This window comes from Schistocerca cancellata, chromosome 12 (genome assembly GCF_023864275.1).
Source record: "Schistocerca cancellata isolate TAMUIC-IGC-003103 chromosome 12, iqSchCanc2.1, whole genome shotgun sequence".
NCBI classification, from domain to species: Eukaryota; Metazoa; Arthropoda; class Insecta; order Orthoptera; family Acrididae; genus Schistocerca; species Schistocerca cancellata.
This window is the reverse complement of record NC_064637.1, coordinates 59,165,787-59,237,875: the sequence shown is the minus strand read 5'-3', so window position 1 is coordinate 59,237,875 and position 72,089 is coordinate 59,165,787. Positions and strand designations below refer to the sequence as shown.

At 44.2% G+C, this 72,089-nt stretch overlaps 1 protein-coding gene and 1 pseudogene across 1 annotated transcript; both read right to left on the bottom strand.

The window, feature by feature from the left end:
• Positions 1 to 27,995: 27,995 nt before the first annotated feature.
• On the bottom strand, positions 27,996 to 63,474 carry LOC126109894 (tyrosine-protein kinase receptor Tie-1-like). Its single transcript, XM_049914982.1, has 4 exons — positions 63,426 to 63,474; positions 56,439 to 56,555; positions 40,216 to 40,338; positions 27,996 to 28,242 (listed from the first exon to the last, which is right to left on the bottom strand). The coding sequence occupies exons 1-4, from the start codon at positions 63,469 to 63,471 to the stop codon at positions 28,103 to 28,105; spliced, it is 426 nt and encodes a 141-aa protein (XP_049770939.1). The 5' UTR covers positions 63,472 to 63,474; the 3' UTR covers positions 27,996 to 28,102.
• On the bottom strand, positions 34,626 to 34,743 carry LOC126110055 (5S ribosomal RNA; annotated as a pseudogene).
• Positions 63,475 to 72,089: the final 8,615 nt, after the last annotated feature.

Sequence of the window (72,089 nt, the reverse complement as noted above, 5' to 3'; positions counted from 1 at the left end):
AAATATTTTCAGAAACGACTTCCTGACACTTAAATCTATAGTCGATGTTAACAAATTTCTCTTCTTCAGAAACGCTTTCCTTACCATTGCCAGTCTACATTTTATATCCTCTCTACTTCGACCATCATCAGTTATTTTGCTCCCCAAATAGCAAAATTCATTTACTACTTTAAGTGTATCATTTCCTAATCTAATTCCCTCAGCATCACCCGACTTATTCGACTACATTCCATTATCCTCGTTTTGCTATTGTTGATGTTCATTTTATATCCTCCTTTCAGGACACTGTCCATTCCATTCATATTAGGGGCATTGTGCTGCCACCTACTGCCAGGTACTCCACTTTAGCGACCTCAGTAGTAAGTCATCGTGAGAGAGCAGAATGGGGCGCTCCACGGAACTCATGGACTTCGAACGTGGTCAAGTGATTGGGTGTCACTTGTGTCATTAGTATGTACGCGTCATTTCCACACTCCTAAAAATCCCTAGGTCCACTGTTTGCAATGCGAAAATCAAGTGGAAACGTGAAGGGACACGTACAGCACAAAAGCGTACAGGCCGACCTCGTCTGTTGACTGACACACACCGCCGACAGTTGAAGAGGTTCGTAATGCGTAATAGTCAGACATCTATCCAGACCATCACAGAGGAATTCCAAACTTCATCAGGATCCACTACAACTACTATGACAGTTAGGCAGGAGGGGAGAAAACTTGCATTTTGCGATCGAGCGGCTGCTCATAAGCCACACATCACACCGCTAAATGCCAAACGACGCCTCGCTTGGTGTAAGGAGCGTAAACACTGGACGATTGAACAGTGGAAAAATGTTGTGTGGAGTGACGAATCACGGTACACAATGTGGCAATCTGATGGCAGGGTGTAGGTATGGCTAATGCCCGGTGAACGTCATCTGGCAGCGTGTGTAGTGCCAACAGTAAAATTCGGATGCCGTTGTGTTGTGGTGTGGTCGTGCTTTTCATGGACGTGACTTGGACCCCTTGTTGTTTTGGGTGGCACAATCACAGCACAGCCCTACATTGATGTTCTAAGCGCCTTCTTGCTTCCCACTGTTGAAGATCAATCCGGGGATTGCGACTGCATCTTTCAGCACGATCGAGCACCTGTTCGTAATGCACGGTCTGTGGCGGAGTGGTTACCCGACAATAACATCCCTGTAATGGACTGGCCTGCACAGAGTCCCCACCTGAATCCAATAGAACACCTTAGGGATGTTTTGGAACGCTGACTTAGTGCCAGGCCTCACCGACCGACATCGATACCTCTCCTCAGTGGAGTACTCCGTGAAGAATGGGCTGCCATTCCCCAAGGAACCTTCCATCACCTGACAGAACGTATGCCTGCGAGAGTGGAAGCTCTCGTCAAGGCTGAGGGTGGGCCAGCACCATGTTGAATTCCAGCATTACCGATGGAGGGCGCCACGAACTTGTAGGTAATTTTCTGCCAGGTGTCCGGATCCTTTTGATAACATAGTGTACATCCATTGTCATAAAGTATGCCATAACGATTTTCCACTCTATATCTCGTACAAATATAATATTTATTAACAAATTAATTAATTAAATATTCCATGACCCCCAGTTAGCCGAGAGGTCTAACGTACGGCTTCCGGAGTGGGAAGGAGCGCCTGGTCCCCGGCACGAATCCGCCTGGCGGACTTGTGTCGAGGTCCGGTAAGCCGGCCAGTCTTTGGGTGGTTTTTAGGCGGTTTTCCATCTGCCTCGGCGAATGCGGGGTGGTTCCCCTTATTCCGCCTCAGCTACACTATGTCGGCGATTGCTGCGCAAACAAGTTCTCCACGTACATGTACACCACCATTACTACACCAGGCAAACATAGGGCTTACACTCGTCTGGAGTGAGACGTTCCGTGGGGGGTCCACTGGGTGGCCGAACTGCACAATAACCCTAGGTTCGGTGTGGGGCGGTGGAGGGGTGAAGTGGACTGCGGTAGTCGTCGTGGGGTTGTGGACCACTGCGGCTGCGGCGGTGACGGAACCTCTCCGTCGTTTCTAGGTCCCCGATTAACATACAATACAATACAATTATTCCATGGTTTTTATTGGACAGTTGGACGATAGATTATCTGTACAGACCTACTAAACGACAAAAATAGCTGTAGAAAATGAAACGTTTATCACAGAAACCAAAACGAGAAAACATGCGTCTATGTGCAAGTAGTCTTTGCGCACAGATGTATGTTTGTTCGGCATGATGCTATCATTACTATTAATTACAACGAAGAACACCGTAAAATGTCGGACTGAAGCTCAAAAAACGCAACAATATTATGAGGTAATTGGCGGGTGATTCCTGGGGTGCAGATGCATCAACTCTACGAACAGCAGCAACATCAGCAGCCTACACCACTGCACAACACTGCGCCTCTGTATGGAAGAGAACCTGGCACAAGTGCAGCGTATTATCCCTGGGACGTTAAAATCTGTCCCCATACCGTGGCTCTCCGTCGTAGCCAACATAGCACCGCCAAAACTAAGACGGCAGAAACATCTGTTACAGAATGGGAAAAAAGTAACACAAGTAGAAGACGCAAAAAGCCTACGCTGTTAAGACGTCAATAAAGGACATGAGCGTTTGGCGTCATTGAGCTCTTACGCGCCAGGTCCGGCCGCCTTGGTGCAAGTCCCTGAGCAGAGAAAATCCCCGAAGCAGCCGGGAATCGAACCCCGGGGCCCTGAGGACGGTAGTTCTTCACGCTGACTATTCAGCTATCGGGACGGACAAGACGTCAATACAAATTTACCAGATCACCGACTGAAGAGCTGCAAAGATGGCTTTCAACCTTACAGACGCTTAGAAAAAGGAATGGTAGAACTCAGTCAGTAATTATCACCTTATATGGCTCTGAGCACTATGGGACTTAACATCTATGGTCATCAGTCCCCTAGAACTTAGAACTACTTAAAGCTAACTAACCTAAGGATATCACACACATCCATGCCCGAGGCAGGATTCGAACGTGTGACGGTAGCGGTCACGCGATTTTAGACTGAAGCTCCTAGAACCGCACGGCCACACCGGCCAGCTCCTAAATGAAGGCCTATATTTGATATTAGTAAACTTCTCTTCGCGAGGAATGCTCTTTTTACCATTGCTGGCCTGCTTATGATGTTCTCCTTGCTCTGTCATTGGTTAGGTAGCTGAACTCCTTACCTTCATCTACTTCGTGACCATCAGTCACGATGGAGTTCCTAGATAACAGGACGCAGCATGTCATTCTCAGTGGAGAGAAGTCTTCCGAAGTAAGAGTGATTTCAGGTGTGCCGCAAGGGAGTGTCGTAGGACTGTTGCTATTCACAATATACATAAATGACCTTGTGGATGACATCGGAAGTTCACTGAGGCTATTTGCAGATGATGCTGTGGTGTATCGAGAGGTTGTAACAACGGAAAATTGTACTGAAATGCAGGAGGATCTGCAGCGAATTGACGCATGGTGCAGGGAATGGCAATTGAATCTCAGTGTAGGCAAGTGTAATGTGCTGCGAATACACAGAAAGATAGATCCTTTAACATTTAGCTACAATATATCAGGTCAGCAACTGGAAGCAGTTAATACGATAAATTATCTGGGAGTACGCATTAGGAGTGATTTAAAGTGGAATGATCATATCATGTTGATCGTCGGTAAAGCAGATGCCAGACTGAGATTCATTGGAAGAATCCTAAGGAAATGCAATCCGAAAACAAAGGAAGTACGTTACAGTACGCTTGTTCGCCCACTGCTTTAATACTGCTCAGCAGTGTGGGATCCGTACCAGATGGGGTTGATAGAGGATATAGAGAAGATCCGACGGAGAGCAGCGCGCTTCGTTACAGGATCATTTAGTAATCGCGAAAGCGTTACGGAGATGATAAATAAACTCCAGTGGAAGACTCTGCAGGAGAGACGCTCAGTAGCTCGGTACAGGCTTTTGTTGAAGTTTCGAGAACATACCTTCATCGAAGAGTCAAGCAGTATATTGCTCCCTCGTACGTATATCTCGCGAAGAGACCATGAGGATAAAATCAGAGAGATTAGAGTCCATACAGAGGCATACCGACAATATTTCTTTCCATGAACAATACGAGACTTTAACAGAAGGGATAACCGATAGAGGTACTCAAAGTATCCTCCGCCACACACCGTCAGGTGGGTTGCGGAGTATGGATGTAGATGTAGATGTAGATGTTCGTTGTGGAAAGTTACGTGACAACAAAGTCGAGGAAACGAAGTGATCAGATATTTGCGGGGAAGTTTAATAGTGTTAAAGTGCCAGCGAACAGTGCCATACAACACTACTACCTAAAATAAGTGCTTATAATAGTTTCCACAACGAAACTTTCTCTCGAAACCTGGCAGAAAATCCAAAGAGATTCTGGTCGCATGTCAAGTAACCTAGCGGCAAGACACAGTCAATGCGCGATAGCAATGCAGGTACTATCGAATACAGTGCTACCAAAACAAGGTTACTAAACACAGCCTTCCGAAATGCCTTCACAAAAGAAGACGAAGTAGATATCCCAGAATTTGAATCAAGAACAGCTGCCAACATGAGTAACGTAGAAGTAAATATCCCCGCAGTAGTGAAGCAACTTAAATCACTTAACAAAAACAAGTCTTCCAGTCCAGACTGTATACTAATTAGGTTCCTTCAGGGTATGATGATGCATTCGCTCGACGAAAGATCCGTGCCAAAAGACTGGAAAGTTGCACAAGTCACACGAATATTCAAGAAAGGTAGTAGAAGTAATCCACTAAATTACAGGCCCATACCATTAACGTCGATTTGCTGCAGTATTTTGGAACATATATTGTGTTCCAGCATTATGAATTACCTCGAAGAAAATGGTCTATTGACACACAGTCAACATGGGTTTAGAAAACATCGTTCCTGTGAAATACAACTAGCTCTTTATTCATGTGAAGTTCAAATGGTTCAAATGGCTCTGAGCACTATGGGACTTAACAGCTGTGGTCATCAGTCCCCTAGAACTTAGAACTACTTAAACCTAACTAACCTAAGGACACCACCCAGATCCATGCCCGAGGCAGGATTCCAACCTGCGACCGTAGCAGTCGCACGGTTCCGGACTGCGCGCCTAGATCCGCGAGACCACCGCGGCCGGCCTCACGTGAAGTGCTGAGTGCTATTGAGAAGAGATTTCAGACTGATTCCGTATTTCTGAATTTCCGGAAGGCTTTGGACACTTGACCACGTAAGCGAGTCGTAGTGAAATTGTGTGCTTATGGAGTATCGTCTTAGCTGTGTGACTGGATTCGTGATTTCATGTCAGAGAGGTCACAATTCGTAGTAATTGACGGAAAGTCATGGAGTAAAACACAAGTGATTTTTGATGTTCCCCAAGGTAGTGTTATAGGCCCTTTGCTGTTTCTTATCTATATAAACGATTTGGGAGACAATCAGAGCAACCGTCTAAGGTTGTTTGCAGGTGTCGTTTATCGACTGATAAAGTCATCAGAAGATCAAAACAAATTGCAAAACGATTTAGAAAATATCTCTATTGCGGGAAAATTGGTAATTGACCCTAAATAACGAAATTGTGATGTCATCTGCATGAGCACTAAAAGGAATCTGTTAAGCTTCGGTTACACGATAAATCAGTCAAACCGAAAGGCCATAAATTCAGCTAAATACCTAGGAATTATAATTACGAACAACTTAAATCGGAAGGAACACATACAAAATGTTGTGGGGAAGGCTAACCAAAGACTGCGTTTTTATTGGTAGGACATTTAGAAAATGTGACAGATGTACTAAAGAGATAGCCTACACTACGGTTGTCTGTTCTCTTTTAGAATACTGCTGCGCGGTGTGAGATTCTTGTCAGATAGGACTGACGGAGTAAATCGAAGAGGCTCAAAGAAGAGCAGCAGGTTTTGCGTTATCGCGAAATACGGGAGAGAGTAAAACTGAAATGAGGCTGGATTTGCGGTGTACGTAATTAAAACAAAGGCGGTTGTCGTTGCTACGGAATCTACCAACGAAATTCCAATCATCAACTTTCTCCTGCGAATGAGAAAATATTTTGTTGACACCAACCTACATATGGAGAAACGACCACCAAGATAAAATAAGGGGAACCAGAATCGTATGGAAAGATATAGGTGTTCATTCATTCCGTGCGCTATGCGAGATTGGTATAATAGAGAATTGTGAACGTGGTTTGATGAACCCTCTGCCGGGCACTTAAATGTGATTTGCAGAGTATCCGTGTAGATGTAGATCTAGATGTAGATGTTGAAATGGCATCAGACAGGATCTGTCTCAAACAAATCAAAAAACATTCCGAAACGTGCCCGTACACTAGAAAAAGTGGCGGTAGTTCACCAGAAAATGCTTCAGATTCCTACTAAATCAACGCGACGCCTATCGCAAGAAACCGGCATATCAGTCAATCGTGCGTGCATCCCTATCGAGTATGTGAGTTTCACTCTGCAGCGGAGTGTGCGCTGATATGAAACTTCCTGGCAGATTAAAACTGTGTGCTGGACCCAGACTCGAACTCGGGAACTTTGCCTTTCGCGGGCAAGTGCTCTATCAGCTGAGCTACCCAAGCACGACTCACGCCCCGTCCTCACAGTTTTACTTCCAGCAGTACCTCGTCTCCTACCTTCCAAACTTTACGGAAGCTCTCCTGCGAACCATGCAAGACTAGCACTCCTGAAAGAAAGGATATTGCGGAGACATGGCTTAGCCACAGCCTTGCGGATGTTTCCAGAATGAGATTTTTAGTCTGCAGCGGAGTGTGTGCTCTAATGAAACTTCCTGGCAGATTAAAACTGTGTGCCGGACCCAGACTCGAACTCGGGACCTTTGCCTTTCGCGGGCATGTGCTGTACCAACTGAGCTACCCAAGCACTACTCACGCCTCGTCCTCACAGCTCTACTTCCAGCAGTACCTCGTCTCCTACCTTCCAAACTTTACAGAAGCTCTCCTGCGAACCATGCAGAACTAGCACTCCTGAAAAAAAGGATATTGCGGAGACATTTCTTAGCCACAGCCTTGAGGATGTTTCCAGAATGAGATTTTTACTCTGCAGCGGAGTGTGCGCTCATATGAAACTTCTTGGCAGATTAAAACTGTGTGCTGGACCGAGACTCGAACTCGGGACCTTTGCCTTTCGCGGGCAAGTGCTCTATCAGCTGAGCTACCCAAGCACGACTCACGCCCCGTCCTCACAGCTTTACTTCTGCCAGTACCTCGTCTCCTACCTTCCAAACTTTACGGAAGCTCTCCTGCGAACCATGCAAGACTAGCACTCCTGAAAGAAAGGATATTGCGGAGACATGGCTTAGCCACAGCCTTGGGGATGTTTCCAGAATGAGATTTTTACTCCGCAGCGGAGTGTGCGCTCATATGAAACTTCCTGGCAGATTAAAACTGTGTGCCGGACCGAGACTCGAACTCGGGACCTTTGCCTTTCGCGGGCAAGTGCTCTACCAACTGAGCTACCCAAGCATTACTCACGCCTCGTCCTCACAGCTCTACTTCCAGCAGTACCTCGTCTCCTACCTTCCAAACTTTACAGAAGCTCTCCTGCGAAACATGCAGAACTAGCACTCCTGAAAAAAAGGATATTGCGGAGACATTTCTTAGCCACAGCCTTGAGGATGTTTCCAGAATGAGATTTTTACTCTGCAGCGGAGTGTGCGCTCATATGAAACTTCTTGGCAGATTAAAACTGTGTGCTGGACCGAGACTCGAACTCGGGACCTTTGCCTTTCGCGGGCAAGTGCTCTACCAACTGAGCTTGGGTAGCTCAGTTGGTAGAGCACTTCCTCGCGAAAGGCACAGGTTCGAGTCTCGGTCCGGTACACAGTTTTAATCTGCCAGGAAGTTTCAACCCTACCGAGTGTCTGTCGCTCATGCATTAAAACCAGCACATGCTCCTCTGCGCCTCCAGTTTTGTGAGTGGCTGTTCACTTGGATAACAATGAATGGCTTTGACACCAATCTGTTCTTTATGCTGGATGAAGACTGATTTCACCTGAACGTTTACGCTATCTCGCATAATCACAGATTGTGGGAAGCAGAGAAACCACGTAACACCATTGGACGATAAGAAGGTTGGGGTTTGGTGTGGTGTTTACACGCCGCATTATCGGCCCCATCGTCTTTCATCAGACGTTGACTTGTGCCACACGGCCAACTTCTTGAAATCATTTGTGGCAGTATTAATGGAGCAGGGAAAGACCTACAGCTATTTCCAACAGGATTGAGCAACTGCCCAGACAGCCACCCGAACCTTGGGGCACGTTTACACAGTCTTCCCGCCTGAGAGAGTTGTTAGCAGAGGTCAGTCTGGTCGCGGCCGTAGCTGCCCACCCATGTCTGACCTGTCAGTGTGCGATTATTTTGCGTGGGAAGCCCTCAGGTGTAAGGTGTATCGCAACAACCCTCACAGTCTTCAAGAACTTCAGCAGATCTTCCATCAGCAACTTGCTGATCAGGGCCCAAAAGTACCAAGAAATGCATGGTGGTCACCTTCAACATGTGCTACAGTCAGGTTACTACTGTATTCCCTTCCCTCTGCTGTGTTCCTTTGTACCCTGGAAGTCTGTTCTCCAGGACACTTTTTTTTTTTTTTTTTTTTTGCTCCACCCTGCAAATCCTGTAATGTTGCTAGACAAGCAAAACTCTAGAATCCGCTCGAACAAGGATCTGTGTTTGTAATGTCTCATTCACTGTCCACCTCAGACATACTGTTGCAGACACTTTGTGTTGTTCTTGGCAAGCAGAAAACGCTTCTCGACTGAAAGAACATAGAAAAGGTCAGCAGCAGAACGAGTCTACAAAACCAACTGCCTTTACAGATAAAATGCCATTTCTGAATTATTATGTGCCAGTGATACTCACAACAAATAATATATTATTATGGTCTTGAAAATACACTACTGGCCACTAATTGCTACACCACGAAGATCACGCGCTACAGACGCGAAATTTAACCGACAGGAAGAAGATGCTGTGATATGCAAATGATTAGCTTTCCAGAGCATTCACACAAGGTTGGTGACACGTACAACGTGCTGACATGATAAAACTTTCCAACAGATTTCTCATACACAGACAGCAGTTAACCGGCGTTGTTTGGTGAAACGTTGTTGTGATGCCTCGTGTAAGGAGGAGAAATGCCTACCATCACGTTTCCGACTTTGATAAAGATCGGGTTGTAGCCTATCGCGATTTTGGTTTATCGTATCGCGACATTGCTGCTCGCGTTGGTCGAGATCCAATGACTGTTAGCAGAATATGGAATCGGTGGGTTCAGGAGGGTAATACGGAACGCCGAGCTCGATCACAACGGCCTCGTATCACTAGCAGTCGAGATGACAGGCATCTTATCCGCATGACTGTAGCGGATCGTGCAGCCACGTCTCGATCCCTGAGTCAACAGATGGGAACGTTTGCAAGACAACAACCATTTGCACAAACAGTTCGACGACGTTTGCAGCAGCATGGACTATCAGCTCGGAGACCATGGCTGCGGTTACCCCTGACGCTGCATCACAGACAGGAGCGCCTGCGATGGTGTACTCAACTACGAACCTGGGTGCACGAATGGCAAAACGTCATTTTTTCGGATGAATCCAGGTTCTGTTTACAGCGTTATGATGGTAGCATCCGTGTTTGGCGCCATCGCGGTGAACGCAGATGGGAAGAGTGTATTCGTCATCGCCATACTGGCGTATCACACGGCGTGACGGTATGGGGTGCCATTGGTTACACCTCGCGGACACTTCTTGTTCGCATTCACGGCACTTTGAACAATGGACGATACATTTCAGATGTGTTACGACCCGTGGCTCTACCCTTCATTCGATTCCTGCGAAACCCTACATTTCAGCAGGATAATACACGACCGAATGTTGCAGGTCCTGTACGGGCCTTTCGGGATACAGAAAATGTTCGACTGCTGCCCTGGCCAGCATATTCTCCAGATCTCTCACCAATTGAAAACGTCTGGTCAATGGTGGTCGAGCAACTGGCTCGTCACAATACGCCAGTCACTACTCTTGATGAACTGTGGTATCGTGTTGAAGCTGCATGGGCAGCTGTACCTGTACACGCCATCCAAGCTCTATTTGACTCAATGCCCAGGCGTAACAAGGCCGTTATTACGGCGAGAGGTGGTTGTTCTGGGTACTGATTTCTCAGGTTCTATGACCCACATTGCGTGAAAATGTAATCACATCTCAGTTTTAGTATAATATATTTGTCCAATGAAAACCCGTTAATCATGTGCATTTCTTCTTGGTGTAGCAATTTTAATGCCCAGTAGTGTACATGGTTTGTTTTACTCCAGATAACGTAGTTTCATGATAGGTTACAGCCTTTTCTTACGAAATATTTACTTAAAAAGTGAAGCAATCTCTGTTTGACGTCGTTAAAGTATATAGTACTGGAAGCCCATGGAGAGTATAATAATCAGATTTTTGTTGTGATTAAAATACATTAAGACGATTGTATTGGACTGTTTGCTAGAAATAATACAAGCATTTATATCAGCGAATTGCATTAGAACATCACACAATTATGCATATTTAAAAATAATGTACTCATATTATTTATATTACAAATGAAAACATTAATGGAACACAAAATTTAAGACAGAGGTGAGAAATTACAAAAAATGGGGCTTAAAATATGTACAGAGCGTGTCACATTTCAATGAGGTGACACGTGATTGTTAATATGGCTTTTCACAGTTAGTTTTGAGTTTTAAATAAAAAGTATACTATTGTTTTATACGCACACAAATTTACATTCTTCAGTATTTGATGCAGAGCTATTTACAAGAAACCTGCTATCACACTTTGCATGTTGGAATTTTTTCTGACTCAGTGGGGTTTTTATGTCTGTCGGTATATGGATCCCTTTTTTTTACGTAATTAAAGTAAAGTTATAAATCGTTAAATGAGAACTATCAACTTTATGCAAATGAAGAAGTCCCTCTCGGTGTTGGTCCCATGCTAGACTTTACGTGGCTATCATTGGTCTCATTTTTACTCAAGTTTAAGGTGTATGTTATCTATGATACCAATGATGAGACTCGCTGATGACATTGTTCTCCATTGTAGGAACTATGAGGCGTTACAGACCTGTCAAGTGCAATGACGAGTCTACTGAGTGTAGAATACAGATTAGGATCAATGAGAAGTCTAACATCAACCAGGGGGATCGTCTAATACAGGGGGTCGCTCTTACTCGGTTCAGAAACATTTCGAAAAGTTTCCCATCAATGAACATTACATGTAGACAATTGGGATACACATATGCCAACCCGGCAGCAGCCCGCATGCCTCCAGGATGGAATATGTGTACCCCAACTGAAACATCCCATAACAGGTGTGATGTGGTATCCCATTGTGCTGTGTGTGCAGAGGGGACTAGGCCCAATGGATGTTCAGTCCAAACTGGAGGAGCGTGCAGCTCTCAGATTTCTATTGGTTCTTCGGCATAATTGCACTGACATTCATAGTGAAATCAGAACTGTATATGGTGATCAGTTTTCTGTGAGCTAAAGGGCTCAATTGCATGGACATTCCTCGTGAAATCACTGCTGCATATGGTGAGTGTGCCGTCTCTCATCCAGATGATGTAAAGTGGTGTAAGCAATTTGACGCCAGATGCATGGATCTCACTGACGAATATCGCGAAGGAAGGCCTGCAACGTCCATACTGTTGCAAAGGTTGACCGGACCGTGTAATCACTAGAGAAGATCGTACATAACACTGCAGGAAATTGCCAGTATGTTGCGCATTTGTTCGCCAGCAACTTGGACACCTTAAACTGTGTGCCAGATGGGTGCCACAGCTGCTCGCTGATGTTCACAAGGGCGAACTTTCCAGTGATCACTGAAATTTTTGGATCGGTATTCTGTGCAGGGCAACAAGTTTTCACCGTCAATCATCACAGGGGACGAAACGTGGGTCCACCATTCCGCTCTCAAACAAAGAGAAAATCGATGGAACAGGTGCACACCACGTCACCACAACGAAATAATGCGGATGTCCAACACTTCAGCGGAAAAGGTGAAGGCGTCAGTGTATGTTGACGCGAATGGTGTGGTGCACGTGGAATGTTTACTGAAAGGCACGACAATCAACTCTGCTTCGTATTGTCAAATATTGCACCAGTTGCTAAACGAAATTAAAGAAAAGTGGTAGAGAAATTTGGACACCAGTGCGATTTTGTTGCACGAAAACTGAACACGGCACTCGGAAGTTTAGCATCAAAACAGGGGATCACGTAATTGATGGGTCACGCCTCGTTTGCCCGGTTCAGAAACATTTTGAAAAGTTTTCCACAAATAAACACTACGTACAGACTGTTGCAGTATACATATTCCGGCAGGGGATATAGTGTTTATTGCTGTGGAACTTTTCGAAATGTTTCCGAGGCATGTAACTGACATGCGACTCAGGTGCCAGCCCTGTGTTCACATAATCAGATGTGGGAAACCGCCTAAAAACACATACAGGCTGGCCGGTGCACCAACCCTCGTTGTTAATTTGGCAGGCACATTCGACCCCGAACAAGTGCACCTTCCCATCCTCGAAGCGGCGCTTTAAAACACCAGCGATCCGGGTCGGTCTTGGGAGGAAAGTAGTGTACAGAAGCAGACTAGCACAGGTCAAGGAAGCATTACTCACCCAGAGAAACCTACCAATATCATACATAGGACTTAATTTGAGGAAGAAAGGTGTCAGACTGTATGTCTGGACTGCGTGTCTATGTGGACGTGAATCATGGACTGCGGATAACCAGGAAAACAAGGAAACCCGAGTGCTGAGATGCGACTGTATGGTATGATACTGAAAATTAAGGGAATGATAAGACGAGAAGTTAGGAGGCGGTCTGCAGAATTATTTTGGGAAGGAAAAATATATATAGATCTGACTGCAAGGAGGAATTTCAAGACAGGAGAAGTGGTAAGACGTCAACATTACATGGTACTCGAGGCAGCCAGAGATAGTACAAATTGTAGTAGAAGAAAGAGATTGAACTACCCGCATATGCAACGAGTAATTGCGGGTGTGGCGAGTGAAACGCAGCTATTAGCCTCATTCCATTACTCCAATAAAATTGTTCCTTGTACAGATTTGCTAACGAACGGCATCTGCAAAAGTAGGTGGAACACTAATTGTCTAGTCCGCTGTTGTACAGAGATTTCACAAGTCTTAGGAGTGTTTTGATTCAGCGACAAGGAAAGCCACGGTTTGTTGGAGGGCGACTGCTGCGGTGACGACTCAGCTGGGAGTACGCAGACGTCGACGCCCTCACAAGTGGTTTTTTTCTTGTGAGGTATTGTCATGCTTTGACCGTGAAATACGTCGGTGTCGTTAAATTCTGGTACCATTCGTAAATAGTTGGTCTATTCCCAAGGTTTTGAATGAGTTCTGTTTCGGTTTCACTTCAAACTGATCTCGTAATTTTGTACGGGAGACTTGTAGGTTCTGTGCACGGGATTGCACTAGGTGACCTCGTGAGTGAGTGTATCCATTCAATAGTTGCACTTTAGCACCTACATCAGCTGCAACTAGCCTCACTGAAACACCAAAAAAAAAAAAACCGTCTAAACACGCCTAGAAGGCCCAGCGGTACCGACCGACCGCCGTGTCATCCTCAGCCCTTAGGCGTCACTGGTTGCGGATACAGAGGGGCATGCGATCAAGACACCGCTCTCCCAGCTGTCGTCAGCTTACGAGACTGGAGAGGCTAAATCTCAGTCAAGTAGCTCATCAGTAGGCCTCACAAGGGATGAGTGCACCCCACTTTCCAATAGCACAGGGACAGTGACCAATACAAGCGCTAGCCGATGGCAATTAACTTCGGTGGTCTGATCTGATAGCCAGCCGTGTTACAACAGTCGCCAGCCCATTGGCACCTGCCCGGCTAGCCATGTAGTCTAACATGCTGCTTCCCGAGCGGGAGGGTGTGCCGGTCCCCTGCACGGACCCACCTGGTGGCTTAGTCTCGAGGTCTGGTGTGCCGACCAACCTGTGGATGGTTTTTAGGCGGTTTTCCATCTGCCTCGGCTGGTTCCCCTTATTCCACCTCAGTTACACTATGTCGGGGATTTTTGTGCAAACACTGTCTCCACCTATGCGTATACCATGCAGGCATTTGGGGTACACTCGTCTGGTATGAGATGTTCCCGGGTGGGTCCACTGGGGCCCGAACTTTACAAAACTCTGGGTTCAGTGTGGCGCAGTGTTGGGGTGGGTGGACTGCTGTGGCCTGTTGTATCTCCTCAGTTGGCGTCACAAGGGATGAGTGCGCCCCACTTTCCAATAGCACCAGTACAGTGACCCATACAAGCGCTAGCCGATGGCAATTAACTTCGGTCGTCTGAACTGATAGCCAGCCGCGTTACCACAGTAGCCAGCCCATTGCCACCTGCCCGGCTAGCCATGTAGTCTAACATGCTGCTTCCCGAGCGGCAGGGCGTGCCGGTCCCCTGCACGGACCCATCTGGTGGCTTAGTCTCGAGGTCTGGTGTGCCGATCAACCTGTGGATGGTTTTTAGGCGGTTTTCCATCTGCTTCGGCTGGTTCCCCTTATTCCACCTCAGTTACACTATGTTGGGGAATTTTATGTAAACACTGTCTCCATGTATGCATATAGCATGCAGACATTTGGGGTACACTCGTCTGGTATGAGATGTTCCCGGGTGGGTCCACTGGGGCCCGAACTTTACAAAACTCTGGGTTCAGTGTGGCGCAGTGTTGGGGTGGGTGGACTGCTGTGGCCTGTTGTATCTCCTCAGTTGGCGTCACAAGGGATGAGTGCGCCCCACTTTCCAATAGCACCAGGACAGTGACCCATACAAGCGCTAGCCGATGGCAATTAACTTCGGTCGTCTGAACTGATAGCCAGCCGCGTTACCACAGTAGCCAGCCCATTGCCACCTGCCCGGCTAGCCATGTAGTCTAACATGCTGCTTCCCGAGCGGCAGGGCGTGCCGGTCCCCTGCACGGACCCATCTGGTGGCTTAGTCTCGAGGTCTGGTGTGCCGATCAACCTGTGGATGGTTTTTAGGCGGTTTTCCATCTGCTTCGGCTGGTTCCCCTTATTCCACCTCAGTTACACTATGTTGGGGAATTTTATGTAAACACTGTCTCCATGTATGCGTATACCATGCAGACATTTGGGGTACACTCGTCTGGTATGAGATGTTCCCGGGTGGGTCCACTGGGGCCCGAACTTTACAAAACTCTGGGTTCAGTGTGGCGCAGTGTTGGGGTGGGTGGACTGCTGTGGCCTGTTGTATCTGCTCAGTTGGCCTCACAAGGGATGAGTGCACCCCACTTTCCAATAGCACTTGGCAGACAGGGACGGTGACCCATACAAGCGCTAGCCAAGCTTGATGGCAATTAACTTCGGTGGTCTGATCTGAAAGTCAGCCATGTTACCACAGCGGCCACCCTGTTGGCACCTGCCCGGCTAGCCATGTAGTCTAACATGCTGCTTCCCGAGTGAGAGGGCGTGCCGGTCCCCTGTACGAATCCACCTGGTGGCTTAGTCTCGAGGTCTGGTGTGCCGACCAACCTGTGGATGGTTTTTAGGCGGTTTTCCATCTGCTTCGGCTGGTTCCCCTTATTCCACCTCAGTTACACTATGTTGGGGAATTTTATGTAAACACTGTCTCCATGTATGCGTATACCATGCAGACATTTGGGGTACACTCGTCTGGTATGAGATGTTCCCGGGTGGGTCCACTGGGGCCCGAACTTTACAAAACTCTGGGTTCAGTGTGGCGCAGTGTTGGGGTGGGTGGACTGCTGTGGCCTGTTGTATCTCCTCAGTTGGCGTCACAAGGGATGAGTGCGCCCCACTTTCCAATAGCACCAGGACAGTAACCCATACAAGCGCTAGCCGATGGCAATTAACTTCGGTCGTCTGAACTGATAGCCAGCCGCGTTACCACAGTAGCCAGCCCATTGCCACCTGCCCGGCTAGCCATGTAGTCTAACATGCTGCTTCCCGAGCGGCAGGGCGTGCCGGTCCCCTGCACGGACCCATCTGGTGGCTTAGTCTCGAGGTCTGGTGTGCCGATCAACCTGTGGATGGTTTTTAGGCGGTTTTCCATCTGCTTCGGCTGGTTCCCCTTATTCCACCTCAGTTACACTATGTTGGGGAATTTTATGTAAACACTGTCTCCATGTATGCGTATACCATGCAGACATTTGGGGTACACTCGTCTGGTATGAGATGTTCCCGGGTGGGTCCACTGGGACCCGAACTTTACAAAACTCTGGGTTCAGTGTGGCGCAGTGTTGGGGTGGGTGGACTGCTGTGGCCTGTTGTATCTCCTCAGTTGGCGTCACAAGGGATGAGTGCGCCCCACTTTCCAATAGCACCAGGACAGTGACCCATACAAGCGCTAGCCGATGGCAATTAACTTCGGTCGTCTGAACTGATAGCCAGCCGCGTTACCACAGTAGCCAGCCCATTGCCACCTGCCCGGCTAGCCATGTAGTCTAACATGCTGCTTCCCGAGCGGCAGGGCGTGCCGGTCCCCTGCACGGACCCATCTGGTGGCTTAGTCTCGAGGTCTGGTGTGCCGATCAACCTGTGGATGGTTTTTAGGCGGTTTTCCATCTGCTTCGGCTGGTTCCCCTATTTCCACCTTAGTTACACTATGTTGGGGAATTTTATGTAAACACTGTCTCCATGTATGCGTATACCATGCAGACATTTGGGGTACACTCGTCTGGTATGAGATGTTCCCGGGTGGGTCCACTGGGGCCCGAACTTTACAAAACTCTGGGTTCAGTGTGGCGCAGTGTTGGGGTGGGTGGACTGCTGTGGCCTGTTGTATCTGCTCAGTTGGCCTCACAAGGGATGAGTGCACCCCACTTTCCAATAGCACTTGGCAGACAGGGACGGTGACCCATACAAGCGCTAGCCAAGCTTGATGGCAATTAACTTCGGTGGTCTGATCTGAAAGTCAGCCATGTTACCACAGCGGCCACCCTGTTGGCACCTGCCCGGCTAGCCATGTAGTCTAACATGCTGCTTCCCGAGTGAGAGGGCGTGCCGGTCCCCTGTACGAATCCACCTGGTGGCTTAGTCTCGAGGTCTGGTGTGCCGACCAACCTGTGGATGGTTTTTAGGCGGTTTTCCATCTGCTTCGGCTGGTTCCCCTTATTCCACCTCAGTTACACTATGTTGGGGAATTTTATGTAAACACTGTCTCCATGTATGCGTATACCATGCAGACATTTGGGGTACACTCGTCTGGTATGAGATGTTCCCGGGTGGGTCCACTGGGGCCCGAACTTTACAAAACTCTGGGTTCAGTGTGGCGCAGTGTTGGGGTGGGTGGACTGCTGTGGCCTGTTGTATCTGCTCAGTTGGCCTCACAAGGGATGAGTGCACCCCACTTTCCAATAGCACTTGGCAGACAGGGACGGTGACCCATACAAGCGCTAGCCAAGCTTGATGGCAATTAACTTCGGTGGTCTGATCCCGAAAGTCAGCCATGTTACCACAGCGGCCACCCTGTTGGCACCTGCCCGGCTAGCCATGTAGTCTAACATGCTGCTTCCCGAGTGAGAGGGCGTGCCGGTCCCCTGTACGAATCCACCTGGTGGCTTAGTCTCGAGGTCTGGTGTGCCGACCAACCTGTGGATGGTTTTTAGGCGGTTTTCCATCTGCTTCGGCTGGTTCCCCTTATTCCACCTCAGTTACATTATGTTGGGGAATTTTATGTAAACACTGTCTCCATGTATGCGTATACCATGCAGACATTTGGGGTACACTCGTCTGGTATGAGATGTTCCCGGGTGGGTCCACTGGGGCCCGAACTTTACAAAACTCTGGGTTCAGTGTGGCGCAGTGTTGGGGTGGGTGGACTGCTGTGGCCTGTTGTATCTCCTCAGTTGGCGTCACAAGGGATGAGTGCGCCCCACTTTCCAATAGCACCAGGACAGTGACCCATACAAGCGCTAGCCGATGGCAATTAACTTCGGTCGTCTGAACTGATAGCCAGCCGCGTTACCACAGTAGCCAGCCCATTGCCACCTGCCCGGCTAGCCATGTAGTCTAACATGCTGCTTCCCGAGCGGCAGGGCGTGCCGGTCCCCTGCACGGACCCATCTGGTGGCTTAGTCTCGAGGTCTGGTGTGCCGATCAACCTGTGGATGGTTTTTAGGCGGTTTTCCATCTGCTTCGGCTGGTTCCCCTTATTCCACCTCAGTTACAGTATGTTGGGGAATTTTATGTAAACACTGTCTCCATGTATGCGTATACCATGCAGACATTTGGGGTACACTCGTCTGGTATGAGATGTTCCCGGGTGGGTCCACTGGGACCCGAACTTTACAAAACTCTGGGTTCAGTGTGGCGCAGTGTTGGGGTGGGTGGACTGCTGTGGCCTGTTGTATCTGCTCAGTTGGCCTCACAAGGGATGAGTGCACCCCACTTTCCAATAGCACTTGGCAGACAGGGACGGTGACCCATACAAGCGCTAGCCAAGCTTGATGGCAATTAACTTTGGTGGTCTGATCCCGAAAGTCAGCCATGTTACCACAGCGGCCACCCTGTTGGCACCTGCCCGGCTAGCCATGTAGTCTAACATGCTGCTTCCCGAGTGAGAGGGCGTGCCGGTCCCCTGTACGAATCCACCTGGTGGCTTAGTCTCGAGGTCTGGTGTGCCGACCAACCTGTGGATGGTTTTTAGGCGGTTTTCCATCTGCTTCGGCTGGTTCCCCTTATTCCACCTCAGTTACATTATGTTGGGGAATTTTATGTAAACACTGTCTCCATGTATGTGTATACCATGCAGACATTTGGGGTACACTCGTCTGGTATGAGATGTTCCCGGGTGGGTCCACTGGGGCCCGAACTTTACAAAACTCTGGGTTCAGTGTGGCGCAGTGTTGGGGTGGGTGGACTGCTGTGGCCTGTCGTATCTCCTCAGTTGGCGTCACAAGGGATGAGTGCGCCCCACTTTCCAATAGCACCAGGACAGTGACCCATACAAGCGCTAGCCGATGGCAATTAACTTCGGTCGTCTGAACTGATAGCCAGCCGCGTTACCACAGTAGCCAGCCCATTGCCACCTGCCCGGCTCGCCATGTAGTCTAACATGCCGCTTCCCGAGCGGCAGGGCGTGCCGGTCCCCTGCACGGACCCATCTGGTGGCTTAGTCTCGAGGTCTGGTGTGCCGATCAACCTGTGGATGGTTTTTAGGCGGTTTTCTATCTGCTTCGGCTGGTTCCCCTTATTCCACCTCAGTTACACTATGTTGGGGAATTTTATGTAAACACTTTCTCCATGTATGCGTATACCATGCAGACATTTGGGGTACACTCGTCTGGTATGAGATGTTCCCGGGTGGGTCCACTGGGGCCCGAACTTTACAAAACTCTGGGTTCAGTGTGGCGCAGTGTTGGGGTGGGTGGACTGCTGTGGCCTGTTGTATCTGCTCAGTTGGCCTCACAAGGGATGAGTGCACCCCACTTTCCAATAGCACTTGGCAGACAGGGACGGTGACCCATACAAGCGCTAGCCAAGCTTGATGGCAATTAACTTTGGTGGTCTGATCTGAAAGTCAGCCATGTTACCACAGCGGCCACCCTGTTGGCACCTGCCCGGCTAGCCATGTAGTCTAACATGCTGCTTCCCGAGTGAGAGGGCGTGCCGGTCCCCTGTACGAATCCACCTGGTGGCTTAGTCTCGAGGTCTGGTGTGCCGACCAACCTGTGGATGGTTTTTAGGCGGTTTTCCATCTGCTTCGGCTGGTTCCCCTTATTCCACCTCAGTTACAGTATGTTGGGGAATTTTATGTAAACACTGTCTCCATGTATGCGTATACCATGCAGACATTTGGGGTACACTCGTCTGGTATGAGATGTTCCCGGGTGGGTCCACTGGGGCCCGAACTTTACAAAACTCTGGGTTCAGTGTGGCGCAGTGTTGGGGTGGGTGGACTGCTGTGGCCTGTTGTATCTCCTCAGTTGGCGTCACAAGGGATGAGTGCGCCCCACTTTCCAATAGCACCAGGACAGTGACCCATACAAGCGCTAGCCGATGGCAATTAACTTCGGTCGTCTGAACTGATAGCCAGCCGCGTTACCACAGTAGCCAGCCCATTGCCACCTGCCCGGCTAGCCATGTAGTCTAACATGCCGCTTCCCGAGCGGCAGGGCGTGCCGGTCCCCTGCACGGACCCATCTGGTGGCTTAGTCTCGAGGTCTGGTGTGCCGATCAACCTGTGGATGGTTTTTAGGCGGTTTTCCATCTGCTTCGGCTGGTTCCCCTTATTCCACCTCAGTTACACTATGTTGGGGAATTTTATGTAAACACTGTCTCCATGTATGCGTATACCATGCAGACATTTGGGGTACACTCGTCTGGTATGAGATGTTCCCGGGTGGGTCCACTGGGGCCCGAACTTTACAAAACTCTGGGTTCAGTGTGGCGCAGTGTTGGGGTGGGTGGACTGCTGTGGCCTGTTGTATCTGCTCAGTTGGCCTCACAACGGATGAGTGCACCCCACTTTCCAATAGCACTTGGCAGACAGGGACGGTGACCCATACAAGCGCTAGCCAAGCTTGATGGCAATTAACTTCGGTGGTCTGATCTGAAAGTCAGCCATGTTACCACAGTAGCCAGCCCATTGCCACCTGCCCGGCTAGCCATGTAGTCTAACATGCTGCTTCCCGAGCGGCAGGGCGTGCCGGTCCCCTGCACGGACCCATCTGGTGGCTTAGTCTCGAGGTCTGGTGTGCCGATCAACCTGTGGATGGTTTTTAGGCAGTTTTCCATCTGCCTCGGCTGGTTCCCCATATTCCTCCTCAGTTACACTATGTCGGAGATTTTTGTGCAAACACTGTCTCCACCTATGCATATACCATGCAGACATTTGGGGTACACTCGTCTGGTATGAGATGTTCCCGGGTGGGTCCACTGGGGCCCAAACTTTACAAAACCCTGGGTTCAGTGTGGTGCAGTGTTGGGGTGGGTGGACTGCTGTGGCCTGTTGTATCTGCTCAGTTGGCCTCACAAGGGATGAGTGCACCCCACTTTCCAATATCACTTGGCAGACAGGGACGGTGACCCATACAAGCGCTAGACAAGCTCAATAGCAAGTAACTTCGGTGGTCTGATCTGATAGCCAGCCGTGTTACCACAGCAGCCAGCCCGTTGGCACCTGCCCAGCTAGCCATGTAGTATAACGTGCTGCTTCCTGAGCGGGAGGGCGTGCCGGTCCCCTGCACAAATCCATCTGGTTGCTTAGTCTCGAGGTCTGGTGTGCTGACCAACCTTTGAATGGTTTTTAGGCGGTTTTCCATCTGCCTTGGCTGGTTCCCCTTATTCCACCTCAGTTACACTATGTTGGGGATTTTTGTGCGAACACTGTCTCCACATATGCGTACGCCTAGCAGACATTTGGGATACACTTGTCTGGTATGAGATGTTCCTGGGTGGGTCCACTGGGGCCCAAACTTCACAAAACCCATGGTTCAGTGTGGTGCGGCGGTGGCGTGGGTGGACTGCTGTGGCCTGTTATAGGGTTGTGAACCACTGAGGGCTACAGTGGGATGAAGCCTCTCCATCGTTTCTATGTCCCCTGTTCAACACACAATCCCGTTGGCAGGGTCTGTCAGGTTGAAAAAATCTCTTTCAAATGGGAATGAGAAAATACACTCATTTGTAGAGAGCTGCACAGGATTAGGCGAGCAGTCTAAGGTGCTGCAGTCATGGACTGTGAGGTCGGTCCCGGCAGAGGTTCGAGTCCTCCCTCGGGCATGGGTGTGTGTGTTTATCCTTAGGATAATTTAGGTTAAGTAGTGTGTAAGTTTTGGGACTGATGACCTTAGCAGTTAAGTTCCCGAAGATTTCACACACATTTGAACATTTGTAGAGAATATCTGATAACAATAGCTAATATAGTTTTATTGTTAAGTCCCATAAGCTTTGTGGTATTCCCTTGTTCAGTGCTGTCAGTGATCACATGACTTGCAAGACAAGTATTTGTCCTAGAAAATTACACTTTCTCCCTCAACGTTGCCAGAGACCATCGTAAGCCTGCGTCAAGGCCCAGAGTCTTCTGATAGGCTCGGCTTCTACAGCTTCCCACAGCAGAGCAGCAACATGTTTTTTAATAGCTTTTCTGCTTCATAAAAGTAAGATCAGTGTTGTGCAAACTTTACTATGTGAATCAGGTGTGCAGTTCAGTTGAGGTTCATGGAGTTGGTAAAAGTTTGTCAATGTGTGGAAATTTCTGGGCTCGTAGATAAACTATTGGAATGTACAGACAGGCACAGCTAAAGCCCACCTCGGTTCTGAAATTGAATGCAGTATTTAAAGTTCTGAAATAATGGACTGTTTTATACACTTATCGATTGTTACCATTCTTCTGTCAGCATTTTAGTTTACTACATCAGTTAAGATAGACACTTCTCTTTGAGCTCTGCAAAATGACTTTCTCCATGGAAGGAATTGTGGAAACATATGTGAAAACCCCAACCCTCATGAACCATGGACCTTTGCATTGGTGGGGAGGCTTGCTTGCCTCAGTGATACAGATAGCCATACCATAGATGCAACCACAATGGATGGGTATGTGTTGAGAGGCCAGGCAAACGTTTGGTTCCTGAAGAGGGGCAGCAGGTTTTTCATTAGGTGCAGGGGCACAGTCTGGATGATTGACTGATCTGACCTTGTAACATCAACCAAAACAGCCTTACTCTACTGGGACTGCGAATGCCTTAAAGCAAGGGGAAACTACAGCCATAATTTTTCCGAGGATATGCACCTCTACTGTATTGCTAAAAGATTCCGGAGGTAAAATAGTCCCAATTTCGGATCTCTAGAAGGATATCATCATCAGGAGAAACAAACTTGGCCTGATATGGATCAAAGCGTGGAATGTCAGATCCCTTAATGGAGGGCAGGTAGGTTAGAAAATTTAAAAAGGGAAATGGATAAGTTCAAGTTATAGTGAGAATTGGTGAAGTTCTGCGGCAGGAGCAACACGACTTCTGGTCAGGTGAATACAAGGTTATAAATACAAGATAAAATATGGTTAGAGCAGGTGCAGGCATGATAATGAATGAAACATTGGGATTGCTTATAAGTTATTACAAACAGCATAGTGAACGCATTATTGCAGCCAAGATAGACGCGAAGTCCACGCCTGCCACAGCAGTACAAGTTTATATGCCAACTAGCTCCGCAGATGATCAAGAGTTTGAACAAATGTAAGAGATAAAAGAAATTATTCAGATAGTGAAAGGACTCGAATTCGATAGTAGGAAAAGGAAGAGAGAGAAATAAGTAGGTGAATATGAATGAAAGAGGAAGCCACCTGGTAGAATTTTGCAAAGTACATAGTTTAATCATCGCTAACACTTGGTTTAAGAATCATTAAAGAAGACTGTGTACTTGGAAGAGACCTGGAGACACCGGAACATTGCAGGTAGTTTGTTTAGTGGTAACAGAGACATTTAGGAACCACACTTTACATTGTTACACATTTCCAGGAGCAAATGTGGACTTTGAGCACATTTTAGTGGTTATGAACTGTAGATTAAAACTGAATAAACTGCAAGAAGCTACGAATTTAACGAAATGTTACCTGATTAAACATAAAGAACCAGGGGTTGTAGAGAGCTTCACAGGGAGCATTAACACAATCGTTTGCTAGAACAGGGAAAAGGAATACAGTAGAAGACGAATGGGTAACTTTAAGAGATGAAATAGTGAAAGCAGAATGTGGTCAAATAGGTAACAAGACAATGCTTAGTAGAAATCCTTGGATAGCACAACAGATATTCAATTTAACTGACCAAAGAAAAAAATTAAACAATGCAGCAAATGAAGCAGACGAAAGGGAATACAAATGTTTAAAAAATTAGATTGACAGGAAGCGCAAAATTGGTAAGCAGGAATGGATTTAAAAGTATATTTCTCTAGTGGAAAGATTGAGTTGACCTACAGGAAAAGAGAAGCAGCTCTATGAAAATGAAAAGGGCAGACGGAAAGGGTAAGGTGGAAGGAGTGTATAGTAGGTGTATACAAGGGAAAATAACTTAATATTATAGAAAAGGAAGTGGACGTAATGCAGGTGAAATGGGTGATATGATGCTGCGAGAAGAATTTGACAAACCTCTGAAAGATTTAAGGCGAAACAAGGCTCCACGAGTAGACAACAATCCGTCAGGACTACTGATAGCCTTGGGAGAGCCAGCCACGACAAAACTCTTCCAACTGTTGCGCAATATGGATGAGACAGGTGGAACACAGACTTCAGGAAGAATGTAATAATTCCACTTCCAAAGAAATCAGGTGTGAAAATTACCGAACAATCACTTTAATAAGTGACGGTTGCAAAACAGTAACACAAATTCTTTACACAAGAATGGGAAAAAAGATAGAAGCCGACCTCGGGGAATATTAGTTTGGACTTCAGAGAAACGAAGGAAAGCGCAAGGCAATAGTGACCTCACGACTTTTCTTAGAGGATAAGTTAAGGAAATTTTGCAAAAACAGACATAATGTCTTATGGGATAACAGCAATCAGTTATTTTATAATGTTGCTTAAAATCCGTCTTGATTGCAAAATTTCTTTTTATTTTTTATTTTTTTTTATATATTTGTTTTAATTGACGTAGCATGTGAAAGTTGCTGGATTTGGACGGGTTACTCCTGTAACTGAAATATCAGATCTGAAGATGGTTCTGAATGAACCGAAACCGGTCATATGAATAATAAAAATTTTTTTTGCAATCAAGACGGATTTTAAGCAACATTATAAGTTAAGGAAAGACAAATCTACGTTTACAGCACTTGTACAGATAGAGAGAGCTTTTGACAATGTTGATTGAAATACTCTCTTTCAAATTCTGAACGTAACAGGGGTACAAAATAGGGATCGAAAGGCTATTTACCATTTACACAGAAACCATACGACCGTTATTAGAGTCGAGGGGCATTAAAGGGAAGCAGTGGTCGAGAAGGGAATGAGACAAATTTGTAACGTATCCCCAATGTGTTTCAATCTGTGTATTGAGCAAGCAGTAAAAAAAACCAAAGAAAAATGTGGTATAGGAATTAAAATCCATGGAGAAGAAATAAAAACTGTAAGCTTTGTCGATGACATTGTAATTATTTCAGAAACAGCAAAGTATTTGAAAGAGCAGTTGAACAGAGTGGGTGGTGTCTTGAAAGGAGGATATAAGATGAACATCAATAAAAGCAAAACAAGGATAAGAGAATGTAGTCGAATTAAATCATGTGATGCTAAGGGAATTAGATTAGGAGACGAGACACTTAAAAAAGTAGATGTGTTTTGCTGCTTGGGCAGCAAACTAACTGATAGTGGCTGAAGTAGAGAGGATATAAAACGTTGACTAACAAAGGTAAGAAAAGCGTTTCTTAAGAAGAGAAATTTGCTAACATCGAATGAAGATTTAAGTGTCAGGAAGTCATTTTTAAAAGTATTTGTATGGAGTATAGCAATGTATGGAAGTGAGACACGGACGATAAACAGTTTAGATAAAAAGAAAGCAGATTGCTCTAATGAGAAGTTACTGAACAGAATTGGGGTGACAAAGAATTTGTGGCACAACTTGACGAGAAGAAGGGATCGATTGTTAGAACACGTTCTAAATCGTAAAGGGAGACCTAGAGATGAATACAGAAAGCAGATTCAGAAGGATGTAGGTTGCAGTAGGTACCCAGAGATGAAGATGCTTGCACAGGATAGAGTAGCATGGAGAGCTGTATCAAACCAGACTTTGGACTGGAGACCAGCACATCACACATGTGAATACAGGTTAGATTAAGGAAAGTCGAGAATTTTGAAGGTCAAGTATCCGGACGGAAGACTACCAGCAGAGACAGCAATACAGAGTCGATATAAAAATCTAAAACCACGAAGAAGTTCTTGAGTTCACACAGTAGAAGATACTGTAGACTTTATTCGAACAAGTATTAAGAGCCCAAAGAAGTCTACATGTATTTTGGCCCAACAGGTGCATGTAAGCAGGAGGTGTTGCCAGCAGATATTGAAAAGTCTGGATGTGAAGCCGATACTGTGACGGTTGTGCAGCAATTATGGCAGGATGACAGTCAGAAACGTTTAGATTACAGCACGTGGCTTTTCAGTAACATCAACGATGGTTTGTTGGACCCTTTCCATTACATCGTGAGTGATGAAGCATGTGAATTCACAGAAGACGAGGTACCGGGCGATGGAGAATCCGAACATTGTGTGTCAGCAATCACTCCATGATGAAAAAAATCGGGGTTCAGTAGGCCTAAGGCGTAACAGGAACGCGCATCTTTGAACTGATTTTTGTACTTTTTTTTTTTTTGGCACTGTGGTCAACACAGTTGCATACATAGAAATTTTGATACATTTTGTGCTGAACTCACTGAATATAAAAGACAATACTGCTTTTTCCAACAAGATGAGGCAACATGCCACACGTCTAAGGTATCCCTGAAATGAGTCCATGCTGTCTTCACTGAGGAACGAACTGTTACCAAACATTTATGGCCACTGAGTTCGCTCGATCTACGGACATGTGATTTTTTTAAATTTAGGGACGAGGTCTATGAAACTAATCCACATCAAATACAGGAAGACAGCAGCCATGAAGTTTCCGCCATCGATGTCTGAAGTGTATGCCAGGTGTATATGAATATTATGATGTACCGTCTGCATTTCTTGCTTTTCTGTTTTCGTTTTCTTTAAAGACAAAGAGAAAATGTGAAGCGGTAGCCCAGCGTAGAGCCTGCGCCTGCCGTAATGTATTTTTGATTTTAAGCTGTTAAAAAAAAAAACAGAAGATGTTTTCCTGTTCCTCGGTAAAAGGAAGGACTCGCTCTCTGTTAGTGAATAAAGGCAGACGCACGTTATTTTAGAGTGTAATCGACGGTAGCCATTTTGGTTATAAGAATAACTAAAAAGTCTGTATTTTTTATGTGCATTGTAGGAAGAATATAGTATTATTTTTCCAGTGAAAAGTTGTATGAGTCATTATTCCAAGTAGTACTGCAATATATATAAAACGAAGAAGCCCACCTGTGTAGTTCGGAGTTATCATGAAGATCCGATTATGACAATATAAAGGACACAGTCAAGATTTTGTAGGTAGATACGGCCATTGGACGTAGTATTATTAACCGGTAAGCATAAATCTACAACGGAAGAGTGTTTCGTGTATGTGGAACTAATCTGAAGAGATTTTTTACTCATTTACAGACACAGCTCAGCTTATTGTGCCTGTCTGGCATTCCAGAAAATTTCATAACAGACAGTAACCAAAATTCCAATTTCAGACCACCTCTTTGATATTTTCTTATCTGCCATTAATTATTTTCATTATATCCATGTATCTAAATTTTATTTTTTGTTATATTATAAAGTGGCGACCGTGACAGGACTGCTTAGACAAGTGCAGCTGTGTACTGATGTTTTCTATAAACGTATTTTCCACTGTACTTTTCACTGTAAATCAATGGTAAGAGTATCTGAGCTTTTCCTTTCTGTAATTTTACTGCATTTCCCGTACAATTGCACGGGCTCTCTTTATCCTTGACACCGTGTAGAGTGGTACAAAGATGCGTGAATATTTTTCAGTTTTATGCAGTGATGATGTGATACAGATGGCACGGACAACTTGTTTGTGTGTGTGGTTCTTGCTGATTGACAGTAAAGCCGTGGTGACGTGCCACTCGTTTCTATGGCTCAACCATTTGAATTAATTCTTTGATGCGACCGTTCAATCATTAAATAAAACTAAACAGCTGACTTTCAAGTGCAAAGAAAACTATCAAGTCAGCCAGAAGATTGATGAAACAAAAAAAAAATCTGTGTCTGTATGGACTGGATGATATTGTGAGTACATATGCTAAACACAGAATTGTCTCAGCTGGGGTGGGCATAAGCTGAAATGCACAAGAATGTGTCGATTGTCCACTTGATGGGAGCGACTCAAAGTGGTGACTATCCTGGTGTCGCCACCACAGGAGGTCCTGCCGGGAGTCCGGCCCTGCAGGAGTCTGGAAGGCAGGTGCCCAGTGTCTCCTAGTAGCGGGCCAGCTCGCTCTCGAGGAACTCGGCAATGCTCTGGAAGTTGGGCCTCCGATGTGGGTCCGTTTTCCAGCACTCCGCCATCAGGCCGGCGAGAGAGGGGGGCATGTCGGCTGGAGGCTGCATCCGGTATCCTAGGAAGAACAACAGCGAGCACTGCTTCAACACAGTCTTTATTTCTCAGGCCAGCTTCCTCTTGCCATCTTCAGGCTGGCTAGATCCATCACTCATTCCAAAACCCACGCACAGTGCATGCACACTTACACTACTGGCCATTAAAATTGCTACACCACAAAGATGACGTGCTACAGACGCGAAATTTAACCGACAGGAATAAGATGCTGTGATATGCAAATCATTAGCCTTTCAGGACATTCACACAAGGTTGGCGCCGGTGGCGATACCTACAAAGTGCTTACACGAGGAATGTTTCCAACCGATTTCTCGTACACAAAAAGCAGTTGACCGGCGCTGCCTGGTGAAACGTTGTTGTGATGCCTCGTGTAAGGAGGAGAAATGCCTACCATCACGTTTCCGACTTTGATAAATGTCGGATTGTAGCCTATCACGATTGCGGTTTATCGTATCGCGACATTGCTGCTCGCGTTGGTCGAGATCCAATGACTGTTAGCAGAATATGGAATCGGTGGGTTCAAGAGGGTAATACGAAACGCCGTGCTGGATCCCAACGGCCTCGTATCACTAGCAGTCGATATGAAGAGCATCTTATCCGCATGGCTGTAACGGATCGTGCAGCTACGTCTCGATCCCTGAGTCAACAGATGGGGACGTTTGCAAGACAACAACCATCTGCACGAACAGTTCGACAACGTTTGCAGCAGCACGGACTATCAGCTCGGAGACCACTGCTGCGGTTACCCTTGACGCTGCATCACAGACAGGAGCGCCAGCGATGCTGAACTCAACGACGAACCTGGGTGCACGAATGGCAAAACGTCATTTTTTCGGATGAATACAGGTTCTGTTTACAGCATCATGATGGTCGCATCCGTGTTTGGCGAAATCGCGGTGAACGCACATTGGAAACGTGTATTCGTCATCGCCATACTGGCGTATCTCCTGACGTGATGGCATGGGGTGCCATTGGTTACACGTCTCGGTCACATCTTGTTCACATTGACGGCACTTTCAATAGTGGACGTTACATTTCAGATGTTTTACGACCCGTGGCTCTACCCTTTACTCGATCCCTGCGAAACCCTACATTTCAGCAAGATAATGCACGACCCCATGTTGCAGGTCCTGTACGGGCCTTTCTGGATACAGAAAATGTTCGACTGCTGCCCTGGTGAGCACATTCTCCAGATCTCTCACCAATTGAAAACGTCTGGTGAATGGTGGCCGAGTAACTGGCTCGTAACTTGTTCGTCCGATTCTTGAGTATTGCTCATCAGTATGGGACCCTTACCAGGTTGGATTAATAGAAGAGATAGACATGATCCAGCGAAAAGCAGCGCGATTCGTCATGGGGACATTTAGTCAGCGCGAGAGCGTTACGGAGATGCTGAACAAGCTCCAGTGGCGGACACTTCAAGAAAGGCGTTACGCAATACGGAGAGGTTTATTATCGAAATTACGAGAGAGCACATTCCGGGAAGAGATGGGCAACATATTACTACCGCCCACATATATCTCGCGTAATGATCACAACGAAAAGATCCGAGAAATTAGAGGAAATACGGAGACTTACAAGCAGTCGTTCTTCCCACGCACAATTCGTGAATGGAACAGGGAATGGGGGATCAGATAGTGGTACAATAAGTACCCTCCGCCACACACCGTAAGGTGGCTCGCGGAGTATATATGTAGATGTAGATGTAGATGTCACAATACGCCAGTCACTATTCTTGATGAACTGTGGTATCGTGGTACCTGTGGTACCTGTACAAGCCATCCGAGCTATGTTTGACTCAATGTCCAGGTGTATCAAGGCCGTTATTATGGCAAGAGGTGGTTGTTCTGGATACTGATTTCTCAGGATCTATGTACCCAAAATTGTGTGAAAATATAATCACATGTCAGTTCTAGTATAATATATTTGTCCAATAATTACCCGTTTATCATCTGCATTTCTTCTTGGTGTAGCAATTTTAATCGCCAGTGGTGTACATACACACACACACACACACACACACACACACACGCACACACACACACACACACACTCACACACACACAATCTTTTAGGGTGATTCACGAAGATATGCAAATATTTCAATATGTTGTTCTACAAGTAAAACTAAAGAAAAAAATTCATATAAACATAGGTCCGCGAATGTTAGGTTACAGAGTTACGGCTAATAAAAGATTTTACCTGAAATTTAGCAACTTCACTAACATGAAGGCATCGAAAAATTATACAAGGTTAAAGTAAAGCACAATTTCCATTTACTTTTTTGTTATAGGTCTGGTGAATCTAATAAAACATGTCCCAGACTTGTATCTTCAGTAGTTCCGCAGAACACCCAGAGAAGCAAAGTTTATTATACAAGTAAATTTGTTTACTTTCCATTACGAAAGTAGAAACGTTTATGTCATTGTTGACAGCTGTTAGTGAGTTCCTTCAGTCGTTTCCTAACCGTGAAACGAGTTAGTTTTCTGTATTGTTCAGTGAAAGGACATAAGAACAACAGTGTATTTAAGTCAAACCACATAGTAACTGTTCTGGTTTATAGATTATTTATGAAATAGGGATGCCTTTCAAATTTACCACAGAGGAATGGTGTCTATTAATAGCAAACGTGATGGTAAGGCTACGCCTGCAGTTAACGAAAATTGCGTACGTTATCCAACTCGGAGAATTCCGAATGCACGAACCATTAGTGGAGTCTTTCGAATGTTACGGGAGACAAGTTCTCTACCTAGCGTTCATAATCAGTACGAGCGCTCGATACATGAAGACGATGATGAGAACGTTATGGTTAGTGTCCAACGTAGCGTGGGTACCAGTACACGACATATCTCTCAATGATTAGGCATTTCACAAGCTAAGGTATGGCGACCACTGAAGTACAATACACTGTATCCTTACCATAAACAAAAAATGCATCATTTACATCCAGGAGATCCTGCCCTTCGCTTGGAGTTGTGCAATTGGTTAAATACTAATCGGCAATTACACAAATACATTTTATTTACTGGTGAGGCACAGTTTACTCGCGATGGTATAAACATTTTACATAACGAGCACGTGTGGTGTGAAGCAAATACACATGCAACAGTGCACCGCAATTTAGAGCAACGATTTAGCGTAAATGTGTGGTGTGGTGTAATCAACACAAACTTTATTGGACCATTCATTTTTCTAGGTCGTCTAACTGCTGAGAGGTACTTACAATTCTTTCAAGAAGAAATACCCCACTTGCTCGGAGGTGTTCCACCTGCTACGCGATTGCAAATGTATTTTGAACACGACAGGGCCTCCGCATTTCACCAACGCCGTTACTACACATTTAAATGAACATTTTCCCCAGAAATGGATTGGTTGTGGTGTTACACGTCTGTGGCCACCCAGATCGCCCGATTTAACACCAGTGGACTGTTTTGTACGGGAATGTATGAAAGACATGGTTTATCAGGACAAACGCAATACACGTGAGTATCTACACTTCATATCCTCTATTCTTTGGCCGTTATCAGTTACCATGCCGCCAAAATAGCAAAACTCATCAACTGATTTAAGGGTCTCATTTGTTAATCCAATTTCCTCGCCGGCCGCAGTGGCCGAGCGGTTCTAGGCGCTTCAGTCTGGAACCGCGCGACCGCTACGGTCGCAGGTTCGAGTCCTGCCTCGGGCATAGATGTGTGTGATGTCCTTAGGTTAGTTAGGCTTAAGGGGTGTAGGACGTCAAACTGGCCGACTTGGACCAGGAGAGACACCACAGGCCATTTCAATTTCCACTGTCTATACTCTTACAAATAAATTAATAGAACATTGTCAGCATGACCAGGAAGGGTTCAGGATTCACGCTCATAGCAGTGGAAGTTCAAAAATATAACAAAATATTTTTGCATGTGAAATGTCATCATTTTTTCACATACTATTGGCTGCATTCGTTGCTACAGGTACAGTTTTCTTTATAAGTAAGGGAGATTCTTCGATGAATTTTGCACAGCATACAAACCATACTTACAGGTGTATGAAACTCTAGAATTTTCCAAATATATTAAGAACTGTGCTAAAAATTGAGATAATTAACCACAAAATTTGAGTTATTTTCTAAGCATGAACTTTAAAATGCAACAGCTCACACATTTTTTCATTAATTAAATAAATTCTAGAGGTTCATACACCTGTAAGTATGGTTTGTATGCTGTGCAAAATTCATCGAAGAATCTCTCTTACTTGTGAAGAAAAGTGTACCTATAGCAACAAATGCAGCCAATAGTAAGTGAAGAAATGATGAAATTTCACACGTAAAAAAAATTATTTTGTTATACTTTTGAACTTACATTGCTATGAGTTTGAATCCTGAATCCTTCCTGTTCGTGTTGACAAATTTTTATGAATTTATTTGCAAAAGTATAGACAGTGGAAGTTAAAATGTCGTGTGGTGCCTCTCCTGCTCCAAGTTGGCCCGTTTGACGTCCTACCCCTCTTAAGTAGTTCTAAAAAGTTCTAGGAGACGCCGGCACGGTAGCTCAGCGTGTTCGGTCAGAGGGCAGCTAAGCCCTCAGTAATAAAAAAAACTGAGTTAATCGATGAACAACGAACTTAAACGGATGTCTTACGATGTCCACCCCGAGCAGATGCAACGAACAAAAGCGAACAAAATGTTCATGCCAAGTTCTTTGCTGCATCTGACAGAATCCTAGTGTCATTGTCAAACCTCAAAGTTTTCATTGCTTCTCCTTGAGCTTTAATTCCCATTCCATATTTATCTTTGGATTCTCTTACTGCTTACTCAGCGTACAGAGTGAATAACATCGGCGACAGGCTACAACCTTGTCGCACTACCTTCTCATAACTGCTTCCCTTTCATAGTCTCTGCTGTGGCCTTCTCCACCAGACATCACGGCGCCTAGATTATCGGCAACCAAACTGACAGCCTGCAGTCGCGGGTTGCCCGCATCACAGGCACACCGAAGCATTACACAACCGATAGGCAATACTGATCAACGGCCACAACAACAACAACACAGCAAAGACACCAGCGGCCACCAGGGGCTACTACCGGCCCACATAAACATAAGGGAGAGGTCGCTGCAGATCCCGGAACTATTTTCACACGTCAAGTCAAACCACGTGATGGAAAATAGTTCCGAGGTACTCATCCGCCGAAGCGCTATAAAGGCCGGTGCTCGGCCGCACACCGGCAGTTCATCGACCTCCAGCAGATGTGGACAGCTGCCGCCCCGGCAGCCCGGCTTGGATCTTCTCTCTGATCTCTGGATTAGGCAAAGTCTCTGGCGGAGACTAGTAGGAAATTTTATGGATTGGCGACTCCATGGAGTGTCCTGTGCACCACGACCAGATAATGGGTATACTTGGAAGGAGAGACAGCATTGGTCGTATTTTTTTGTTTTATTAACCGCAAAATCGATTTTCGGTCACTTAGTGACCATCTTCAGTGCTGTAATATATAATTTAAATTGGTAGGCACTGGTGTCAACAAGCTCACAGCGATCACATAAACTCATCACATTACAGCACTGAAGATGGTCACTAAGTGACCGAAAATCGATTTAGCGGTTAATAAAACAAAAAAATACAACCAATGCTGTCTGTCCTTCCTAGTAGGAAATTATTTCCGTTGTTTTCTGTCTTATCCTTTTATGTAGTGGTGATTCGAAGATGGATCACTGTTTTGTGTTGGTGTTATACTTGGAGAATTTGTTTTCGTTAATTGAACAGTCCAATAAACTGTTTTCTTCTGCTTATGCAGTCTCCGACTCTTATAACCCCCTCCCATTTCTGTACAAGTAGCGCAGCACAAATACACGTTCACAACAAAGTAAAATCAACCCGTACCACTACACAACCCTGTTGTGAAAGCAAATGATACAAAGGTTCCCCTAGACCGTTACTTCAGGTTCTCCACTCTTCGCTGCTCTTTGGGGCTGAATTCGAAGCGGGACGCATCAGTGAAGACAGTTATACGACAGTAAATTAGATTCCATGATGAAGACGTCAGTGAAACCGCCCTGGACAACGGTGGCATACCAAACTGACTGTTGACTGCCATACAGTCCATCAACCAGGGGGCATGATCTGGGGTGGCATTGCTTTTCATACCAGGACGCATTTCGCCCCAGCACCCTTACATAACAGCTGTATGATGTCGACAATATTCACTCACTCCGTCTTCAGGCCACGAGTGGCCTACCGGGACCATCCGACCGCCGTGTCATCCTCAGATGAGGTTGCGGATGGGAGTGGTGTGGGGTCAGCACACCGCTCTCCCGGTCGTTATGATGCTATTCTTGACCGAAGCCGCTACTATTCGGTCGAGTAGCTCCTCAATTGGCATCACGAGTTTGAGTGCACCCCGAAAAATGGCAACAGCGCATGGCAGCCTGGATGGTCACCCACCCAAGTGCCGACCACGCCCGACAGCGCTTAACTTCGGTGATCTCACGGGAACCGGTGTATCCACTGCGGCAAGGCCGTTGCCATGTCGACAATATTTTACGCCCCATTTTGCTACCGGTCTGAGTGGCCGAGCGGTTCTAGGCGCTACAGTCTGGAACCCAGAGACCGCTACGGTCGCAGGTACGAATCCTGCTTCGGGCATGGATGTGTGTGATGTCCTTAGGTTAGTTAGGTTTAAGTCGTTCTAAGTTCTAGGGGGGATGATGACCTCAGAAGTTAAGTCCCATAGTGCTCAGAGCCATTTGAACCAAGCCCATTTTGCTGCCCTTCATGGCAAGCCATCTTGGGGTTAAATTTCAGCAAGATACTGCCCGCCCACAGACGTTCAGAGTTTCTACTGGGTGTTTTCGTGCTTGCCAAACCCTACTTTGGCCGGCAAGATCTCTGGACCTCATCCAATTCAGAACATTTGGAGTATTATGGACAGGGCCTTCCAACCAGCTCGACGATATAAAGCGACAATGAACACTCTCGAGTTTCAAGCTGCGCCAAGTGGTTTACTGCCCACGAGCTTTCGGCAGAGATCTCCTATGCCATTGTCAAGTGGGTGTAGTGTGCTTATATAGCCGCGCCGTCGCACGTGACGTAGCCCGTGACGTCACTGGTGCTCGGTCCCGCACCATATATGGTAATGTTTTGGCCGCGCGACCGCCGGGCCCGCTTCAACTTCCTCAACATCGGATCACACGCTGTATTCAGCTGCAGTCCACCGTCTCTACTGAAGGTGTTGTCAGAAATTCTAATCTCTATGGCCTCGTTTATCACCCTCTCCCAGAAGTCATTAGTCCGTTTAATAAGAGCTGTCTCATCGAATGCAGTTCGGTGTTCGTTTTCCAGAGCTTGTTCTGCTACAGCTGACTTTTCGGGATAGCGCGAACGGTAACACCTTTCATACTCTATGTGGCGCTGTTCAATAGTGCGAACAGTCTGGCCGACATAGAACCGCCCACATCCACACGGTATCTTGTAAATTTATGCTGTTCTGAGGTCTACATCTTCTTTCACAGATTTCATTAGTTGCCGGATCTTTGCCGGAGGCCTGAAGACTGTGTTTATTTTATGCCTCTTCAGGAGCCGACTAATCTTCCCTGTTGTTGTTGTTGTTGTGGTCTTCAGTCCTGAGACTGGCTTGATGCAGCTCTCCATGCTACTCTACCCTGTGCAAGCTTCTTCACCTCCCAGTACCTACTGCAGCCTACATCCTTCTGAATTTGCTTAGTGTACTCATCTCTTGGTCTCCCTCTACAGTTTTTACCCTCCACGCTGCCCTCCAGTACTAAATTGGTGATCCCTTGATGCCTCAGAACATGTCCTACCAACCGATCCCTTCTTCTGGTCAAGTTGTGCCACAAACTCCTCTTCTACCCAATTCTATTCCATACCTCCTCATTAGTTATGTGATCTACCCATCTAATCTTCAACATTCTTCTGTAGCACCACATTTCGAAAGCTTCTATTCTCTTCTCGTCTAAACTATCTTCCCTGTTGTTGAACCACAAAACTGTAAGAATGCAACCTGCCTCGTGTCTTCTTGAGAGGTCTTCATCCTTTGAGGCTTGGAGGACACTGCTCGTGAGATCTGTTTGTTGTTGTATCCGTTTTCCTCAAAAACTCTGCGCGAGTGGGTCAATTCTCTCGGCAAGTTTTCAGCGTCTGAGGCGGTTTCAGATCGATGGTTCAAATGGCTCTGAGCACTATGGGACTTAACTGCTGAGGTCATCAGTCCCCCAGAACTTAGAACTACTTAAACCTAACTAACCTAAGGACATCCCACGCATCCATGCCCGAAGCAGGATTCGAACCTGGGACCGTAGCGGTCGTAAGGTTCCAGGCTGTAGCGCCTAGAACCGCTCGGTCACCCAGGCCGGCTCAGCTCGATGTACTTAGGTCCTCAGAACTGTTTCTGTGCTGGGTGATGGAAGCTGGTGGCGTGCAGATACCGATCCGTGTGGGCGGGCTTGCGGTGAACGCTATGACCTAGAGACCCATTGGGTCTAGCGCCTAGAACCACTCGGTCACCCCGGCGGGCTCAGCTCGATGTACTTAGGTCCTCAGAACTGTTTCTGTGCTGGGTGATGGAAGCTGGTGGCGTGCTGATACCGATCCGTGTGGGCGGGCTTGCGGTGAACGCTATGACCTAGAGACCCATTGGGTCTAGCGCCTAGAACCGCTCGGTCACCCCGGCCGGCTCAGCTCGATGTACTTAGGTCCTCAGAACTGTTTCTGTGCTGGGTGACGGAAGCTGGTGGCGTGCAGATACCGATCCGTGTGGGTGCGCTTGCGGTGAACGCTATGACCTAAGGACCCATTGGGTCTACGGCGGACAAGCACGTCCAAGAACGGCAGGGAACCCTCTTTCTCTACTTCCATTGTGAAGTTGATGTGGTCGTGGATGCTGTTGAAGTGCTTGTCCATGTGGCCAAATGACGAAGGTATCGTCGACGTAGCGATAAAAACAGCTCGGCTTTGCAGGAGCCGCGTCCAAGGTGATGTCTTGGAAATGCTCCATAAAGAGCATTCGTACAGATATAAGGCGACAATTGGACAGACTTTTCCACGATGTCCCTCAGCAACTCTATCAAAGCTAATGTGATTACCTAGACTTTCCCGGCGTAATAAGTCTCGAAAGTCTTGAAAGTCATTTTTAGACGTAATGGTTTATAAAAAAACCAGATGGAACTTTGGGACACAGTGTTCACCGAAAGCCGACACACACAGATTGGTATCTGCACCCTAAGAGTTGTCATCCACCACACCAACGTAGTGGCGTCCTTAGGACTTTGGTACGGAGAGCATATGCCATTTCCGACGCAGACAGCTTAACCCAAGAACTTGAGCATTTGATGACTGTTTTTAAGGAAAATGGATACACCGAGAAGCACATTCGTCGGGCTATGGAATTTGGACCATCTCCGGAGGTGTACGAAGAGGAACATAGATCTGTGGCCTCTCTTCCTTATGCCGGAGGCTTATCGTTTTAGATTGGACGAATTTTAAGGAATTTTAACATTAAGAGTGTGTTCCGTCCACCTTCTAAGATTAGGGCTCCGCTAGGCTCTGTGAAGGATGATTTGGGGCTTAGGAAACCCGGGGTGTACAAAATTTCGTGTCAATGTGGGAAAGCTTACATTGGCCGTTCTATTCGCACAGTGCATGACAGGTGTGTGGAACATCGCCGTCATACGAGGCTACAACAGCCGGAAAAATCGGCGGTAGCAGAACACTGCCTAAATGAGGGACACAATATGAAATTTGAGGAAACTGTTGTGGTTGCCAACATTTCCGGTTTTTGGAACAGTGTCTATGAAGAGGCGATTGAAATTAGGTTGGCTGATAATTTAATCTACAGAGACAATGGGTTTCCTCTTAGCAAGACGTGGAATCCTGTATTGTCTCGCATCAAAACTGAACGTTCTTCGGTGCGGCCCTGAGTGCGATAAATCGTTGCCAGCAGTGTTCCACTAAGAGCGGCGCCACATCCCTGGTTTGGAAGGCAGAAACCGTGATGGGCGGCGCATGCGCCGTGTACTCAACGGTGGCCTATATAAGACGTCGATTTGCAACCTGGCGTCAGTTCTCAGCGGGACTCATCAGCAGAAGCAGTATTTTCCTGAAGATGGCGACCAGTTGGATCGTCGAAATATCGAGTCAAGTTGATTTTAAGATCCGGCAGCAAACCCGAAGAGACCTTTCAAGTCTATCAAAGCTAAGCTGAATAAACTGCCTGTATAAGGTGGACCAATGCATTATTGACTTGCTCAATGCGTGGGGCCCTGTCTCTTGAATAAACACTCCAATGTTTCAGAAATTGTAAACATATGCTGGTCTGCACATGTACATTACATCTATCGATTTCCGTCCTATTCAGATAATTCCTTCGTAGTGTGTCGGTTTTTTTTCTTTCTGTGTAGATCCATAAATACACTCCTGGAAATTGAAATAAGAACACCGTGAATTCATTGTCCCAGGAAGGGGACACTTTATTGACACATTCCTGGGGTCAGATACATCACATGATCACACTGACAGAACCACAGGCACATAGACACAGGTAACAGAGCATGCACAATGTTGGCACTAGTACAGTGTATATCCACCTTTCGCAGCAATGCAGGCTGCTATTCTCCCATGGAGACGATCGTAGAGATGCTGGATGTAGTCCTGTGGAACGGCTTGCCATGCTATTTCCACCTGGCGCCTCAGTTGGACCAGCGTTCGTGCTGGACGTGCAGACCGCGTGAGACGACGCTTCATCCAGTCCCAAACATGCTCAATGGGGGACAGATCCGGAGATCTTGCTGGCCAGGGTAGTTGACTTACACCTTCTAGAGCACGTTGGGTGGTACGGGATACATGCGGACGTGCATTGTCCTGTTGGAACAGCAAGTTCCCTTGCCGGTCTAGGAATGGTAGAACGATGGGTTCGATGACGGTTTGGATGTACCGTGCACTATTCAGTGTCCCCTCGACGATCACCAGTGGTGTACGGCCAGTGTAGGAGATCGCTCCCCACACCATGATGCCTGGTGTTGGCCCTGTGTGCCTCGGTCGTATGCAGTCCTGATTGTGGCGCTCACCTGCACGGCGCCAAACACGCATACGACCATCATTGGCACCAAGGCAGAAGCGACTCTCATCGCTGAAGACGACACGTCTCCATTCGTCCCTCCATTCACGCCTGTCGCGACACCACTGGAGGCGGGCTGCACGATGTTGGGGCGTGAGCGGAAGACGGCCTAACGGTGTGCGCGACCGTAGCCCAGCTTCATGGAGACGGTTGCGAATGGTCCTCGCCGATACCCCAGGAGCAACAGTGTCCCTAATTTGCTGGGAAGTGGCGGTGCGATCCCCTAGGGCACTGCGTAGGATCCTACGGTCTTGGCGTGCATCTGTGCGTCGCTGCGGTCCGGTCCCAGGTCGGCGGGCACGTGCACCTTCCGCCGACCACTGGCGACAACATCGATGTACTGTGGAGACCTCACGCCCCACGTGTTGAGCAATTCGGCGGTACGTCCACCCGGCCTCCCGCATGCCCACTATACGCCCTCGCTCAAAGTCCGTCAACTGCACATACGGTTCACGTCCACGCTGTCGGGGCATGCTACCAGTGTTAAAGACTGCGATGGAGCTCCGTATGCCACGGCAAACTGGCTGACACTGACGGCGGCGGTGCACAAATGCTGCGCAGCTAGCGCCATTCGACGGCCAACACCGCAGTTCCTGGTGTGTCCGCTGTGCCGTGCGTGTGATCATTGCTTGTACAGCCCTCTTGCAGTGTCCGGAGCAAGTATGGTGGGTCTGACACACCGGTGTCAATGTGTTCTTTTTTCCATTTCCAGGAGTGTATATCATCTCAGGTATACAGATAGCATGACGGTGTGGTTTAAAGTTCAACTAATAAGTCAGCACGACAAATGAGTAAAACACAGCAACAGCAAAAATGGCAAAATAAATTTAAAAATTGTTTAAACTTGCCTTGGGCTAGCATACTTACCGTTACTCACCAGGTGGACAGCTTCCCGGCCTTTCATATTCGAATATGGCTCACCACCTCTCGAGAATATCTCCCACATGAGCACGCCATAACTCCATACATCGCTCTTCGAGGAGTACTTGGCTGCAAAAGACACAGTTTATTCAAAGACACCGGTATCAACAAAGAACAGGCAGTTACATCTGCAGCACCAAGAAGGATAACAAATAACCAAAATTTTACTCATTATACGTATAGTGTTGTGGGGAGGCCAGTCGGTTAAAGGAGGACTTTGGATGGCCAACTTTTGCAGCAAGAATGATTGGACACTCAAGTATGAGCTTGCATGGCAGCTAAGGGCACGTCATTCGACGCTGTGAGCCAGACTTTGCCAGTTACGGTGGCAGACAAATCTCTCAGCGACTCAGCACCAGATGTTACCTTTTGATAAGAGATCTGAGTCGTCCGTCTCATCCTTAAGACTGATTCTCGTGTCTGCATATCCCTTTCAGCTGGTGGACACTGATGAGGAAAAACAATTCAGCCACATTTGTAATACTGTGTCGGTCGACCTTGGGAATGTAATTCTGCAGCGATTCAGGTTCCCTGAGGTACACAAAGGTCACGAAATTCACATAAATTGTGGACCAGTGTTCTGTGCGTATAATTAAATTATGGACAGATACGTGTCCATAAAACTATCGGAGCTAAGGAAAAACTGAGTGAAATGGTGAAACGTTGAGTACTTTCGGAATCCGAAATCAGGGGAATTACTTTGGCGCATAACACTTTGTAATACACGATTTGAGTTTAGACATAATCCTGGGGATGGACTGATTGACAGATTGTATAGCAAACAAAAGACGTTGAAATTGTTTCAGTGTTACTGAAAGTTTGAAGTGTCAGATATTAATGTGAACGTAAAATTTGATAACAGAATAACAGATAGTAGCGATTTGTGGATGTTATAAGACTACATTTTGGCGAATATGACGTAGTGGTATTATGTAAACAAGGTTGTTGTTAGAGAATGAGATTTTCACTCTGCAGCGGAGTGTGCGCTGATATGAAACTTCCTGGCAGATTAAAACTGAGTGCCCGACCGAGACCTGAACTCGGCACGTTTGCCTTTCGCGGGCAAGTGCTCTACCAACTGAGCTACCCAAGCACGACTCACGCCCGGTCCTCACAGCTTTACTTCTGCCAGTAACTCATCTTCTACCTTCCAAACTTTACAGAAGCTCTCCTGCGAACCTTGCAGGACTAGCACTCCTGAAAGAAAGGATATTGCGGAGACATGGCTTAGCCACACCCTGGGGGATGTTTCCAGAATGAGATTTTCACTCTGCAGCGGAGTGTGCGCTGATATGAAACTTCCTGGCGGATTAAAACTGTGTGCTGGACCCAGACTCGAACTCGGGACCTTTGCCTTTAACGGGCAAGTGCTCGCAGGAGAGCTTCTGTAAAGTTTGGAAGGTAGGAGACGAGAGACGAGTCACTGGCAGAAGTAAAGCTGTGAGGACCGGGCGTGAGTCGTGCTTCGGTAGCTTAGATGGTTTGTACCAATAAAGATCTTTTGTTCATTTACCCTGTTCCTGGTAAAAAAAAATAATAAAAATAATAAAATAAAATAAAAATAAATCAAAAAGCTACATTGAGGGAGTGATTCAGGGATGGGAAGGGGGAGACATCGCGGCCAGGCCTCGGGTTCCGACCCCTGCCCGTCTTGTCTCCAACTACTCATAACTGAACACCCTTAAGAAAAAAAAATTAAAAAAATATAAATAAAAAAACATGGATAAAAAAGAAAAAAAGGGGTAGCGTCAAAAAAAAAAAGATGGTAGAGCACTTGCGCGCGAAAGGCAAGGTCCCGAGTTCGAGTCTCGGTCGGGCACACAGTTTTAATCTGCCAGGATGTTTCAGGGTTGTTGTTCTTGTTGTTGTTGTGGTCTTCAGTCCCGAGACTGGTTTGATGCAGCTCTCCATGCTACTCTACCCTGTGCAAGCGTCTTCATTTCCAGATAACTACTGCACCCTACATCCTTCTGAATCTGCTTAGTGTATTCATCTCTTCGTGTGCCCTCCAATACTAAATTGGTGATCTCTTGATGTCTCAGAACATATCTTACTAATCGATCCCTTTTTATAGCCAAGTTGTGGCACGCTGCACTCCAACACTAAAATGGTGATCCATTGATGCCTCATAATTCCTCCTACCAACTGATCCCTTTTTCCAGTCGGGTTGTGCTACACATTTCTTTTCTCCCCCAATTCGATTCAGTACCTGCTCATTAGTTATGTGATCTACCCAACTAATCGTCAGCATTCTTCTGTAGCATCACATTTCGAAGGCTTATATTCTCTTCTTGTCTAAACTATTTGTCGTCCATGTTTCACTTCCATACGTGACTACACTCCATACGAATACTTTCAGAAAAGACTTCCTGACAGTTAAATCTGTTGCTTGTCATTGAGGGGCTCCAATGTTAGGTGGGTGATGGAGCCGCTTACGGATATGGTAGCTGACGGGAAGAAAGCCAACGTGCACTCCATGTGCATACCGGGGGGGAGTCACCCAAAATGTGGAAAGGGTCCTTCCGGATGCCATGAAGGGTACAGGGTGCAGCCAATTCCAGGGGTGGTGCTCCATGTCGGCACTAATGACGTGTGTCGTTACGGATCGGAAGAGATTCTCTCTGGTTTCCGGCGGCTATCTGAGTTGGTGAAGTTGCTAGCGAGATGAAGGCAGAGCTCACACAATCTGCAGCACTGTCGACAGGACCGATTGCGGACCTCTGGTACAGAGCCAAGTGGAGGGTCTGAATTAGAGGCTCAGACTGTTCTGCGACCGTGTAGGCTGCAGATGACTCGCCCTAGGGTGGTGTAGTTTCGGGTTCCGCTAAATAGGCCAGGTGTCCACTAAACACAGGAGGCAGCTACAAGGGAGCAGGGGCTGTGTGGCGTGGACTGGGACGTTTTTTAGGTTAGACAGTCTCGGGAAAGTCCAATAACGACTCCAGTCTCAAAGGGTATAGGACAAAAAAACGACGAGAGTCGACCAAGCAACAGTCGGTATTGTAGTTCTAAATTGTCGTAGCTGTGTTGGAAAAGTACCAGAGCTTCAAGCGCTGATAGAAAGCACTGAAGCTAAACTCGTTATACGTACCGAAAGCTGGCTAAACCCGGAGATAAATTCTACCGAAATTGATACAGAGGTGCAAACCGTGTTCAGAAAGGATAGATTAAATACAGTAGGTGGTGGTGTGTTTGTGTCTGTTGGCAGTAGTTTATCTTGTACTGAAGTTGAAATAGGTAGTTCCTGCGAATTACTATGGCTAGAGGTGATACTCAACAGCTCAACAGCCGTACCAAAATACACTCCTGGAAATGGAAAAAAGAACACATTGACACCGGTGTGTCAGACTCGCCATACTTGCTCCGGACACTGCGAGAGGGCTGTACAAGCAATGATCACACGCACGGCACAGCGGACACACCAGGAACCGCGGTGTTGGCCGTCGAATGGCGCTAGCTGCGCAGCATTTGTGCACCGCCGCCGTCAGTGTCAGCCAGTTTGCCGTGGCATACGGAGCTCCATCGCAGTCTTTAACACTGGTAGCATGCCGCGACAGCGTGGACGTGAACCGTATGTGCAGTTGACGGACTTTGAGCGAGGGCGTCTAGTGGGCATGCGGGAGGCCGGGTGGACGTACCGCCGAATTGCTCAACACGTGGGGCGTGAGGTCTCCACAGTACATCGATGTTGTCGCCAGTGGTCGGCGGAAGGTGCACGTGCCCGTCGACCTGGGACCGGACCGCAGCGACGCACGGATGCACGCCAAGACCGTAGGATCCTAAGCAGTGCCGTAGGGGACCGCACCGCCACTTCCCAGCAAATTAGGGACACTGTTGCTCCTGGGGTATCGGCGAGGACCATTCGCAACCGTCTCCATGAAGCTGGGCTACGGTCCCGCACACCGTTAGGCCGTCTTCCGCTCACGCCCCAACATCGTGCAGCCCGCCTCCAGTGGTGTCGCGACAGGCGTGAATGGAGGGACGAATGGAGACGTGTCGTCTTCAGCGATGAGAGTCGCTTCTGCCTTGGTGCCAATGATGGTCGTATGCGTGTTTGGCGCCGTGCAGGTGAGCGCCACAATCAGGACTGCATACGACCGAGGCACACAGGGCCAACACCCGGCATCATGGTGTGGGGAGCGATCTCCTACCCCGGCCGTACACCACTGGTGATCGTCGAGGGGACACTGAATAGTGCACGGTACATCCAAACCGTCATCGAACCCATCGTTCTACCATTCCTAGACCGGCAAGGGAACTTGCTGTTCCAACAGGACAATGCACGTCCGCATGTATCCCGTGCCACCCAACGTGCTCTAGAAGGTGTAAGTCAACTACCCTGGCCAGCAAGATCTCCGGATCTGTCCCCCATTGAGCATGTTTGGGACTGGATGAAGCGTCGTCTCACGCGGTCTGCACGTCCAGCACGAACGCTGGTCCAACTGAGGCGCCAGGTGGAAATGGCATGGCAAGCCGTTCCACAGGACTACATCCAGCATCTCTACGATCGTCTCCATGGGAGAATAGCAGCCTGCATTGCTGCGAAAGGTGGATATACACTGTACTAGTGCCGACATTGTGCATGCTCTGTTGCCTGTGTCTATGTGCCTGTGGTTCTGTCAGTGTGATCATGTGATGTATCTGACCCCAGGAATGTATCAATAAAGTTTCCCCTTCCTGGGACAATGAATTCACGGTGTTCTTATTTCAATTTCCAGGAGTGTAATAATTGGCTCCTTCTACCGACCCCCTGACTCAGATGATACAGTAGCTGAACGGTTCGAAGAAAACTTGAATCTCATTACAAATAAGTACCCCACTCATACAGCTATAATTGGTGGAGACTTCAACCTACCCTCGATTTGTTGGCGAAAATACATGTTCAAAGCCGGTGGAAGACAGAAAACATCTTCCGCATTGTACCAAATGCTTTCTCTGAGAATTACTTTGAACAATTAGTTCATGAGCCCACACGAATTGTAAATGGTTGCGAAAACACATTTGAACTGCCGGCCGCGGTGACCGTGCGGTTTTGGCGCTGCAGTCCGGAACCGCGGGACTGCTACGGTCGCAGGTTCGAATCCTGCTTCGGGCATGGGTGTGTGTGATGTCCTTAGGTTAGTTAGGTTTAAGTAGTTCTAAGTTCTAGGGGACTTATAACCTAAGATGTTGAGTCCCATAGTGCTCAGAGCCATTTGAACCACATTTGACCTCTTAGCCACAAATCCTGATCTAACAGAGAGCGTCATGACGGATACAGGGATTAGTGAACACAAGGTCACTGTAGCGAGGCTCAAAACCATATCAACCAAAACCACTAAAAACAAACGCAAAATATATATGTTTAAAACAGCAGATAAAAATTCATTTGATGCCTTCCTAAGAGTGAGTCTCCATTCCTTCCAAGCTAATTATGTAAGTGTTACCAGATATGGCTCAAATTTAAAGATACAGTATCGACAACGATAGATTTATACCGCATAAGATAACAATAGACAGGACTGATCCGCCATGCATGCGGAAGTGGCCGAGCGGTTTTAGGTGCTGCAGTTTGGAACCGCGAGACCGCTACGGTCGCAGGTTCGAATCCTGCCTCGGGCATGGATGTTTGTGATGTCCTTAGGTTAGTTAGATTTTAGTAGTTCTAAGTTATAGGGAATTTAAGTCTCATAGTGCTCAGAGCCATTTGAACCATTTTTTGATCCACCATGGTACACAAAACACGTCAGAACAATGTTGCAGAAGCAACGAAAAAAGCATGCCAAATTCAGAAAAACGCAAAATCCCCAAGACTGACTAAGTTTCACGGAAGCTCGAAATTTAGTGCGGATGTCAATGCGAAATGCTTATAATAGTTTCCACAATGAAATATTTTGTCTCAAAATATGGTAGAAAACCCAAAGAAATTCTGGTCTTACGTAAAGTACACCAATGGCATAAAACAGTCAATACCGCCACTGCGCGATAGTGATGGAAATGTTACCGATGATGGTGCCACTAAAGCGGAGTTACTATATACAGTTTTCCGTAATACCTTCACGAAAGAAGACAAGGTAAATATTCCAGAATTCGAAACCAGAACAACTGTTAGCATGAGTGACATAAAAGTAGATATCTTAGGTGTTGCGAAACCACTCAAATCACTTAATAAAAAATGGTTCAAATGCCTCTAAGCACTATGGGACTCAACTGCTGAGGTCATCAGTCCCCTAGAACTTAGAACTACTTAAACCTAACTAACCTAAGGACATCACACACATCCATGCCCGAGGCTGGATTCGAACCTGCGACCGTAGCGGTCGCGCGGTTCCAAACTGCAGCACCTAAAACCGCTCGGCCACTTCCGCATGCATGGCGGATCAGTCCTGTCTATTGTTATCTTATGCGGTATAAATCTATCGTTGTCGATACTGTATCTTTAAATTTGAGCCAATTCCCTCAGCGTCGCCTTATTTACTTCGACGACATTCCATTATCCTCGTTTTGCTTTTGTTGATGTTCATCTTATATCCTCCTTTCAAGACACTGTCCATTCAGTTCAATTGCTCTTTCAGGTCCTTTGCTGTCTCTGACAGAATTACAATGTTTTCAGCAAACCTCAAAGTTTTTACTTCTTTTCCATGGATTTTAATTCCTACTCCACATTTTTCTTTTGTTTCCTTTACTGCCTGCTCAATATACAGATTGAATAACATCGGGGATAGACTACAACGCTGTCTCACTCCCTTCTCAACCACTGCTTCCCTTTCATGCCCCCCTAGTCTTATAACTGCCATCTGGTTTTAGTACAAATTGTAAACAGCTTTTCGCTCCCTGTATTTGACCCCTGCCACATTCAGAACTTGAGAGAAAGTGTTTCAGTCAACATTGTCAAAAGCTTTCTCTTAGTCTACAAATACTAGAAATGTAGGTTTGCCCATCCTTAATCTACCTTCTGAGATAAGTCGTAGGGTCAGTATTGTCTCACGTGTTCTAACATTTCTACGGAATGCAAACTGATCTTCCCTGAAGTCGTCTTCTACAAGTTTTTCCATTCGTCTGTAAAGAATTCGCGTTAGTATTTTGCAGCTGTGACTTATTAAACTGATAGTTCGGTAATTATAGCACCTAACAATACCTGTTTTATTTCGGATTGGAATTATTAGGTTCTTCTTGAAGTCTGAGGGTATTTCGCCTGTCATACATCTTGCTCACCGGATGGTAGATTTTTGTCAGCAGTTATAATGGGATGTTATGTATTCCCGGGGCCTTGTTTCGACTTAGGTCTTTGAGTGCTCCGTCAAATTCTTCACGCAGTGCCATATCCCCTATTTCATCTTCATCTGCGCCCCCTTCTATTTCCATAATATTGCCCTCAAGTAAATCGCCCTTGTATAGACCCTCTATATACTCCTTCCACCTTTCTGATTTCCCCTCTTTGCTTAGAACTGGTTTCCCATCTCAGCTCTTGATATTCATACAAGTGATTCTCTTTTCACCAAATGTCTCTTCAATTTTCCTGTAAGCAGTATCTATCTTACCCCTAGTGATATATGCCTCTACATCCTTACATTTATCCTCTAGCCATCCCTACTTAGCGATTTTGCACTTCCTGTCTCATTTTTGACACGTTTGTATTCCTTTTCGCCTGCTTCATTAAACAATGTGACATTACAGAATAGGTTATTGAGATACTGGCATTTACTACTGGGCCGGCCGCAGTGGCCGAGCGGTTCTAGGCGCTACAGTCTGGAGCCTCGCGATCGCTACGGTCGCAGGTTCGAATCCTGCCTCGCACATGGATGTGTGTGATGTCCTTAGGTTAGTTAGGTTTAAGTAGTTCTAAGTTCTAGGGGACTGATAACCTCAGAAGTTGTCCCATAGTGCTCAGAGCCATTTGAACCATTTACTGCTGGCTTCGAGACAATGAGTGCCATGTTGGCCTTAGCTATATATCTACATCTTTATTCTGCAGGCAACTGTGAAGTGCATGTCAGATGGTACATCCCATTGTATCAGTTCTTTCCCATTCTATTCACATATGGAGAATAGGAAGAACGAATGTTTAAATGTCCCTCTGTGCACTGCACTTAATCTAATCTTATCTTCATGATATTTATGGGAGCGATATGTAGATCGTTGTATTATATTCCTAGAGTTATCATATAAAGGCATTCTCTGGATGGTTAATGTCTATATTTGAGAGGCTGTCTGTTGAGTTTCTTCAGCATCTCTGTGACACTCTCCCACAGTTCAAATAAAACTATTACCATTCCTCTTGCCCTTCCCTGTCTACATTCAATATCCCCTGTCAGTGCTATCTGGTACAGGTCCCAAACACTGGCCCAATATTCTAAGGTGGGTTGCATGAGTGATTTGTAAGCAATCTCCACTGTAAAATGACTGCACTCCCTCAGTGTTCTGCTAGTGAACTGTAACCTGCCACATGCTTTATGTATGACTATGCCCACGCGATCGTTTCATTTCTGATCCCTACAAAGTGTTACAAACAAGCATTTGTATGAGTTGGAAGATTCCAACACTGACTCATTGATATTACAGTCAAAGGATACTATGTCTCTCCATTTTGTGAAGTGCATAACTTTTTTCATTTCTGAACAATTAAAGCAGTTTGCCAATCTTTGCAGCACTTTGAAATCTCATTAAGATCTGACTGTATGGAGCTTGTTTCAGACAGAACCACATTTCACTGTCCAAGCTGCGTCATCCGCAAAAGCTATGACGTTACTATTAATATTGTCTGCAAGGTCATAAACATACAATATGAACAGCAAGGGTCCCTCCATCCAACATAACTTGCTCCGACTCCCATACGAGTAAATTCACAACCCATTCACAAATTTCGTTGATGCTCCATACTACTGTACTTTTGACAATAAGCGTAGGTCTCACAGAGAGTCAAATTCTTTTTGGATACCAAGAAATACTGCCTCTACTGGTTCACCTTGTTCCAAAGCTTTCAGTATGTCGTCTGAGAAGAGTGAGAAGTGGGCATCACACAGTCGACTTTTCCGGAATCCATGCTGGTTGGAATGTAGGTGGTCACTTCTTTCGAGATTGCTCATTATGTTTGCGCTCAGAATCTGATCTAAGATTCCACAAGAAATCGGTGTCAACGATATTGGAGAGTAGTTTTGTGAATCACTCCTGCTACCTTTCTTGTAAACTGATTTGACCTGAGCTTTCTCCCAACTACTGGGCACAGTTTTTGTTCGAGGGATCTACAGTACGCTACAGTCGCAGGTTCGAATCCTGCCGTGGGCATGGTTGGTTAGGTTTAAGTAGTTCTAAGTTCCAAGGGACTGATGACCTCATAAGTTAAGTCCCATAGTGCTCAGAGCCATTTGAACCATTTTATCTACGGTAGACTATAGTTCATTGGCTAACCCAGTCACAAATTCAGTGTCGAATTTGACAGGGATTCCATTGGGTCCTGGAGCGTTGTTTAGTTTCGATAACTTTAGCTGTTTTTCAACACTGGTGCTAGCAGGTATTTCAGTCATTTCAGTGATAGGAGAATTAAATTGGAGCAATTTTCTTGGGTTTTTCCTTGTAAATGAATATTTGTATTCCATCACATTCAGGTCAGGAGAATTTGGTGTCCAAATCAGCAATGTGAGTTCACTTTATATCTTCAAACCGCTTCAGCCCTATAATGTGGGCAGCTATCCTGCTGAAAAATGCCATCAAGCATGAAGGGCTGCAGGTGGTCCATAATTATGTTCATGTCGTTCACAGCTGCCATGGTGGAGTGGATTACTACCACAGGTCGCATGGCAACCCAGATGATTGTCCTCCACAGCACAATGCTCTACCCGATGGACGTCTGTGGCGCAAAGTACATTTTGAGCCGCCTTTCACTTGGCGTAACCAGGCACGACCTCCGGGTCAATGTCGCAAGATACTTGATTCATCTGACAGGAAGACACACTAGTCCAGTCAAATTGCGGATATACCTTGCAAAAGGTGGGGTAGAAGAGTTTATTTTTTCAACTCGTTCATATGGTTGGAAAGATTAGAAAACCGAGTTTTGCCAACAAAATTTCGCTTGGGAAAACTTTCTGCAGTCAAAAAACTTGGAAAATTTCGGCCTTTTTTTCAGGTTTTTCAAAATATGTCAGTTTCAGTTGCTCCTATCGCTTTAACGTCTATTTTCTTTTTTAAAGAGCACAAAATTCTCTACAAATTTGATTCTTGCTATTTTTTTCTGCTCCCAATATCTAAGGCGCTACAGCTCCTAAAAAAATACCAATTTTTAAAATTTTGAGCATAGTGGCAAGATACCTTATATTTGAACACTATTTTTTCTGTTTCTTTTGTGTAGTATAAATAAATTATACATCATGTTATATGTTGGAATTCACCACCTCACTTTCAGGTATTCAATTTCTCTGTATGCAACATGAGGAATGCTGGGCACCCAACTATTGTGATTCTTACATCACTACCTCAAGTTCACAATGGGACACCTCTGCCCTGGTATTTGTAAAACTATAAATATAAAAATACATCATTAAGACACACACACACACACAAAACAATTTGTCTCAGGAAACTGAACTATTATTAGCTGCAATAGGCAACCTAATTAGAAAGGTAATTATTCTTGTGTATAAAAGCCACGCAGTTGACATTAAAAATAAGTAGCGTTATTACAATTAAAATGCATTGTCAGTTACTAAAAAATGTTGACAGTTCTGGGTATGCGATACTTGTAATATCGCACTTTAGCGCACTTGAGACAGATATGAGCACCACTTCGAACGTTTTGATAGGCCAGGTTCCTCAGTGTCACCAGAAATACCTTGAGTTACGGATTCAGGGTCTGTACATAGAGTTGATCCCAGATTGACCTCTTCTTCAAACAGCGAGTCAGCCTCAGCAAGTTCGTTGATTTCGTCAGGTTTCCTCAACATCCTCCATAACATCTTCTTCACTGTCTTCATATAAAAATTTTGGCACATTTTCACAGTTGACCCCAATACATTTCTTACAAATTGCAGGAGAACACTCCGTCACAGTTCAGCTTGCATGAGCATGAAACAATGTGAAGAAGTGCTTCAGGTGCTGGATCTTGGCTCATTATAACGGATATTGGACCGTGGTCACTGTGATTCCAGCCCCATTTCTCAGGAGGTTTCCAGTTTCCCATCTAACTTTGGACTTGTTGGTAAGTTCGCAACGAATGATGTGCAGCATCTTGTGTAGGTGGCAACCGTGCAAGATTCAGTTTGCTTTTTGTGGCAGACTTGGCGAATAGCTGGTACCGCAAATGGTCTAGTGTGTGGGAACTGCTGACACCTCCACTATATAATGCGATAGTAACCTGTTCTCCTGCTGTTATTATTTCTACACGGGTAGCATGTGGTTTATTGAACGTGCAAAGGGCTGAGGTTAGGTGTTCATTTTTCGCAACAATACTGCAACACATAATTTTTCCTTCACCAAAAAAAGCGGACGTTGTATCACATCCGCTAAAGGTGTAACTGAACAGAATATATTCACTGTCAAGCTTGTAAACTGCAGTGGAAAACCACTTCTGCATTTCTTCTTCCTGGCTTTAAGAAAAATAAGTTTTCAATGCCTTGCCCCAAACCGGTCATGAGCACAAGCAGGTCAACATCTTCTCCTACAATGACAACACTACCAAAATATTTGGTTCTTGAAATGGCAGATGTTACAATCATAACGTCATCATCTTCTTGTGCCAGGAGCAATTCAATACTACACTCCAGAAATTCCTTTTTAAGAAGTGTGATCAAACGCATCTTGTTTCGTTCGTTGTACAAGAACTTGTCCTGAGGGACTTGGTTCACCATCTCTGATTCAAGCACAACGTCAACCGAAGAATGTTTTTTGGATGTACGAATCCTCTCAGCACTCTTTGTGCTACATTTGTCTCCCTCACATTGATACCCATCAAATACAATAGCAAATTGAGATCCAAAATGACGTTGCAGGTAGGAAACATAGCTTTGGGCTATTGACTTGAAGCAAACATTTCGAGTCCAAGTCACCAAGGATAAGGTACCCTCCATCAATGACAAAAAATTTACTCAGTCCACCTGACTTCACATCTTCCTCTGGAACAAAGGCCAAAGAATAAATACGCTTTTGTCCGCTAAAGAACAATTCCTACATACTTTTTCTTATAACTGATCATTAACGTCAATGAACTGTAGAAAATGTACGGCACCTGCATGCAATCGTATTACATATTATAACACAAATAAACTTCACGCAATCCGACGTGAATGTGTTCGTAGTTACTGAATATGATGCTGTTTGTCCTGGCCCTGCAGCAGAGTGAGATGGTAAATCCCAATGAATAACATGATGAGTAACATTTTTATACTACACAGGTAGAAACTGAAATAACAGTGTTCAAAAATTAGGTAATTTGCCACTTTCCTCCAAATTTGAAAAAAAATGGCATTTTTTGACGTGCTGTAGCGCCTTAGATACTGGGAGTAGAAAAAAAATGGTAACAATTAAATTTGTAGAGAATTTTGTGCTCTTTAAAAAAGAAAATAGACGTCAAAGCGATAGGAGCAACTGAAACTGAAAAGTTTTTTGACTGCAGAAAGTTTTCCCAAGAGAAATTTTGTTGGCAAAACTTCGTTTTCTAACCCACCTTTTGCAAGGTACAGGCTTTTTTTCTGACAGTTTCACAGCACTATACGTCCATTGACCCAATCTCCTCGATCCCATGCCAACTGCAGTTGTAATCGTCGATGTCCGTCCAGCCAGTGCGGAAACATGGACTACTCGTCTCTTGTGGATCTGTGCGTTCAACGGCGTGCTCTGAAGGGCGTGTCTGAAGCACTTGTTCGTGCAACGGCACTGTCCTCTGTCGTCAGATTTGGCACAGATCGCCACCTATCCTGCCTTACAGAGATGTAGTGGATGGTGTGAGGATGTGGCGTATTGAAACTCGTCCGAGCTTGTCAAATGATTTATGCGTTTCCACTACAGAGCTTCGTTCACCTCGGTCCACGTCACAGGCCCCACAATGCTGAGGCCACCGTCCCAGCGACCTGTACAACGCAATGCCGTGTCGTGCCGGACTTGTTCGCCAGCTGTAGAGTTCCGATTAGGTCAGGATAGCTGCGACAGCCGCCGACTCAGCGGCCACCATCCCCGTTGACTCCTTATTGTTCCGCCGGGAGCTGTAGGCTGGCCCCACTGCTGCTCCTTCCTCGGCTGGCATAGCTGGCAACGCGGCGGCAACGACCGCCCCCGATCCGGCGTCTGAACCTGCGGCCCCTCGCCTCGGAAGTCTCCAGCGTATGTCCTGTTTCGGTAACGCATCACTCCGAGTGACGTAAGCCCCACACCCCAGTTACGCCAGTGGGCCTCTTCTGCCTATACCTTACGACATGCGAACCGCTGCATTTACTCTTTTCAGAGGTTCGACGGCCCCTGTAGCCTCCATTACACTTCGCAACCGCTGGTCAGTGTAACTTACTGCAAACCAGCCCACACCCGGCTGTAACTTGTGCGCTCCGAAATATTGCACCAAATCTAACTTCCCTATTCTAGACGGTGGTGCCGCTACAGAGAGGACAGCCCTCTCACCTCTGAGTCCTGAGATGAGGCATCGACGCCAGACACCTTGTCCCACCTGTGGTCTCACTGTCCTACAGCTACACCACTGGCCATTAAAATTGCTACACCAAGAAGACATGCAAATGAAAAACGGGTATTCATTGCACAAAAATATTATACTAGAACTGACATGTGATTACATTTTCATGCAATTTGGGTGCACACATCCAGAGCAATCAGTACCCAGACCAATTACCTCTGGCCGTAATAACAGCCTTGATATGCCCGGGCGTAGAGTGAAACAGAGCTTGGATGGTGTGTACAGGTATAGCTGCCCATGCAGCTTCAACACGATACCACAGTTCATCAAGAGTAGTGACTGGCGTATGGTGACGAGACAGTTCCTCGGCCACCATTGACCAGACGTTTTCAGTAGGTGAGAGATCTGGAGAATGTGCTGGCCAGGGCAGCAGTCGAACATTTTCTGTATCCAGAAAGGCCCATACAGTACCTGCAACATGCGGTCGTGCATTATCGTGCTGAAATGTAGGGTTTCATAGGGATCGAATGAAGGGTAGAGTCATGGGTCGTAAGACATCTGAAATGTAACGTCCACTGTTCAAAGTGCTGTCACTGCGAACACAAGGTGGCCGAGACGTGTAACCAATGGCACCCCATACCATCACGCCAGTATGGCGATGACGAATACACGCTTCCAATGTGCGTTCACCGCGATGGCGCCAAACACGGATGGGACCATCATGATACTGTAAACAGAACCAGGATTCATCCGAAAAATGACGTTTTGCCATTCACGTGTTCGTTGAGTAAACCATCGCAGGCGCTCCTGTCTGTCATGCAGCGTCAAGGGTAACCGCAGCCATGGTCTCCGAGCTGATAGTCCATGCTGCTGGAAACGTCGTCGAACTGTTCGTGCAGATGGTTGTGGTCTTGCAAACGACTCAGGGATCGAGACGTGGATGCGCGATCCGTTACAGCCATGCAGATAGGTTGCCTGTCATCTCGACTGCTAGTGATACGAGGCCGTTGAGATTCAGCACGGCGTTCCGTATTACCCTCCTGAACCCACCGATTCCATATTGTGCTAACAGTCAGTGGATCTCGACCATTCCGAGCAGCAATGTTGCGATACGATAAACCGCAATCGCGATAGGCCACAATCCGACCTTTATCAAAGTCGGAAACGTAATGGTACGCATTTCTCCTCCTTAAACGAGGCATCACAACAACGGTTCACAAGGCAACGCCGGTCAACTGCTGTTAGTGTATGAGAAATCGGCTGGAAACTTTCGTCATGTCAGCACGTTGTAGGTGTCGCCACCGGCGCCAACCTTGTGTGAATGCTCTGAAAAGCTAATCCTTTGCATATCACGGCATCTTGTTCCTGTCGGTTAAATTTCGCGTCTGTACCACGTCATCTTCGTTGTGTAGCAATTTTAATGGCCAGTAGTGTACTTTCTGTAGATGCTAACGATAATACGAGGGCTATCCACAAAGTACATTACGTTTTGGAATTAAAAATAAATAAAGTATTGGAAATTTTTTTTTATTATATACAGATGAAAGCCACACTTCAATACTACTTTTCTACATAGTTGCCATTTAAATTAAGGCGCTTATCGTAGCGATGGACGAGCTTTGGAATTCCTTCGTCGTAAAATTCAGCCGCCAGCGCCTTCAACCAAGTGGTTACCTCTTCTTGAAGCTGTGCGTCGTCATTAAAACGCTGCATAGCCAACCACTTCTTCATTGCTGTGAATAAGGGGAAGTCGCTCGGTGCCAGGTCGGGACTGTACGGCGGATGAGGAAACAACTCCCACTTAAAAGATTCGAGAACTTCACGAGTGGCATTTGCCTTGTGGGCCCGGGCGTTGTCGTGAATCAGCAAGATCTTTGAGCCCAACTTTCCCCTGCGCTTGTTTTGTATTGCTCTTCTGAGGTTGTGCAGAGTTTGGCAATACCTTTGAGAGTGTATTGTAGTGCCTCTTTCCAGGAAATCCACAAAAATCGTCTTTCTACCGGGTTACTGATTAACCACGTGGTTGAAGGCGCAGGCGGCCGAATTTTACGACGAAGGAATTTCCAAGCTCGTCCATCACTACGATAAGTGCCTTAATTTAAATGGCAACTATGTAGAAAAGTAGTATTTAAGTGTGGCTTTCATCTGTATATAATAAAAAAAAATTCTAATACTTCATTTATTTTTAATTCCAAAACGTAATGTACTTTGTGGATAGCCCTCGTAGCACGTGATCAACCGACCAGCTTCGCAGTTGCTCGTTCCAAGTCGTAGCCCCTAACACACTCTGCTTTGTCAATAACTCTTATGACAATGGACTTTCCAATTTGTGGCCCGTATCATGGCTGGAATCGTCATTCGCCTCTGCTCCACTTACATACTTTCCTTACCACGTCACTTGTCTGCAACGCCAACAGGAGATATTCAGTTTAGTGGTCAGCAGTGGTCATAGTGTTCTGACTCGTGACAGTATTTCCATTTAATATTTGATCACTTTGTATGGGACTATAGGTCAGATTTTCTTCAGCGAATTAGCTTTAAGAACATTAGCGACCGCTAAGTGTGGGCACCAGTTACTGACCTTCGTACACTGATTCTGGCGCCATCCACCTTAGTGGCAGGTTCATCTGGTTGACGCTCCGGTAGTACTGCTCCACCTCGCGTGACAATCCAAAATCGGATATCTTCACTACATCACCTGCAGATAGGAAGAAGACAACAACGTTAATCGACAGTCATTTTTGCGGCTCACTGTTGTGTGAAAGTGCAATAGCGATCAGTCGAAATACGAGGGTTGGAACTTTAATAGTGGGAACTATTTATTTACAGCTGCCGGCCAGGTGGCGGAGCGGTTCTTGGCGCTACAGTCTGGAGCCACGAGACCGCTCGGTCGCAGTTTCGAATCCTGCCTTGGGCAAGGATGTGTGTGATGTCCTTAGGTTAGTTAGGTTTAAGTAGTTCTAAGTTCTAGGGGACTGATGACCTCAGAAGTTAAGTCCCATAGTGCTCAGAGCCATTTGAACCATTTATTTACAGCTCGTACAAAATAGATACGTGTTTCAAAGCTCTACAGACCTTCAAAGTAGTCACCAGCACTGTGTATAACCAGTTGCCAGCGATGTGGAAGTCGTAGGATACTCTTAGCAGTGACAGTTGTGTTGACAGTTCGAGCGGCGCGGTCTACTGCCCGACGAATTTGTAGCAGTTTTGAAGCGAATGCCGTGAAGAGTTTCCTTCAATTTATAAATTGAGTTGAACTCACGAGGGCTTAAGTCAGGGGAGTGCAGTAGGTGGTATAGCACTTAGCAGCCCCATCAGTCAAACGAATAACAGCTTGCACTGTACGCGCTTGAGGATTGTCCTGCAAAATGATGGCCAGGTACTGTAGAAAGTGTCACCACTTCTGTCTCTAAGCTGGTCGTAGGTTGTGTTCCAAAAATGAACAGTACAGACACAGAAGTGATGGCATTTTCTGCAGGACCTGACCATCATTTTGCAGGACAGTGCTCAAGCACATACAGTGCAAGCTGTTACTGATTTGTTTGACTGATGGGGCTGCTAAGTGCTATACCACCTACTGCACACCCCTGACTTAAGCCCTCGTGAGTTCAACTCGATTTCTAAGCTGAAGGAAACACTTCACGGCATTCGCTTCAGAACTGCTACAAATTCGTAGGGAAATAGACCGCGCCGTTCGAATTGTCAACACAACTGGCACTGCCAAGAGTATCCTACGACTTCCACATCGCTGGCAACGGGTTGTACACAATGATGGTGACTACACTGAGGGTCAGTAAAACTTTGAAACACGTATCTATTTTGTACGAGCTGTAAATAAATAGTTGCCACTATTAAAGTCCCAAACCTCGTATTTCATTAGGTCCTCCCAATGCTCACATAGGGTGAGGTGAAAGTTCTTGGTCTCAAAGATAGATGGCATAAATTCATAAAGGACATTTTAGACAGCGGTGACAAAGACATAGGATACTGATATACACATATAAGATTGTAGTAGCATCGCATACATAATGTAGAAAAGGGTAGTGTATAGGCGCAGCTGTTATTTGTTTTGAGGTGATTCTTGTGAAAAAGTTTTCGACGTGATTGTGGCCGCACGACGGAATTTAACAGACTTACAACACGGTATGGTACACCGAAGAGCCAAAGAAACTCGTACACCGGCCTAATATAGTGTAGGGCCCCCCTTCTAACAGCCATGTACCGCAAGTCTCTATAGGAACGGAAGGTTCCAAATGATTGGAAAAGAGCACCTATATCTCTGACGTCGATCTGTTGTAGAATTTTAGAACATCTTTTTTGCTCGCGTGTCGTGTCATATCTGGAAACCCAGAATCTACTCTGTAGAAATCAACATGGAATCCGGAATCAGCGATCGAGTGAGACCCAACTCGCTTTATTTGTTCATGAGACCCGGAAAATATTAGATACAGGCTCCCAGGTAGATGCCATTTTCCTTGACTTCCGGAAGGCGTTCGATACAGTTCCGGAATGTCGCCTGATAAACAAAGTAAGAGCCTACGGAATATCAGACCAGCTGTGTGGCTGGATTGAAGAGGTTTTTGCAAATAAAACACAGCATGTTGTTCTCAATGGAGAGACGTCTACAGACGTTAAAGTTACCTCTGGCGTGCCACAGGGGTGTGTTATGGGACCATTGCTTTTCACAATATATATATAAATGACCAGGTAGATAGTGTCGGAAGCTCCATGAGGCTTTTAGCGAATGATGCTGTAGTATACAGAGAAGTTGCAGCATTAGAAAATCGCAGCGAAATGCAGGAAGATCTACGGCGGATAGGCACTTGGTGCAGGGAGTGGTAACTGAACCTTAACATAGAAAAATGTAATGTACTGCGAATACATAGAAAGAAGGATCCTGTATTGTATGATTATATGATAGCGGAACACTGGTAGCAGTTACTTCTGTAAAATATCTGGGAGTATGCGCACGGAACGATTTGAAGTGGAATGATCATATAAAATTAATTGTTGGTAAGGCGGGTGCCAGGTTGAGATTCATTGCGAGAGTCCTTAGAAAATGTAGTCCATCAGCAAAGGAGGTGGCTTACAAAACACTCGTTCGACCGATACTTGAGTATTGCTCATCAGTGTGGGATCCGTGCCAGGTCGGGTTCACAGAGGAGATAGAGAAGATCCAAAGAAGAGTGGCGCGTTTCGTCACAGGGTTATTTGGCAGGCGTGATAGCGTTACGGAGATGTTTAACAAACTCAAGTTGCAGACTCTGCAAGAGAGGCGCTGTGCATCGCGGTGTAGCTTGCTGTCCAGGTTTCGAGAGGGTGCGTTTCTGGATGAGGTATCGAATATATTGCTTCCTCCTACTTATACCTCCAGAGGAGATCACGAATGTAAAATTAGAGAGATTCGAGCGCTCACGGAGGCTTTCCGGCAGTCGTTCTTCCCGCGAACTATACGCGACTGGAACAAGAAAGGGAGGTAATGACAATGGCACGTAAAGTGCCCTCCGCCACACACCGTTGGGTGGCTTGTCGAGTATAAATGTAGATGTAGATGTAGAGTACGCAGAAGTGCCGCTATGCGACGTGACATGGACTCGACTAATGTCTGAAGTAGTGCTGGAGGGAACTGAAACCATGAATCCTGCAGGGCTGCCGTAAGACTACGAGAGTGTCGAGAACTCTTCAGAACATCACGTTGCAACGCATCCCAGATATGCTCTATAACGTTCACATCTGGGGAGTTTGGTGGCCAGCGGAAGTGTTTAAACTGAGAAGAGTTGCCCTGGAGCCACTCTGTAGGAATTATCACGTGTGGGGTGTCGCACTATGCTGCTGGAACTGCCCAAGTCCGTCGGAATGCGCAATGGACATGAATGGATGCAGGTGATCAGACAGGATGCATACGTGCGTGTAATGTGTCAGAGTGTATCACGTAAAATCTACACTGCAAATTGATCGATCCGTAATTATAACACTCAAAACTATACGAAATTACGTTCAGTGCACACCGAAATGTTTCTTTCAAAAAGCAAGACAACTGAAAATTAGACGAAGGTCCCAAGTTCGAGTCTCGGTCCGGCACACAGTTTTAATCTTCCTGGAAGTTTAGTATCAGCGCACACTCCGCTGCAGAGTGAAAATCTCATTCTGGGAACAATACAATTATCATTATCAATGTCCACATTATTCCTATTGCTTCGTCTACGCAGAAACTGCGTGTCTTTAACTCTTTGTGTTAGTCATACCCACTAGCGACCACCGAGGTATAGCCTAAAAGAAATATAGTTTGCTTAAAGTAAGGAAACTCGTAACTACTCAAAATTAAGGAACTACAAACTATCAACGTACTTCAGATTTTCTGAGAACGGTGGCAATTTCAGTTTGCTGTCAGACAAATGTAAACAACGTTCTGTACAGTCTGCATTGTCCGCGAAGGCTTCGTTGCTGCAATGTTTTGTTTTCCGTGGCTGACAGCATCAACCATCTAACAGTTGTGACAATATAGCTTTCCCATTCGTGTGTGTTACGGAAAATGAACCATCTGCAGATTTGCAGATGAAATGCGGTTCCAAACGGTTCAAATGGCTCTGAGCACTATGGGACTCAACATCTGAAGTCATCAGTCCCCTAGAACTTAGAACTACTTAAACCTAACTAACCTAATGACATCACACACATCCATGTCCGAAGCAGGATTCGAAACTGCGACCGTTGCGGTCGCGCAGTTCCAGACTGAAGCGCCTAGAACCTCTCGGCCCCAACGGCAGGCAAATGCAGTTCCACTAAACGTTGTTACTTTCGTGTGTCAGTTCTACGATAGTACATGAACAGCAATCAGGGTAGAAATTGGTAGCCAAATTAAACACAGAGGAAAACTTTTCTCACGTGTGTATGTCCGCTTCCTTTTATCTCTCTGAATGGCTACGTATGCACTTGATTTCTTTTGTTACACGTCTATGGCAAAGCAGCTTTCAAATTACACACGTCAGCCAGAACAATATGACCACCTACCAAATAGGCGGTATGTCCACATTTATGTTTTATAACAGCGGAGACTCTTCATGGCATCGAAGCAATGAGGCCTTGGTAAGAAGCTGGAGGAAGCTGGCAGCACAGGAGCACACACAAACCACCTGTTGTTGTTGTGGTCTTCAGTCCTGAGACTGGTTCGATGCAGGTATCCATGCTACTCTATTCTGTACAAGGTTCTTCGTCTCCCAGTACCTACTGCAACGTACATCTTTCTGTATCTGTTTAGTGTATTCATCTCTTGGTCTCCCTCTACGACTTTTACCCTCCACGCTGTCCTACAATACTAAATTGGTGATCCCTTGATGCCTCAGAACATGTCCCACCTACCGATCCCTTCTTCTAGTCAAGTTGTGCCACAAACTTTTCTTCTCCGCAATCCTATTCAATACCTCCTCATTAGTTATATGATCTACCCATCTAATCTTCAGCATTCTTCTGTAGCACCACTTTTCGAAAGCTTCTATTCTCTTCTTGTCCAAACTATTTATCGTCCATCTTTCACTTCCATACATGGCTACACTCCATAGAAATACTTCCAGAAACGACTTCCTGACAATTAAATATTTACTCGATGTTAACAAATTTCTCTTCTTCAGAAACGCTTTCCTTGCCATTGCCAGTCTACATTTTATATCCTCTCTACTTCGACCATCAACAGTTATTTTGCTCCCCAAATAGCAAAACTCCTTTACTGCTTTAAGTGTCTCATTTCCTAATCTAATTCCCTCAGCATCACCCGACTTAATTCGACTACATTCCGGTGTCCTCGTTTTGCTTTAGTTGATGTTCATCTTATATCCTCCTTTCAAGACACTGTCCATTCCGTTCAACAGCTCTTCCAAGTCCTTTGCTGTCTCTGACAGAATTACAATGTCATCGGTGAACCCCAAATTTTTTATTTCTTCTCCATGGTTTCTAATACCTACTCCGAATTTGTCTATTGTTCCTTTACTGCTTGCTCAATATACAAATTGAATAACATCGGGGAGAGACTACAACCCTGTCTCACTCCCTTCCCAACCACTGCTTCCCTTTCATGTCCCTCGACTCTTATAACTGCCATCTGGTTTCTGTACAAATTGTAAATAGCCTTTCGCTCCCTGTATTTTACCCCTGCCACCTTCAGAATTTGCGAGTATTCCAGTCAACATTGTCAAAAGCTTTCTCTAAGTCTAAAAATGCTAGAAATGTAGGTTTGCCTTTCCTTAATCCACCTAATTCCTATAAATTCTGCGGAGGGAGGTGATGAGCTCTGACGCCATGTGCCGCGCGGGATTAGCTGTGCGGTTTAAGGTGCTGCAGTCATGGACTGTACGGCTGGTCCCGGCGGAGCTTCGAGTCCTCCCTCGGGCATGGGTGTGTGTGTGTTTGTCCTTAGGATAATTTAGCTTCAGTACTGTGTAAGCTTAGGGACTGATGACCTTAGCGGAGTAAGTCCCATAAGATTTCACACACATTTTTTCTGACGCCATGTCCAGTCACAATCCTGACCTTGTGACATGGTGCATTATCTTGTTGAAAAATGCCACTGCCGTCGGGGAACAGGATCGTCTTGAAGGGGTGTACGTGGTCTGCACTCAGTGTACAATACTCCTTAGTTGTTATGTTGCCTCGCACGAGCTCCACTGGGCCCTGGATATCCACGTGAATATTCCCCAGAGCATGATGAAGGCACCGCCAGCTTGTCTCTGCCCCGCAGTACAGGTGTCAGTGAGTTGTCCTCCTGGAAGATGACAGATTCGCGCCTCCCCATCAGCATGATGCTGAAGTTATAGGAATTCATCAGACTGTGCAACACTCTGCCACTGCACCAACGTCCATTGCCGATGGTCACGTGCCCATTTGAGCTGTAGTAGCCGATGTCATGGTGCTAACACTGGCACAGGCACAGTTCGTCAGCTGTGGAGGCCTGTTGCTAGGAGTGTTCAGTGCACCATGTGTTCAAACACACTTGTACTCTGCCCAGCATTAACATCTGATGCTAGTTCTGCCACAGTTTTACCACTGTCCAACCTACGACGTCTGACGTTTGTAATGAGGCGCAGCCACCCAACTCCACGACCTCTGGACGTGGTTTCACCTTGGTTTCACCACATGTTGAAGAAACTCACCACAGCACTCCTCGAATACTCAAGTCCTGCAGTTTCCAAAATGCTTGTGCCGAGCCTCTGGGCCATCAGAAACTGTCCTCGGTCAGACTCAAAAAAATGGTTCAAATGGCTCTGAGCACTATGGGACATCTGAGGTCATCAGTCCCCTAGAATTTAGAACTACGTAAACCAAACTAACCTAAGGACATCACACACATCCATGTCGTAGCAGTCGCGTGGTTCCGGGCCGAAGCGCCTAGAACCGCTTGGCTACTGCAGCCGGCACAGGAATATCGTTGGACCAAGTTGATTAGTCTACAAGGAGACTACATTGAAAAAAGAAAACTAGTTTCAGTGATGTACGTACTTTTTATTCTAATCTGTTCTGAGAACTTTTCAAACCACCCTCGTAATATGAGACTGATTAAATTTCGAGCATAGAATACCTTTGAGGCAGTTCCTGGCAGCGAGGTCCCTGTGCACGCAGTTCATGGACTCGAGGTAGCACATACCATGTGCCACGTCACGGCACATGGCGACCAGCTGGTGAGGAAGCAGCGACCTGCCATTCTTGCGAAGGAACTGGCGCAGCTGTCCATCTGTGAGGAAAATCCAGGTATCAGGTGACACACAAGTGCAGGAAGGTGGCCCAATTTTCAGCCGTTCTGTACATCCCCCTCCATTAAGGGGGGTAGGACGTCAAACGGGCCAACTTATAGCAGGTGCTATAAGTCTATACTTTTACAAATAAATTCAAAAGAATTTGTCAGCATGACCAAGAAGTACTCAGGAGTCACACTGATAGCAGTGGATGTTGAAAACATAACAAAAGCAATTTGTTTTATATGTGAAATTCGACCATTTTTTCCGTTACCATTCGCTGCATTAATTGTTTTAGGTACACTTTTCTTCATAAGTAAGGGAGATTCTTCAATGAATTTTCCACAGCATACAAATCACACTTAAAGTAGTATGAAGCTCTAGAATTTATTTAATTTATGAAAAAATGACTGAGTTATTACATTTTAAACTTCATGTTTAGAAAAAACTCAAATTTTATAGTTAATTATCCCATTTTTTACCACAATTTTTAATAGATTTGGAAAATCCTAGAGTTTTGCATTAAGGAGTTTGTGTTTAATAAGCATACCAAGTTTGATAGTAATAGGATATTTATTTTAGCTGCTACATGTACCTAAGTACAGAAAATTGTGTTTTGCGTAAAATGGCCGTGGAAGTTTCTCCTTGTATTTGGCATTCTTTTAGAACTGTGCAGCACCGTAAGCAGGTTCTTTTTCGTTTTCAATATCAGTTTCCTTCCTCTTCAAATTCCTATGATGCACTGATTTATCTGCTTTCACTACATGCTCTCTGTCTACCGCATACAAAGCTTTGATACAGTTCACTTTGGGCTTAATTCCCATTTTCTCTAATACATATTTCCTGCTTTGCACACCGTCATTAAAACATGAAACTGCGTCATAAACACCAATAGCAAGTGCATTTCTTCTCACAAAAACAGTTTTTGGCAATGTTTCCCATACACATTGGTTAAAACTTTAATTTGGGTGTTGGGTACCACCATGAAGGCATTTCTTCAGTAAGTTTTCATTTGCAAGGCAGTGTGTTTCATTCACAGGAAGACTGAATTGTTCATTCACTTTTCGATGTTATTTTCTTGTAGCTATATGGCTGTGAGTATGTTTCTGTAAATACTTTGGTGCGATTTCCGAATAAATACGTCAGGTGACTGCAATATACGTGAAGTACTTCGTAAGCAAGCGAGTACATTTATTTATCACTTTTACAATTTTGATCTGAATGTGGGATTCCTATTTTTGACATTTTGAAAACACAACAATGAACTGCAGAAGCATGTGTTGGCAAAAGCATTGCACAGGGAATAGTAAATGAAAGTATAAGAGGTGTACAAATCTCAGGAAAATTTGGTTTCATGAGGCCTGAAAAGCATCGAAATTGCAAAAAACCTGTTAGAAAAATGGATGGTTTTGACAACGATATATTAAAGTGCTCCGTCTTTGAAATGTATATGAGTAGAGAATATTCGAGATTACAAAGCTTGTTTCTAATATGCATAAGAAAATTGGCTTCAAAGGTTGCGCTCCATCAACTCAAAGTATTTAAAAAGACATTGGTTGCAAGTAAGTTAAGAACAGGGTTTTTATTGAAAGAAGTGACATGGGTGCAATACAAACAACAACCCTCATAAAGATTCACAATCCAAGAGAAGGAGGTAGTTCAAAGTGTATTATCTCAATGAAACATGGGTGAATTCGAAAAATTCCATGAATACCTGTTGGTTAATGAGTGATGGTACTGTCGGTTTTAAAATTCCCATGGGAAAAAGGGTCTTGGATAATTATTCTCTTCTTCTGATTTCATTGTTGAGAGTAAACCTGTATTTAGATGTAAGAACATAAGCACTGACTGTTATGCAGAAAATAAAGCTCTCAGTTTCAAGAAGTGTTTCAGAGAACAATTCTTGTCATATTTTGCTTCGAATTCGGTCATTGTGATTTCCGTACCTGTTATCGTTCAGGTATTACAAAGAAAACATGAAATACGAACACCACAAAAGAGCATATTGTGCTCTGGCTTAAAAATAAAAGTATTGTGCACAGTTTAGGCCAGACTCGTGGCGAACATTTACAGCTCGTTAACATATATTTGTCACGTGATGGAAATTAAAAATTTGGCCTTCTTGTACCTGAATGTGGTCACACCAATTTTACATTTGCCCACACATTACTGTCAGTATAATCCGACAGAATTAATTTGGGCACAGGTTAAAAAGTCGTGAGTGCAAGAAACAAAACATTCAAGTTAACAGACACAGAATCACTTGTGGACGAAGTAACATACATCTCCCTTCAGTGTGGGTACGCTGTGTGTGGCACACTGAAAAGCTTTGGAAAGAAGACGCTGATAGGGAAGTGAAGATGGATGCCTTGAACCTATCATAATAAATTTACAGTCAAGTGGTCCACACACGCCGGCCGGTGTCGCCGTGGGGTTAAAGGCGGTTCAGTCTGGAACCATGTGACTGCTACGGTCGCAGGTTCGAATCCTGCCTCAGGCATGGATGTGTGTGATGTCCTTAGGTTAGTTAGGTTTAATTAGTTCTAAGTTCTAGGCGACTGATGGCCTCAGAAGTTAAGTCGCATAGAGCTCAGAACCATTTGAACCATTTTTTTTGGTTCACACATGCCCTCTGGTAGCAGTAACAATGGTCTTATGATATAAACTTTGGAATAAAGTGAAGTAATGCTGTTTCTTTGTTTTAAAGACTTATGATATCGAAAATATGTTCATCACCATATCATTGCATACATATTACATGAGAACTTCCTAACTCATACCGTTTAGGAATTTCTCTCCTATGAAGCATGTAGACTATAATTTTCAACATGTTGCCCAAGGAGAAGTTAAGCTTTCACCAATGCGCTGTACGCTCTATTTACCGGAGAGAGCACTGCTGGATAAAAACGTCAGAAACTCTGATATTGCTAGAAGTGAACCCCTATCATTTTCAAGGCAGGAATTGGAAAAGGTCATAAAATGACACAGAGGGTTACCTGTTGAGATATAGGTGCTATCCGACGTTATTGCTCAAAGTTCCCTCGAGTAATTCACAGAAGATGGCTAATTGTTCGCTTTTTCAATTCAACACTTTGGCGCTTGTGGGAGGGTCATACTGGATTCACCAACTTTCATCTCAAGCGGTAGGCTTTGACAGAAATGTTGGATCACTTCTGGCTATATCCAGTAGTTCAGTAGAAATCTTTCGTCCTTGCTTTTTCTGTTTATTTGTTAGTGTGTGACAGACGAGTTTTACATTAAGTTTTCGAGTAGTTTATAAATGAGAGTTCTGGACTAAAGAGCATATCTTTTCAAAATTCCCTGTTTTAAAACCAAGATTTTAGTTTCGTTGTATCCCTCATTCAAAAATGTATCTTACCCACAAAAATATTCCAGTTCATTCAAAAATTAATTTTTTACTTAAAATTTAACATTCAACAAACTAAATTTATTCAATTAAAAATATAAAAACACAAACAAATTTTAAAATTTATTGAACTTTAATAACATGATTCGAATGATCTTTATTTTGTTTTTTACCACTTTACATAAAATTTTATCCAACAATTTTCTCTAATTTATTATCACCTTCAGAAATGATTTTAATATGACGATCTGAAAGAGTAATTTTATATTTATCATGTAAAAGTAAAAATCTTTTTTCAATTTTTAGTTACCAAAATTTGACTTTTTCCAATATTGTAAAATTAATTTTTTTCAGTTCAATTAATCTGCTGAACACTTGTGCATAAATATTATTACAGTTCTTCACTTGCTACATTTTCAATGCTACCATTCATGTCTATTTCGCTTTTCTTTTATTTATGTAGAAGAAATGTAGGTTTACTAATTTATAGAAGTTGAAAATACTAATTTATTGAAACTGGAAATTTCAAAAAATTCCCATTCCCAATTTTAAAAATTTAGTACTTTCAAAAATTTAGATTTTCCAAAACTAAAATATTTATCAAACGTTTTAATTTCTTAAAATCTCAATTCTTCAGTTTTAATTTCCTATATCTATCTGAAAGTACTTGAAAAAGAAATGTAAACATGATTTAACATTTCTATAACTTTTTCTAATTTTTTATTCGTATATGTAGTTAAAAATACTGTTCAGTGTTGTAAATCATAAATCGAATTCTTTTTACCATACATAATTGTATATGTAATTGTATCTTTTGGAACATTTTCATCAAAAATGCACAGAATGTCATTGTTGTTTTCTGAGTAGTTAAAACATTCATTCTTCTAGAAATGTTTATTACATACATAGGATAATTTTCAATAAATGGAATGGATTTACATTAACATTGTTACTTCTTGTGTTATTCTTTTAAAATCTCTATATGAATAATACATTTTTTAAAATTATTCTGTTGATCAAGATTCTATAATTCTTGAGGAAACATGTCATTTTTCCCATTTGATACATAGATATTATGTAATTTAAGATGTTTGAATAAAGGAGTAGCCTTTAACTATTTATTTTTTGTATTAATTTGCAAAACAACGAAAATAAAATAAGGCATATAAGATTCATCAGAATTATAATAATTAGTAACATGTAGTTCAAAATTTCGTTTTCCATTTAATCGAGCAATATCAACAGTTTGTTGTTCAATAACAGAAATTGGAATTTTTTGATTTTCAGATTTTCTTGTTCTAGTTCAAGTGAACATGTTTGTTCATATTTAACAACAGAAACACAAACTTCCATACTTTTAAAGCAATTTAATTTTCTTTTAAGGGTGTACTATTATCATTATTACCAACTCTTCTAAGAACAAAATCTTCTTGATCTTTTATTGAACTCCAAGTGAATTATTCCTTTAAAATCCATGAAAATCTTTCAAATAATAGTAATAGACAAAGTATTTCGTATTTTTCAACTTTACCATTCCCAATAAAGTTAGTCGAATAAGAGTTGATGAGAGAACAAATGCATTTTCATTACTGGACAGAATTTTGTTCCTTTTTCAATTTAATAAAATTGATCAACTTTAACTTCTAAGTATCAATTATTTAATATTTGATTTACTATCATAGCTTTACTATCATAGCTTTACTATCATAGCTTTACTATCATAGCTTTACTATGATAGCTTTACTATTGTAGCTAAGAAATCTGTTCCACCCATGTGAGAATATCAAATGTTATATGAAGTTGTTAATATTTAGGTAGATCCAACCTTCAACAATGTTAATGTTAATTCCTGTTACCTTCTTTGGACAAACTGAACTATTTTTTGCATCCTCATTAACAGGAAGTGAGTAAAATTTATAACTCTCGAGTTCATTCACGATTTATTAACGAAATAATTTAGTAAGAGATTTTAAAAATTACTTTTACACAAGACCATTCTAGGCAATCAATTTATAATTTTCGTTAGTTAAAGATATTTCAAACTGTTTAAAGAGTATGAAACGTTGCAATATTTATGGGATAATTTGGTTACAAACTAATGATTCCAAAAATTCTGCATTTAGTTTCAATGAAAAATAATATTAGTTAATGATCATTGTGTTTAAGAAATATTCAATCAGATAAATTAAAATTAATAATTATTAATTCAAATTGAATACTTTCATAAGATTATAAGCAATTTTTTCATTAATTTCAAATTATTTTCAGTAATGTTATTATTAAATCCTGAAGTTTCACCAAGTGAATCACATTTATCCAAAACTACTTTAACATCACTTTCAATATCAACTCTATAAAAAATTTTGCCTTCTGTAATGTGTGTATCAGGTTCTCTGATTGAATAAATTTTTCCAAATTTTTCAAACTATACTGGGCAACAATAATTTGTATTGTTTTTTCATTAGTGTATAATTTACTATATTTTGAAGTAATATTTGCAGTTTAAAATGTTGAACAAAAAATCAACTAGTGAATCATTTTCATAAGGTCCTTTTAGTGGAACAATTAATATTTTTTAAGAACAGATGAATTGTCACTAAACTGTATTAATCTAATCAATTATATTAATAAAACTTGGGAACCAAAATCAAGAATCTGAGAAAACAACTGAAAAATAAAATTCGTAACTTTTACCAATTTCTATTCAGTGTTCAATAATAGGACGAAGTGCCTGTGGAAAAGCAACACTAATAATCGATAAATATATTCTAGCACTGGCATGGTCAAACTGGAGTAATATTAATAATTTTTACATCAACAAATACATCAAGAATTTATAAAAAGATTCAAAAAGTAGAATATAAAATTATGAAGTAATTACTACTTCCATTGGAAATAGTGATGAAATTATTCCATTAGATGAATGTGAAAATAATTCAGTTGTAGTTTTTGATGCTTCCATTCATTGAAAATCAAGATATAGTTACAGATTATTTTACTTAAGGTGGGCACAAAGGAATAGATTGTTTTTAAATATGTCAAACATATTCAAAAATACCAAAACAATTTCTTTGAGTTATTTTAAATTTAAAAAATATTTTTAAACAAGATAATACAAATTTAAATGATATTTAATAAGAATTTGTTAGTGGAGATTTGAAATTCAACACTTCAAAAAAATATGTACTAAATATTGGAATAGAGATGAAATTGTTTTTATTTAAATAATTGTGACAAGAAATTAATGGTGGTGATTATAGAGAAAAGAAATTAATTAAAGTTTGAACACATAAATGTTGAACATAAAAGCATTGAACTTGAGGAAGTTGAGTAAAATGATGAACATAAAAGTTTTTCAAAATACAAGCCAGAGTTTCTTAAAAACACTACATGAGTCAAAACTAAAAGACAAATAAGCAGAAGAGTTTAACATGAAAAAACAACAAAGAATAGAATATGAGAGATATTTAAAGGAAGATTAGCCAGTTATCGATGCAGTCGAATACAATAAACAATGAATTGACGTTTAGGCGATAATGTGTTAAAAGCTTTTTAAGAAAATAGAGACATTGAAAAAGGAATGGAAATTATAATCAATATTATTTGGAAGAATTTCTCCAACAATTAAACAATTTGATAGTGGTAAGACGGATCATACATTATGTGAATCAGAAATAAATAAGTTGTTAGAGAATTATGAAAATGAAAGAAAAAAATTAAAAAACAAAAATGTTAAGAAAGCAAATATATTTGAAAGAATTCTAAAATTAATATATATCACAATGGAGATAACTTTTGGATTAAGTCTTGCAGCACATTGTAAATATGGTGGTAATTTATCAGTTAAATTCAATTATGATAAAAAACTATTAGTAATAAAGCATATGATGCTACAGATGGTTTAATTAAAGTTTTAACTGAAAAAATATGGGATATTTAGTTAACGAATTTGATTTTGTTTAATTTTCCAAATCTATGATTAAAATATAACAATGTGATTAAAATATTATTGAAAATTATTTCCTTGTTTTTCAGAAAGTTATCTAAGGATTCATTACAAGAAGTGAACATTTAATTGAAAGCTATACACAAAAACCAACCAAATTTATTTGGATGAATGATACTCTCAGCTTAATCAATATATTATAAATAATACATTTTGAAGAATTAGCTAAAATTAAAATTAAAATTGTGAAAATCTTGCAATAACAAAGATGTTTACAAAATGATTTAGTGATTTTATTATAGTAGATCCAAGGGGTTTTCTTATTTAATCAGATTTTTGGAAATGTGACAAATATGGGAAAGGATTATTTAATAATCAATACATTGCAATTTAAATTATATATTCCTGGAAGAAAATTAGAAAAAAGGTTATCTAGAAGTGTTAAACAAAGAAGCCAACTAGATGAAGCTCGTAGAAAACAAGATAATGCTCATAGAGAAAATAAAGGTTTGGAAAAAACATAAAGCAGATAAAGCACTTCAGTTAATTGGAAAACAATGAACATATTATAATGATTCTTCAATCAGTGAAAAATTAGAGGCAACAGCTGTTCGAGGAATAATGTATGGAAAACTGAAATTAGGAATGGGGTTAAATGTTGATGATAAGGAAAGAGGGTTTATAAAATTTTTACTACATTTTTAGTGTGTGTGAATGATCAAGGTTCATTATGCTAAACAAATCTATTAAAGTCAAATTAAAAAATGATCAGTTGTTAGGGATTGATACTTTTATAACTGTTGCATAAAAACGTCATAGATACAAAAAACTGTTGAAAATTTGCTTATTACATTTGGTATTACCGATTTAAAACAAATTGTTGAATATTTAATGAAAAAGAAACAAAACATGAAAGTGGATTTCACCAATTTTACTTGTTGCATTAGATGGAATTGGTTCATTAGCTGCTGAAGCAGCATTAATTGCAAAGTCAATTCGTGACAAACAAACAAAATAATTTATGGCAGAAGGAAAACAACAATCAAGCAATGGAAAATAAATGTAAATGTTTGAAAAAAGTAAAAAAGATTTCAAAAAAACATCAAAAAATATAATACCCCAAAATCTAATTTTAACATTCAATCATTAGAACAAAAATAAAAAAAGAATTTTAAAAATTTGAAAAATATCAATCAA

Excerpts from the sequence above, each read along its gene's own strand:
- LOC126109894 (XM_049914982.1), bottom strand. The coding sequence starts at position 63,471 with ATGAACTGCGTGCACAGGGACCTCGCTGCCAGGAACTGCCTCAAAG. Across the intron at positions 56,556-63,425 it reads TGCCAGGAACTGCCTCAAAG|GTGATGTAGTGAAGATATCC; the intron begins GTATTCTATGCT and ends TCCTATCTGCAG. Across the intron at positions 28,243-40,215 it reads TGTCCACCTGGTGAGTAACG|GATACCGGATGCAGCCTCCA; the intron begins GTAAGTATGCTA and ends TGTTCTTCCTAG.